At 37.5% G+C, this 72,089-nt stretch overlaps 6 protein-coding genes and 1 pseudogene across 6 annotated transcripts; 3 read left to right on the plus strand and 4 right to left on the minus strand.

The window, feature by feature from the left end:
* The first annotated feature begins 12,653 nt into the window (after positions 1–12,653).
* On the plus strand, positions 12,654–13,555 carry LOC125472280 (annotated as a pseudogene).
* Positions 13,556–23,414: 9,859 nt separating this feature from the next.
* On the minus strand, positions 23,415–23,962 carry LOC103965731. Its single transcript, XM_048573540.1, has one exon. The coding sequence runs from the start codon at positions 23,900–23,902 to the stop codon at positions 23,516–23,518; it is 387 nt and encodes a 128-aa protein (XP_048429497.1). The 5' UTR covers positions 23,903–23,962; the 3' UTR covers positions 23,415–23,515.
* A 2,779-nt stretch (positions 23,963–26,741) lies between these two features.
* On the minus strand, positions 26,742–33,871 carry LOC103965732 (AT-hook motif nuclear-localized protein 13). The gene is made up of 6 exons (XM_048573536.1): positions 33,855–33,871; positions 31,542–32,149; positions 31,379–31,431; positions 29,027–29,158; positions 27,459–27,620; positions 26,742–27,306 (listed from the first exon to the last, which is right to left on the minus strand). Exons 2-6 carry the CDS (start codon positions 32,050–32,052, stop codon positions 27,028–27,030), a joined length of 1,137 nt encoding a protein of 378 aa, XP_048429493.1. The 5' UTR covers positions 32,053–32,149; positions 33,855–33,871; the 3' UTR covers positions 26,742–27,027.
* A 1,500-nt stretch (positions 33,872–35,371) lies between these two features.
* Positions 35,372–38,765, minus strand: LOC103939056 (mitochondrial carnitine/acylcarnitine carrier-like protein). Its single transcript, XM_009349110.3, has 4 exons — positions 38,475–38,765; positions 38,338–38,400; positions 36,355–36,746; positions 35,372–36,050 (listed from the first exon to the last, which is right to left on the minus strand). The coding sequence occupies exons 3-4, from the start codon at positions 36,744–36,746 to the stop codon at positions 35,549–35,551; spliced, it is 894 nt and encodes a 297-aa protein (XP_009347385.2). The 5' UTR covers positions 38,338–38,400; positions 38,475–38,765; the 3' UTR covers positions 35,372–35,548.
* Positions 38,766–47,368: 8,603 nt separating this feature from the next.
* LOC103939063 lies at positions 47,369–50,736 on the plus strand. The gene is made up of 4 exons (XM_009349118.2): positions 47,369–47,482; positions 47,571–47,744; positions 48,735–48,920; positions 50,477–50,736. Exons 1-4 carry the CDS (start codon positions 47,408–47,410, stop codon positions 50,687–50,689), a joined length of 648 nt encoding a protein of 215 aa, XP_009347393.2. The 5' UTR covers positions 47,369–47,407; the 3' UTR covers positions 50,690–50,736.
* A 12,866-nt stretch (positions 50,737–63,602) lies between these two features.
* Positions 63,603–64,571, minus strand: LOC125472281. Its single transcript, XM_048573509.1, has 2 exons — positions 64,083–64,571; positions 63,603–63,866 (listed from the first exon to the last, which is right to left on the minus strand). The coding sequence occupies exons 1-2, from the start codon at positions 64,569–64,571 to the stop codon at positions 63,603–63,605; spliced, it is 753 nt and encodes a 250-aa protein (XP_048429466.1).
* A 3,956-nt stretch (positions 64,572–68,527) lies between these two features.
* LOC103939055 (abscisic acid receptor PYR1) lies at positions 68,528–69,429 on the plus strand. Its single transcript, XM_009349109.3, has one exon. The coding sequence runs from the start codon at positions 68,603–68,605 to the stop codon at positions 69,221–69,223; it is 621 nt and encodes a 206-aa protein (XP_009347384.2). The 5' UTR covers positions 68,528–68,602; the 3' UTR covers positions 69,224–69,429.
* The last annotated feature ends 2,660 nt before the right edge of the window (positions 69,430–72,089 follow it).

Consider the following 72,089-nt stretch of genomic DNA (forward strand, 5'->3'; position numbering starts at 1 on the left):
CATATGAAATAATTAATATCCATCTGTCTGTTGATTACACACTTGCTTACTTGCAACTTGCAAAACAACAAGTTGCTTATACTCACATTACAATTATCAGGAGCCAGAACAAATAAACAATTGACAGATCTTTATAAGCATATACATATTGTCATTTATATATAATAACCCTCTTAATGCATGGTTTATACAATGCTTGAAGTCTTTGAAAGGAAAAGGCTACATCCATAATCTTCGACCATTTTTTTTAATTAAAATAATAATGTCACTTCCACTCCAACATTGCTATCATGGAAAAAAGCATTATTGTGAATTTATTGAAGAAGAAAAAATAAAGATAAAATATGTTAGAGAGAACATGAAGCCAAACCCTAAAAAGAAGTAAAAAATTATTAGAAACAAAAATCAATTTAGACAAGAGAAATGAAAATTTGGAAGCCCCGAAAGTTTATTAGCAAAAGCCGCAACTACATACATCAAAAATCTCACCAATGAACACCAACATGATCAACACTATAGTTTCACAGACAATCTACCACATAATTTCCTTCACAATAAATATGATAAGTCGGCCACCTAATTTTCTTCAACCATGTTTGGCTTCATATATATATATATATATATTAAGTATTAGGAATGTTGCATATATACGCAAGACGTTGATGAGAAAAGTGGTCGCATTTTGCTATTCGATGAAATCTGTCGATACTCCACACAAAGCAATATACATAGTGGTAATCTTAATTAGGAGAATATATATTATTTGATTCCTTAAAGCAATTTAGCATACAAACATGCTTACAAAATTCCTCTAAGTGGATTCTCATGCTTACATTTATAATGTTTAGGGCTCTAATATCATGTAGAAGTATGATTTCTTGAACTAATTTGATGCAATATATTGTAATATAGGGTTTGACAAAACTCATATGCGGAAGGAATCTTAAAATATATAAAATATTTTTATAATTACGGAAAAGATTCTGAATTCATTAATTAAATCTATTTTCTATTTTAACAGAGACACACATTGAACTTTTGACATGAGTAGTCTGGCAACCTAAGAATAAGAATGTATTTCCAGCTTTTGTGATATGTATAACCTCTGCCATGTACTAGGACAACCCTACATAATCCATGTATATGCTTAAGTTGATGTTAGCATAAATTATAAGTTGTATTTGTCTTGCAACCTATTTGATTTTCTTATTATATACGAGAAGATTTTCACACAGAATCAAAAGATTCGGAGTAAAATCTGAAAGATGTGTCAAAAGCATATATGAATACCAATGTAAACAAAAGTTGGAGAAAAACAGGAGGACAGTGAACAACTTAGCAGGAAAATAAATGAAAGTGCTAAACGAGAGAAAATCTTGTGCACCTAAATAAACTGTGGTCTCCCTAAATTACTGTCCTTAACTCTATTAACCCTCTCCACTCTCGCCGACTCCACTTCTCGCTCTGGCTTCCAAATTCCCAACCCAGCCTCTATGTCTAAGCACTGAACTAGGAAACAAAATATCCAAACGCCAGTTATGGACGACGACACTTCGAATTAGACACGGTGGCGGTGAACGGCAACGCTTCGGAGCAGCCGAATTTGAGCGAGACCCAGGTGAACAAACTGGAGGTTTTGGTGGTTTCAAGGCCTTTGAGGCGGACCCGGATCCCACCAAGAATACCCAGATTATTAACTACATTGCAAAATATAAAGTTGGTACAGAGGAAAAGGAAGATGATAGAGAGAAAACCAGAGAGATTGTATTGATTGAATGGATAAAATGTATACAAATGAACTTAAGGAAATAATAGCTATACAATCCCTTATATAGCCATATAACCTACTTACAATAATACCCCTCTAACTATATTTCTGTTATATCAGTTATTAGATAACCTAGAATTTGGTTCGTCGATTTTTGCCACTGTTTCGTTGTTTGAAGCTTCGCATCTGCAATTGCAGAGCAGACTGCTCATGTGCCGTTTGTGGAAGAATGTGACGGCCAGAGTGCAAGCTTTGCTTAATTTCTTGGGTTTTTTTTTTTTTTTTTTTTTTTTTTTCCAAATTTAGAAGATAACAAAGGGAGTAAGAGTTTAAGGTCAATAATTGAGTATCCAAGTGTCATGTTGTTAGGAAGGCCACATATAGGTCTGTTGACCCTAAAAATTACAAAGCCTACGTGGCGCGCAGGCCAAGTAACTAATAAGCTAACTACGTCCTTCGGTTGAATGCGGGGCGTGCCAACTCGTCGGCCGAGCTCGGCCGAGGAGTAAAATTTGTTGATGTTGCGTTGAGCGCGTCGGTGACTTCTTTATCTTACGATTGCGGCCGAGGAAGGAACAAATCTCGGCCTTTGGATTCTCGAGCCTGAAGACAAGGCTGCTAGTTCTACGAAGTTCAATATCAAATTCGGCTCTCAGGGTGCCGAATGTAGTAACTTGGTAACACCTCACTTCGCCGAGAAGGCTAATGAGATGACCTCTGCCAATAAGGATTTGAAAATCCTTCTCGACCGAGACTTGGATAGATAACCAGTCGGCCTCGACGCAGTGCTGTTTATCCAAACTGAAGGTGCTTCGGGAACGGCTGATTCTACGGCAACAGTGCTGTTTATCCAAACTGAAGATGTTCGCCGGTTGCCTTCACAGTGCTGTTTATCCAAACTGAAGATGTGTTGGCGAGAAAAAGAAAATAAAAAATCTCAAGATGTTTGAGAGGTTTTGCGCAGGGCAGTTGTGTGTTGAATTGGAGGTCCTTCTTACGTTGCCACTACCTCTGTATTTATAGGGACATATGCGTGTTGGTTGATAAGCTAATATAGGCTTCCGCCATGCATTAGAACTCTTCCACTGATTGCGTCAGATAAGCCTTACTATTCCCAAAGCTCTGAACTTAGTCAAAACTGCAACCTAATTCAATCCTTATGCAGCCCTATCATATCAAATCCCAAGATAGCCTGGATGCTTGGATTTGATCAAATAATGCCCATCAAAATAACCACCAATCCACGTACACCGTTGTGGTTGGTTGCTTTTTGGAGATAACCATCACAAATTTGTGGTGTATAATTACCTAGGAAATAGTCTCCCACCCTTCCACGTATATGCATGTGCTGACTTAAAGAATTGCAAATGAATTGCAATTCTTTTACTTAATATTATCCTATGCAGAGAAGGGCTAAAACATATTAAAAGATAATGCCATGATTAAAACCACAATATATCTTTCAATAATACCAAAATTACCTTCACTTTTCATCCGACGGTTGGAAGTATGCTTACCCAACGACCTTGATTACTCGGGCCGATGGTGTAATTTTGGGTCCAAACATTGCCCCCCAGTTTCCTTAAGCTTCGGCCCGTAAGCCGAATGGTTAAGGAAATTAATTATTTTGTAGCCAACAAAATCCCGTATTGCCGAAAAACTTTGTTCCTCGGCAATAACATCTCTGTGTTACCAACGTTGTGATCTTCCTCGGCTGCCACAATTCCATACAAGGCTCGACAACTTTAGTAAATAACCTTGTAATCACGTCGACCATCTTGAAGGATAGAACTTGCAAATGACACCGAGAAAATAATTGGGCTGAAGAAAACCAACTGGGGTCGAGGGCCGAGATAAACCAAATGAGGCCGAAGTCTCGAGGACTCTTGCCCACTACTTCTCCTGGTACTTTGGATTGGATATATATATATATATATATATATATATATATATATATATATATATAACCTGATTGCCTGATATATATATATATATATATATATAACCTGATTGCCTGATATATATATATATATATATATATATAACCTGATTGCCTGATAAAGACTTGTCGGCCATGCAGTTGGCATATATATATATAGGTAGAGCATCAGATGTCCCTCAGCTCAGTAAAACAACCTTTAAACAAGCCTAGTGTGAATTGATCCACACGGCTGTCAATCACGTAGACCTACTAAATGTGCCGCATGGGATGTTCCTCGGCAACATCTCTGTATGTGTGTATATGGTCGAGCCTTGTATGGTCGAGCACTAGCAGGCCGAATGACCCTATGGTCGAGCACCAGCACTCGGCAATAATGCCTCGCCGAGCTCGGCATGTGCATGTGTGTATAGTCACACCATCAAAACCCCCATCACTCGGCTTTGAGGAAATTCATCTGTTTTCCACCAATGGGCTCCACGCCAGTCTTTTTCCTCTTTTTCAAATAAGGCCTTCCATGAATACTACCTGGGGAAATGAAAAAGAATTGGCATCATGTGGCGTGCCAAAAATTACAACATGGCCTTTATCTTCTTATACGCAGCATACGGCAAATAATCTTTCTCGGCGAGCAACCGCCGATTATACCAGATAGACTTATAAGTTTAAAATTGGCTTGGCCAGAAACAACTTTTAAAACCGAGCACGTCATAATTTTGCCGAGCACACCACATTGTTGCCCATATATATATATATATATATATATATATATTCCACCGAAGCCTATATATGTTTGATAGTCGAACTACCAAGTTTCTCGCACCAAGGCTCTAAAGTTGGCCTCACTCTGCCAATCTTTTACTCGGCCCATTTTTTCCCATTTCTTAAAGTATTGGCCGAAAGGCCGAATGGTTAAGAAAATACCCTTTTTTTTTTTTTTTTTTTTTTTTTTTTTTTTTTTTTTTGGCCGAGGGCTCAATGCTCGTTGTCCCCCCGTACTTTCTTAAGTATCGGCCAAGAGGCCGAATGGTTAAGAAAGTAATTTAGCAAATGGAAATAAAAGTGGCCGAACCATAAATAGGAGGAGGCCAACAATGCTTTATTCCAAGCCGAGATCTTTTAATATCAAAATTCTCAAATTGATTTCGCTCTAGGCCGAATGAAAAACTTTCTCCAAATATTTTTGACTTGGTGATATATTTTTCATTTTCGGCCGTCGAATGTGTTAAACAATTATTATGTCCCCTAAACATAATTATTTCGTTAACTTCGGCTTTTAACTCGAGCAACTTGGCCGAATTGGATTGCTCCATGACCGAGCACACTATCTTTTGGATTGCCGCACCATCTTGTTACCCCCCTTTATTTCCTTGAGCATCGGCTGTTCAGCCGAATGGTTAAGAAAATAAATTCTTATTCAGTTTTCTATATATATATATATATATATATATATATTTATAAGTCAACATGGGAACAAGAGTGGCCGATCCATGAAAAGGTGGAGGCCAACGATGTTTTATTCCTAGTTGAGATCTTTTCATATTAAAATTCTCAATTTGATTTCGCTTTAGGCCGAATAACAGATCATCTCCAAATATGTTCGGCTTGACGAAAGATTTTTTATCATTGGTTGCCGAATGTGTTGAACAATTATTATGCCCCTTAGGCATAATTTCGGCTTTTAATTCAAACACCTTAGCCAAATGGGATTTATCTATATCGGCTTTATCACCAGTAACCATGTCAATTGGCATAGTTTCGGTATCTAAAACCATGTCTCCAATTACCATATCAATTGATGTGGTTTTATGGTCTGAAGTTGTGTGTTGGTCTTGTTCATCATTGGAACTCTCCTCTGATGAATCATCTCCTGAGTCAATCTTTGGCTCAAAAATTTGAACATTTTCTTCTAGGCCTACCACACTTTCGGTCTCGACCGAAAAAATAGGTGGCCTTTGTTCCTCGACCAACTTAACAATTTTCTTAGGCCGATGTCTGATTACGGCCGAAGCGGAAAATTGCCCCCCAGTCTTTTCAACCAACCATTCCTCAAATGGAATTGATTTGTAGTCGAAAACGTAAGGAAAATATTTTCCATCTAGCCAGGCATTAAATCGAGCCCTGTCTTCATTTACCCACTGCTCTTGCAGGGCAACATGAGCTTTTATTCTCAACATGTAAGCGAATGACTTTTGCAACTCTTTATGGCCACGAAGAACTTTTTCCACTTCCAAAGATCTTTTTCGTTCTTCATTGTGTTTTTTCAATTCATCTAGGCGCTCGTACAATCGGCTACGTTGAGCCAGATTGGAATCTTGATATATCATATGAACTTCGTAGTTTTAGCACTGGGTCCCACTGGGCGTGCCAAAATGTTGACCCTAAAAATTACAAAGCCTACGTGGCGCGCAGGCCAAGTAACTAATAAGCTAACTACGTCCTTCGGTTGAATGCGGGGCGTGCCAACTCGTCGGCCGAGCTCGGCCGAGGAGTAAAATTTGTTGATGTTGCGTTGAGCGCGTCGGTGACTTCTTTATCTTACGATTGCGGCCGAGGAAGGAACAAATCTCGGCCTTTGGATTCTCGAGCCTGAAGACAAGGCTGCTAGTTCTACGAAGTTCAATATCAAATTCGGCTCTCAGGGTGCCGAATGTAGTAACTTGGTAACACCTCACTTCGCCGAGAAGGCTAATGAGATGACCTCTGCCAATAAGGATTTGAAAATCCTTCTCGACCGAGACTTGGATAGATAACCAGTCGGCCTCGACGCAGTGCTGTTTATCCAAACTGAAGGTGCTTCGGGAACGGCTGATTCTACGGCAACAGTGCTGTTTATCCAAACTGAAGATGTTCGCCGGTTGCCTTCACAGTGCTGTTTATCCAAACTGAAGATGTGTTGGCGAGAAAAAGAAAATAAAAAATCTCAAGATGTTTGAGAGGTTTTGCGCAGGGCAGTTGTGTGTTGAATTGGAGGTCCTTCTTACGTTGCCACTACCTCTGTATTTATAGGGACATATGCGTGTTGGTTGATAAGCTAATATAGGCTTCCGCCATGCATTAGAACTCTTCCACTGATTGCGTCAGATAAGCCTTACTATTCCCAAAGCTCTGAACTTAGTCAAAACTGCAACCTAATTCAATCCTTATGCAGCCCTATCATATCAAATCCCAAGATAGCCTGGATGCTTGGATTTGATCAAATAATGCCCATCAAAATAACCACCAATCCACGTACACCGTTGTGGTTGGTTGCTTTTTGGAGATAACCATCACAAATTTGTGGTGTATAATTACCTAGGAAATAGTCTCCCACCCTTCCACGTATATGCATGTGCTGACTTAAAGAATTGCAAATGAATTGCAATTCTTTTACTTAATATTATCCTATGCAGAGAAGGGCTAAAACATATTAAAAGATAATGCCATGATTAAAACCACAATATATCTTTCAATAATACCAAAATTACCTTCACTTTTCATCCGACGGTTGGAAGTATGCTTACCCAACGACCTTGATTACTCGGGCCGATGGTGTAATTTTGGGTCCAAACAAGGTCACAATCATTTTTGGGTGTAGAGGATTTGAACTCCTGCTAAACAACTCACTTCAACAATTATGGAAGAGGATCCTCTCCTAAGCATAGGATGGGAATCCTTTTGACCACGAAATTCGGGCCGTTCAATTTTAATCCAACGGTTGTAATTATTATAACTTTTTAGGGAACCCCCTATTTAGAGTCGTTGAATTAAAATTAAACGATCCGGATTTCGTGGTCAAGAGGATTCTTATCTTGAGCTCAGAAGAGGATCCTCTTCCAACAATTATAGCCATAGGTTTTCGACAACTACTTTTTCGTTACACTAGCAATCAGCACATGCGCTCAGTATGTGCAACTAAAATTTACTTTTATTATTAACTAGATGAAGCCCACACACATGTAAATATATAAATTTAATATATATATATATATATATATATATATCGATAATGCTAGGAATACTAAATGTGCAGATTAAATTTTGTAAACTAAATAACATAGAAATTGATGATTGGATTATAACTTATATGTTGATTAACATGCTTATTTCTTATTAGTGACACATCATTTAATTTGCAAATTTAGTCTACATAAAACTGTCTGGAATCGGAGTAGGAATTGGATTGAGGAGGAATTGAAATGAGGTGGAATTATAATCAAATTCCTGTTGAAGTTGTTTACTGAAACTACCTGGAATCGAAGTGGAATGATTTTGAGTCCATATATGCTTTTACTAATTCACTTCAATCGAAATGAAAACTAGGTTGATTACTATATTGCTCTTACATAAATAAATTATTTTCATACTAATTAATTAAATTTATACAATAATTCATCTATATAAAAATATATAAATAGGTTCTATTTATTTATTAAAAGATGGCAGGAATGATGTCGAGTCTATAGAAGTTGTTTACTTATTCGCTTCAATTGAAATGAAAACTAGGTTGATTACTAAATTGTCCTTACATAAATAAATTATTTTCATACTAATTAATTAAATCAAATTCTTAATTAACTTTATAGAGTAAGCTGTCGATTTACCCCCTGAAATTTCACTTAACTTTCTATTTTTCCCCTAAACTTTTATATTGGAAAATTAAGGACTCAAACTAATTTTTTTAGTCGATTTGCCCCATACCGTTAGTTTTTCATATATTCCATCCATATTTATGTTAAGTGAGATCCTGTGCACAACATGTGAGGGTAGTTAAGTCATTTCACTCTTAAAAATGATTAAAAAACCTAAAACTAAATAAATAAAAAAAACTTTCCCTCTCTTTTTTTCCCACTAATTCCTATCCTCAATTTTATTTTTCCCTGTCATTCTTATGCATGAGAAATGACATATGGTGTTATTGTCTTCATAAGTAGCTAAGTTAGTCTTTTTCTTGAAGCTTGTACTACCATTTTTATTTTCTCCAACAAATTAATAATTTGACAAATGCTCATGGTGTTGTTGTCTCCAAAGCATGGCATTAATATAAGAAACATGTTCATAATACTCATAAAAAATGCTCAAGATAATTACATACTTTTCATAATGTCATAATAATCCCAATACAATTCCACAAAATGATCCTTAAGAAGTTGGAAAACATAAGAGATTTTACCATCCATAAGGTATATAACCCATAGAATCTCGATTACAAAATATGGGCATTCCACTTAACCAAACACAAGCAAAATAAGGTTTTAGTTATCAAAACAAGAGCACAAACACTCTGCTCGAAACGCACATGACACGTGGAGATCAACTACACTTCCCATGGCCTTCCTCATTTGGTTGGAATCTTGTACCTAAACCTATTTTCATTTCTGATGGTTGAGTAAGGTTGAGGGTGTTATGTTTTCCAACTTCTTAAGGATCATTTTGTGGAATTGTATTGGGATTATTATGACATTATAAAAAGTATATAATTATCTTCAGCATTTTTTAATGACTATTAAGAACATGTTTCTTATATTAATGCACTACTTTAGAGACAATAACACCATTAGCATTTGTCAAATAGAATAGTAGAGGCAAATAGAGCTTATGGGTGGAAATTTTTTTTTCGTTCATGTCTTAATATAGGAATTTATACATCTTCCTCAAGAAAAAAGAGTTTGTATCGAATAAAATATATACTTCGACTTTCTTGCATAAATTAATTCCAATTATGGGTACGTAAACATGCCATTCAACAATTATAGCCATAGATTTCCTACCACTACCTCTTTTTCGTTACACTAGCAATCAGCACGCTTGCTTAGTATGCGCAACTAAAGTTTACTTTTATTATTAACTAGATGAAGCCCACACACATGTAAATATATAAATTTAAAATATATATCGGTAATGTTAGGAAGACTAAATGTGTAGACTAAATTTTGTGAACTAAATAACATAGAAATTGATGATTGGATTATAACTTACATGTTGATTAACATGCTTATTTCTTATTGGTGACACATCATTTAATTTGTAAATTTAGTCTACCTGGCATTACTCTAAAAGAGAGAGAGAGAGAGAGAGAGAGAGAGTGTGTGTGTGTGTGTGTGTGTGTGTTTTTTTTTTTTTTTTTTCCAAATAAGAGATGCTATAAAATAACAAATACATGAGGCTTGAAAAGAAAAAAAACAAAATTTAGTTTGTATGAAATTATATTACTGATAATTTTATTTTTTTGATGATATATTATTTTTTTACTGTCTTTTAGTTGATAAAAAAAAATTGATAATATGTTGTTTAGATAAATTCCAAAGTCACCAAACCATGTACACATGTATATATGTTTATCTGGTGCAAGTGATAATTATTTTTTATGTAGGTTGGAACTGTGAGATGATTACGGAGAGAGGGTGTTGAAAAATAAGAAAGTTAGACTAAATTATAAAACAGTGCATGCGTTCTTGAATAGTAATCAACATAAAACTATAGACTAAAGTATGAGGTGAGGACCGGGTCATATGGATATATAAATACATACCCATAATAATTTGAGCTGCCACCTTTAGAGATAATGATCAAGAGTAGTTGAATATTGCGCACCCACGGGAAAACATAATTTCTGTTTGTGTCTGTCAATTTCCATTAATGTATTAAGTTAATAAACAACACTGATCAAATGAAACTAAAGTACATATGGATTGCTTTAAATTGTAATTAAGGTGGTATTTACGACAACCTAATGGGTGCAGCAATGATGATTCCCAAAAGTACTCAGTTGCTCACTTTCATGCTGCTTCGAAGGAATCTCTTTCTTTAAACGTGGCTACGGATCCTCTATAAATTTGTGCTTGTTGGAAAATAAATGCTAGTGATTTTTTTCTTAGGATTTGTATAATTCGGAAAAGAAGGAGAAATACACATCCCTAAAAAATCTCAAGTCTCTCTCTTCTTTGCTGCACCTCTAAAAAAATTAGATCATAATACGTTATAAGCACATCCGTGATGCTGCATTAAGAAAATTATGTTACACACTAGTTCATAAGATCTATTCTTGCAATTCAGTTTCTTCTAAAATTTGGTTTTAATTGTTGATATTCTTTTTCAACTTGATTGCATGAAACATTCACCGTTGAGCATGAACACTAATTTTCAATTACCAAATTATATATTTCACACAAATTATGGTTCGCAATTATATTATTATTACTGTTATAATTGTGGTGAATTGTATCTGTGTGAATAAGAAACAAATAGGAACAAAAAAAATTTGTGAAAATCATGCTAGAACAACGGTTGGAAGTCGTGAGCTCACGCCAAGCTGAGTCGCGTTGCTGTAGCGCAACCACATACAAAGCTGTGTGAACCGAGCCGAGCCGTTGCCATTATTCCAAACCCTAGGTCTAAAAATGACTTCATATTCTAGCGTCTTCCTTCTCCAGAGCTCGGGTCATCGCCTGGGTAAGCCTACAGTCAATGGCGAAGCTACAAAGGGACTGGGAGGGCGGCAGCCCCTCCCCTTGCCGTAAATTAAGCCCAGGAGCGTTGTTCCGCCCCTTTGGTCTTGTCAGAGTTAATGGATGCACCTGCACTGCAGATCGATTTCTGGGCTTGAGTTTCTGCTTCTGCTGTGAAGCAGCTTATGTTATTATTTTTTTTCAAATCCCTTAAATGAAACAGCATGCCGTTTCATTTTGTATTAAAAAAAAAAAAAAAACAAACAAAAAACCTCCTTAATCAAACGACGCCATTTCATTCAATTGATTAAAAAAAAAAAATTAAGGGGACCACTGTTCCCATGCCTTCCATTATTCAAATGAGTCTTCACTTTTTGAAAACCAATCCCTTTTTAAAACCAATCAGAAGGCCCGTGTGTGCCCCCCCAAATCCCAGCAGCAGTTTTCAGCGCCCTCCTCCCTCTGTTTCGTTCCGTTGTCCCTCATTTCTCCTTCAAGCCGAGCCAGCCGCCACTGCCAGCCTCTAGCAGCCAACTGTTGGTTGGTTTTCCACTTCTCTCTCAATTTTAGGTAAATTTTTTAACATTCTAATTTGTATTATCCCTAACCCTAATTGATTAATTAATATGAAATTTTAGTTAATTAATATAGAATCATAGACTAATACACTAATTAGTTATTGATTATTGATTTTTGCGTATAAATATGAATCCTATGAATGATTATTGATGAATGAAATTATTGTCTAGAGTAAAAATTGAATTCTTGATTATTGATTAATTGATTATTGATATTAATTTATGAGTTGAATTTTTGTGTATTAAATAATTTATATGAATATTGGTGTTGATTAATTGAATTGTTGATTTAATTAGTTAGTACTCATATTGACTATAGTATAGTTTACTCCATGATTAAGAGTCTAAGACTTTTTTTTTCATTTTCCATAAACAGTTACATAATGGAACGATACTATAAGAAACAGTGCTTAAATCCTCCTTCAAATATTCCGGCTAGTCCTTCTTTGAATATTCCAAGTACTCCTCCTTCAAATATTCCAAATATTCCTTCTTCAAGTATTCCAGGTAGTTCCCCACAAAGTGAGGTCACTGAGTTGGATGAAATACTGGCTAATCTTCCTCCAGACCCTGGACATAGACGTCGAATGCTTGATTATCCACCTAATTATCGTGAAGCAATTCGTCGACACTATCTCCAAAATAATCCTTGTTAACCTAAAGACCACATCATGCCCAGAAAAGTTAGCAACAATCGATGTTTTGTCACCCGTTGGTTTGATAATTTTAAGTGGTTGGAGTATAGTATAGTAAAAGATGCCACATTTTGCCGTTATTGCTATCTATTCAAGTGTGATTTTGATAAAGAGGGAAATGTCGGAAGTGATGTCTTCACTGAGATTGGGTTTACAAATTGGAGGAAAGGACTCGAAAATTTTCGAGATCATGAGGGAGGTGTTGGAAGTCTTCATAATAAAGCTTTACAATAGGCTAGAGATTTGATGACGCAAAAGCAACATATTGAAACATTTGTGATTAAGCAAACTGATGAAGCTCGCATTAGTTATCACACTTTATTGTGTGGCGCACTTGAGTGCACAAGATGGTTGTTGCAACAAGGTTTGCCTTTTCGTGGCCATGATGAATCGTTCAAATCGAGCAATAGGGGTAATTATTTGGAGCTTATGTAATTTCTTGCCGATCATAATGATAAAGTTAAGAAGGTTGTGTTTGAGAATGCTCCCAAGAATCTCAAGTATACTTCTTCTGATATTCAAAAGGATCTTGTCCGTGTTTGTGCCATTGAAACTATTGGTGCAATTACTAAAGATATGGAAGGTACATCTTTTTTTCTCTTTTAGTTGATGGATCACGTGATTCTTCAACTAAAGAGCAAATGGCGGTGGTATTGCATTATGTGAACAAGGAAGGAGAAGTAATTGAAAGGTTTTTGAGTGTGCAACAAGTCTCCTCTACAACTAGTAGCTCGCTTGAAGAGGCCATTGAGAGATTATTTGCTTCAACAAATTTGAGTATGTCCAAGTTACGGGGACAAGGCTATGAAGGAGCTAGTAATATGAAAGGAGAACTAAATGGACTTAAATCAAAGATTTTGAACAAGTATCCTCTAGCATTTTATGTTCGTTGTTTTGCACACCAACTTCAACTAGCTCTTGTAGCCATTGCAAAGGGAATTGAGGGTGTCACCATTTTCTTCAACAATGCTAGTATTTTGGTCAATACTATTGGATCATCGTGTAAGAAAGCTCTTGATATTGGTGATCTTGAAACGGTTAGAGGGTTAAATCAAGAAATTAGTCTCATGCGTCCTTGTGATACACGTTGGAACTCACATTATGGTACTATAGTTGGTATCATTGTCATGTTTGAAGCTGTGGTGTAGGTGCTTGAATGGATTAAGGATGATACCAACCAATACAATTTTGGTGAAGTAAGTTATTCCATGACATACAAACTTTTGATTTTGTGTTTCACCTTTTTTTTTATGAGACTCATATTGGGAATTACAAATGAGTTATCACAAACTCTGCAAAAGAAAGATCAAGATATTGTGAATGCGATGGCGTAAGTGGAAGTATGTAAGCAAAGACTACAATCCTTGAGAGATGATGACTTTGGGGACTTGCTTGATGATGTACAAAAGTTTTGTCAAGAGCATGATATTGTTCCTAACATGGAGGATTTGCATTTTGTACCCGAAAAATCAAGGCGTAAAGCTTCAAGACTCACAAACTTCCATTACTATCGTGTGGACCTTTATTTTCAAGTCCTTGATACGCAATTAAAGGAATTGAATGATCGCTTCAATGAGGTAAACTCCAAATTGCTTCTTTGTATGGCATGTTTGAGTTCGGTGAATAATTTTGCATATTTTGACAAAGCAAAAATTGTTCGTCTAGCCCAACTTTATCCTCAAGATTTTGATTGTATGGACCTCATGAATCTTCCAATTCAACTTGACAATTACATTCACGATATGAAGATGCATAGTGAGTTTTCATCATTGAAAGGAATTGGTGATCTTGCAAAGGAGTTGGTGAAGACTGGGAGGTATGCAAGCTATATGTTAGTGTATAAGTTTCTTACATTGACTTTGGTGTTACCAGTTGTAACCGTTTTGGTGGAGAGAGCTTTTTCTGCTATGAAGATTGTGAAAACACCATTGTGTAACAAAATGGGAGATCAATGGTTGAGTGATAGCATGCTTGTTTACATTGAGAGAGATGTATTTTCTTTTATTAATAATGAGCCTATTATGCGGCGTTTTCATGATATGAAACCTCGTCAGCAACAATTATAATTTGTTTGTATTGATAAATTATGGAAGACTTTACTATATAAAGGATTTGGTTGTTGCTATTCTTTTGAACCTTGCACTCTTTTAACTTTCCCCCTCCCCCCATCAATTCCTAGCTTCACCACTGTCTACACCCTACCCCACCGCTGCTACTCATTGAAAACCAGTCTCCCTCAGCGACCAGCAGTCATCTTATGGCTAACTACAACGATTGGATTTAGGATTTAGGGCTAACTCCGACCAGCAATCGTCCCCAACGAGAAACCTCAAGATTTCGCTTAAAATTGAACCAAAGTTCGAGAGTTTTCTTATTCCTCAAAGGTTTGGAACTCCGTCCTGTCAAAATCCCAACCAAATTTGAACGGAAAAACCACCACCGCTAGTTCCTCGTGCTCTGTTATTCAATGAAACATCCTTCTTTTGTTAACTCTATTAGTTGAGATGTGGATCCTTCTTTTTTTTAGAGGCAAGTATTGATCCTCATTGGTGCCAGGCTATGGCCTTTGAACTTGATGCTCTTACTACCAACAACACATGGACTCTCACCACTTTGCCCCATAACAAGACTCCGATTGACTGCAAATGGGTGTTCAAAATGAAACACCGGAAAAATGGTTTCATCAAACAGTACAAAGCCCATTTTGTCGTCAGTTTACTCATACTATAGGCATTAACTATCATGGCACTTTTTCTCCCACGGCTAAGATGATCAACGTCTATTGCCAATCAAAATTGGTCTCTTCAACAACTTGATGTCAGCAATGCTTTCCTCAATGGCAACTTAGATGAAATTTACATGTCTATTCGTCCATGTATTCATCGACAAGGGGAGAATCTTATGTGTCACTTTAACAAGTTGCTTTACGGTTTAAAACAAGCTTCACAGCAATTGTTCACCAAATTCATTGAAGCCATTATTACCGTTGGCTTCACCCATTCCAAGGTCGATTATTCACTTTTCACCCGCAGTTCAGGGAAGTCTTTCACAACCTTATTGATATATGTTGACAATATTGTAGTTACAGGCAACGATGTTGGTGCAATCAACCCTCTAAAACTTCCTTCACAAAACATTTTTGCTAGACCTGACATTCGTGTCGTGTTTTTTGTGTTTGTGTTGTTTTCTTGACATCTTAACGAGTTGTGTTATGTAACACCAATTAAAGTAAACGGGTAATATGACCCAACCCGAAATTGACCCATTAATATTATCAGGTAATATGACCTAACCCATTACCTGTTAAAGAAAATATATTTTAAATCAATAAATAATGAAAATCCAAACAATGAAACTCGGTGAATAGAACAAAATATAAACGACAATCGACGGTTAAGCTTAAATCTAAGGTTTATGGATTATGGTGTTGGATTTCAGAGTTGACCCTTTCACGAAAGTTATAAAGCTTGTCATTACGAGTGATTGTTTATTTTTACATTTTTCCCACTCCTATAATAATTATTATTAATTTTATTAATTTTGCACTCAAATAAACGAACACTACTCATGAGATTTGGAGGGTTTTAAAAATCTAAACAACCATGTAACCATGGTTCTAACTTCTAAGCATAGAGGATGAAATCACGAGCGTGTATATATGCTTTCACATTTTTCAAACTTGTACATTAATGATTATGAATTGTATTTATTTTGAACTCTCTTGAAAATACTATTCATGTGACGACCTGTCCCTAATTTTCTATGTAATTTCTCTCGGAATATGTAATTTACTGTTTTTGCCCTTGTTGGTAAGTGACGTGGACGTATTTATTCACTCTTAAATTATTATTCTCGCTATCATAATTAATTTGTACTCATTGTTACGAGTGTGCGTTAATTTTACCAGTGCTAGAAACACTGTTTTGGATGGATTGCGTCTGATTTTTCTGTACAAACCTTATCCATTTTCTTCTTCAAAATGGGTGACCCGTGCCTTACACCTTTGCACCGATTATTTTCTCTCCATCTCTCATGCAACCAATCAGAAACCCACTCCCATTTCTCTACCCAATTAAAGATGACACACTTTCTCTCTCTATCTTCTCTCTCTTCCCGAAACCTCTTTTCTCTCTACAACTAGCAGGTTCGGCGTCCAAACTCCACAGATTGAACCAACAATCACCACCATCATGATCCTCTCGAACTCACGAACACAACCATACCAACTGATTCTTGAACGGTTGAGTTTTGAGTGGTCAACATGGAGCAACTCGAAAGCTCCGACTCGGTCGAGTTGGTATCGTCATGATCTTAGCCAAGTTACAAGATTTTAGGACATGGGGGAAGCTTCCTTACAACTCCCCGAGGCTTCTAGGACAAGTTTTGAAGAAGAAACAACCTCGGAAGTACACAAGTTTGAGGAGCAAAGTTTTGGCCGAGAATTTCGAGCCATTTTCAAGCCATTTCCTGTCCACTTTTGGACTTTTGGAAATTATAAAGTTGTTTTACTCTTCTTAAGCTTCAAATCCATATAAATTTCATTAAAAATGGTTGAGAAATGGAAAAGTTATAAAGGTTTGAAAATTCTCCAAAAATCGGCAAAATTTTCCAGTTTCCGGGGAGTTCAGACGGCAACGAACAAGACAGACGACAGCGACCGGCAAGGACCACCGTAAAAGACGATGAAATATTCCATCAACCCTAACAGAATATTCTAACAGCTTCAGGTAACGTCGTTAACTTCTGTTAAGGTTTTAACGGTATATTCCTAACACCGTTAGTCACATGGACCGCACGTGCTGCGTGTGGCTGGCGCGTATGGCCGCACCTTGGCCGGCGCGTGAGGGTGTGTTTGGTGTCCAAAAATTATTCTAAAAATTTGTGTAGGCCCATGACGTCGAGTAGATCGATTTCATATATTCAAACCCTCTGTTTGAGCAAATTATAGGAAGTTTTTCCTAGTTTTTACGTATATGTCCTATTAATTAATTATAAATAGTTGTTTCGCATGTAAGGGAAACTTACCCTGAGGACGTATGTGGACAAGCGAGATTAGGGGGCTACGATCTATGACATACCAGTGAGTGGGCATTTTGTTTTCGTATATATATAAACTTAATATTTTCCATAAATGCTTTTAAGCTGTTTTATGCATATTATGCCATGAGTTATATAATTTTAAAAATGTTGTTATGTGGTTAAGATTGATATCTTTGATCATGGCATATTTATATGCATTTTACCTGCTCATAATTGTTGTGAATGTTTGAAATGCTAAGTACCACAGGACACACCGGTACGTCCAGGTAAGGTTATGTTGTGAATTGAATTGGTTTGATCATTATGGCATGCGTACATATAGTCTGCTCATCATTGCTACACCCCAGGTGAGTGCTCAACCGAGGCTAGACTAGCCTTCACGTGTACGTTCACCTCCTAGCAACACACTCTCACATTGGATCCAAGTAGGTGTTAGCCTGTCGTACAGACTGCAATAGGCAGTTCCAACTTGTAAGTGACTGCGCATAGCACAAGCTTCACATGATCATAGCACTAGAACATTTATTATTACACCTAGCATGTCGTATAGGTCACATTAGGTGACTCCGACTCTTGTGTTAGCATAGACTGATGAGTGATAGGTGCAGTCGTACAGGTCATATTAGGTGACTCCAACTGACATGTTAGTATATATTATAGCACATGATCATATCTATATTGCTATTGATGATGTTTTGCTATGGCATATTTCTGGACTTACATTCGGCATGCACTTATTTTCATACGTATACGTAGTATAATATTTTGGAAACTATACTTGTTTTATAGCGAGGGGTTAGTATACTTGGAAAATAAATGAATTTTATAAACCTTTATTTTATGCCCACTCACCCTTCTGTTTTTTTGCCCCTCCAGGTCCTAGTTAGTTGATTTATCTCAGTGGCATATGAGGAATAGCTGGTGGATTCTGACATATCTCCATCTTAACGTAGGAATTTATCTCTAGTTGTGTAATAAGTACTTCTCTCGTTCGACTGCTTTACCCTTATGATATCTATGCTCTGAGTATTTGTAATTATGGGTGGTAACCACTACTGCGCACTCACTTTATTAGTTTAATTAAGTTCTAGCTTTGGTTTTAATTTATTCACAATTTTCTTACATCACTTGCACTTTTGGTTACGTCATTTTCACATGACGGCCAACACACCTTGATTCCGGTTGGGGTGTGTCAATTCATGAGTGTTTGTATGGTTTTAAAAATTCAAACGATTATGTACCCATCCTCAAATCGTAGAGAATGTGATCACAAGCGTTTGCATGTTTTTTCGCATTTTTCGCCCTTGTAAATTAACTATATTTTATTTAATGTGTTTGGTATTTTTAAATTACTTGATTATTTTTAATAAGTTTTATAATTTTTAATCATATTCTTTGCCTATAATACACTATAAAAATAAATAAATAAATTTTAAATTTTAAATTTTTAAATTTACATCAGTACATATTTAATATACAATATATACATATACACTATGGCTGTTGTGTTTTATAATAAGTTTTTTTTGGTTGTTTAAAAAATTAAAATCATCAAAATAAATTTTTTTCTTAACGTGTCACCCTCGTGTAAACTTGTTAAATACCCGTTATTAATGGGTTCTTATCATGTGACCTGATAACAATCTGATTAGTTATCGTGTTGACCCGAAACCCGTTATTTTCGTGTTGTTTATGTGTCGTGTTAACGAGTCGTGTAAAAAATTACCTGGTGTAATTTTTGCATCAAAGATTTGGAAATTTTGAAATATTTCTTGGGTGTTGAAGTTTCTCATTCCAAAAGAGATATCTTATTTCACAATGCAAATATGCACTTGAAATACTCTAAGATCAAGGTTTTTTGAGAGCTAAACCAATGAAGTTTTTAATGGAAGATGTCAAACTTTCAGGGAAAAACAAATTCCTCAAGGATCCAATCAAATATTGACGTTTGGTGAGCCGGCTAATTTATTTCACTGTCTATCATCAGGATATCACTTATTTCGTGCATGTTCTTAGCCGTTTGATGCATAAACCATAACAGCCTCATGTGGATGCAGCTCTCTGGGTTGGTCGATACCTTAAATCTACTCCTGGCCAATAATTTTGTTTTGGAGGTTTGATAATAAATTAAATTTGGTTTGCTTATTGTGGTTTGGATTGGGCTGGTTGTCCCAGAACTCGTCGTTTCAACTACTGGACTTGTGTATATTTTTTTTGGTAATTCTCTCATCTCTTGGCGCACAAAGAAGCAGAAGACTATTTTCCTTATCCTCCACTGAGACTGAGTATAGGGCAATGGTAGGTACATGTTGTGAGCTTACTTGGCGGAGATTTTTATTGGAATATTTACAATTGCCTCATTCAAAAGCTTCACTTTTATGTTGTGGTAACCAAACGGCTTTACATATAGCGGCAAATCCAGTTTTTCATGAGAGTACATGACATATTGAGATGGATTGTTGATATGGTAGAAACTAACACACAAATTAAACCCTATAAATTATGCAATCATAGTACAAGTAAGTAGGGATCATTTTATTCCGGGGATTAGAAGGTATGCTAATCAACACAAATTAAACTTATAAAACTGAAAACTAAATTAAACTATCAACAAAACAATGACTGGGGGGATTTTGACGAATTTAATTAAAACAAAAGTAAAGTGCAACAAGTAAATTAAGTTGTGAATGAAATATGGAATAAAGGATAGCTAAAGGATTCTTCTCCGCACATGAATCATATGCATACAAATCAATTTCCAGTTATTCTTCCTATAAACCATGAATGACAATACCCCAAATTAACCATGAACAACACTAATTAACTCTCAGATTTTCCTACGTTAATTGGACTCAATGACACAACCAAATTATTCTTCTCAAGTTCCCTAACTATGAAAAGCATGATAGAGATACATCTCAAAGATCATTAAGTTCTGTGAAAATCATAAGCATTGACAAAGCATTCGTAACTATGAAAAGCATGATACTACTACCAAGAATTTACTTCACTCAATCATGACTAGTGACTTTTACTACTTGCAAATATAAGTTCATAACGATTAGGTGAAATTCCCTTATATTCTAGCATCAAATCCCTGCATGCAAACTAAGTGTGCACCGTAATAAACATACAAGAATAAGTTCTTTATAAAGCAAATAAATAAATCGCATTCATGTTTTATGAAACAATAACTGGATGTAATCAATTTATATAAAACATGTGATCATGCTTCGAATTCACCTCTAACTAAAAAGAAACTTAGTTAGACATGTTCATCATAACTGAAAAGCAATCTAAAATAAACATTGAAACTTAAAACAAAGATAGAAAGAACTCTAAAAATTCTAGCAACTTTAATGGATGAATGGTAGGTACGGCACACACTAAATCTCTGCAGGAATTTCATATATATAGGGGGAAATGGTTGAATCCAAGGAGGAAATGGTTTTAGTCTTTTTGAGTTATTTTAGGACTCTAAAAATCAGGTAGAAAGTGTTGGAATATGATTAGGATTCCTCCTTGTAGCTGGACATAAGATAAGATAATGTTGGACAAGATAGGATAAGATAAGATAGGATCGGATAAGAGAATGTTCCTCTCCAATTAGGATTCCTCTTTCTTGTATAATTCCTTGCCTTCCAATCCTCAACTTTAATTTCTCCAGATTTTATCATATGTCTAGCACCATTTGAACACCAAAAACGTTCAGCCCATATGCTATTCATGCATGTTGTCCAATCCAAGTCCAAAACTGCTCCAAATTGCTCCATTTAGCTACTTATTGTCATATTTACCAAGTAGACCTACAATAATACGAAAATAACATAAATTACCAAAATAAATGAAAATTAACGAAGTAAATGCAAAGAAATAAGATAACAAAGTTGCATAAATATGCTTCTATCAATTGTCACTTTATTCGAGACGAGAAGTTCTCAGTTATGATACGCAAGTTGGGAATTCTTGACCTCCACTCTCCAACTTGAGGGAAAGTGTTAGAAAGTCAATGTTCTTTTTTTTCTTTTTCTTTTTCTTTTTTTTCTTTTTTTTTAACAAGAAAGTCAATGTTCTTAGTTAGGAAGTTTTCATGTAATTGGTTTGTACTTGATTTTGTATTTACGATTGTAATCCCTAATTGTAGGATTGCCTATTGTAGAAGGAAAACTGTTTATATTCCTAACGTATCAATGAAATATGATGAGTCAATTTCATATTATCTATTTCACCTTATTCTTAGTATGTTTTGGTTATTATTTTGGTAGAATTTTGATACTTTGCTTTATATTTTAAATATGGGACATTCGAATTCCTTTGGAGAAAAACATGATCAAACAGATGAATTTTAGAATGATTCAAATTAGAGGACGTTCGTGTGTCTCTTGGCTTGTTCTTGTCAAAATTTGGTATTTTTTTCATATTATCTATTTCACCTTATTCTTAGTATGTTTTGGTTATTATTTTGGTAGAATTTTGATACTTTGCTTTATATTTTAAATATGGGACATTCGAATTCCTTTGGAGAAAAACATGATCAAACAGATGAATTTTAGAATGATTCAAATTAGAGGACGTTCGTGTGTCTCTTGGCTTGTTCTTGTCAAAATTTGGTATTTTTATACCAAACGGTTATTTTTTGGCAATGGAATAAAGAAGCAATGCGCAATGCTAGAAAGTGATGTTTTTGGGCTTAATTGCGGGTTTTGGAGCCCAAATGACCTCTGATGGGTTTGTGGCCTTATGAAGAAGTGTTAAAAATATTCCAAGCTTTAAATTAATCTAGCTATTTTGGGTCGGTTTTGGAGTAGATATGGGTCCAAAACATGGTTGTGCAGATTTTAGGAGAATTTTCCCTTTTAATTTAGGGTTATGTTTCATATTTTATTTTATTTATTTGGTTTCCTAGTTCGATTGGAAGACCTTTTTATTAGGAGGATTTATTTTAGTAGGTTAAATAAGCTTGGTCGGCCCTAACTATTTCTTCTTCTTATCCGTGCGATTTTGAGAGAGGAAATTGGCCAAGCGTAGGGATTTTCGGACTTTTACATTTCTATCTTTTATTATTTTCAATACAATTCATGTTGATTTTAGTTATGAATATGCGTAACTAATTCCCTTTTAGCAAGAATATGTAATTTCTTTTCAATTTGCTTATGATTATATGCATGCAGGTTTTCAAATTATTAATCACCGGTTTATATTGTCTAAGTGCTTTGATGATTCGCCACCATTAGGATATTTAGAAAAGTAATTTGATGCAATTTTGATCGGTGGTTGGTCCCTGAAATTGATGAAGGCTTCTTGTGATTAATATGTGCAAATTCACTTAGGATGAATACCGAGTCTTAGATTTGATTTGAATACTACAAACGGATTGCATGTTTGATATACACTCTATCGGGGTCCAAGTAGGCATATATTAGGAAAACCTAACCTTCAAAATATGCATGTATAGGTCATAAGTAATTGGGAGAACTATATAGAATTGTTAAAGTGACGGTGGATCCCTGGTGCTTTCTTAATTTGATTTTTACAAAACTGTTTCCTTTTCCTCATCTTTAATATTGCATATTTGTCTACTTTCATTAATTAAATTCGTTTTTATTAAATTAGGTCATAAAATCATCATCCCAAATCTTTGCTTTACAATAATTAATTGGAATTTGGGTTGTTTCGAAATATTTAATAATCTTTGTGGATAACGACCTTGCAGAAACCATTTATACTACAATATCTTTGTCATTCTTCCAAGTATTATAGGTGTTTTTAAGCCCTTTGTGCGTGTGGTAAAAAAACCTATCAAAATACTTGGTTGAGCCAATTAAATTTTTACAATTTCTTTATTTCAGTATTTATATAATTTCTTATATCTTCATCTATTTCATGTTTTGCTGGTCCAGCGGCATATCCAGGATTAGGTCTTTTGGCATACGTAAATAGAATACAGCAAACAATTGCAAAAGACAGTTTAAGCAACAAAGTATTACAAGGTATTATTAAGATTACAAAACGTTTCTTACACCAAGACAGATCAGTCAGCATATTTTCCTCTACTAATAATCAGCTGCCTAATAATCTTGAGCATAGAAGTCTATAATTTCCTTAAGATTGAGCTCAAACAAAGAAGAACAATCATTATACATCAACCACAACATATGCTCGAACAGAATAGAATCAACATCCACAAAAACCATCCTACTTCTTCCCTTACCATTCCCATTACCAAAATTCTCCACCTTCTTGTCCTTGTTCATTGCCTCGATCAAAACTCGAAAAGGGTTCTCTTGTAGCACAAAAGGGTCTACCAAGAACTCCCTCTTCTCCTTCCCAACCACCACGATCACTGGATTCTCTGAATCGTCGAACCTATCATCGGCTAAAGGCCGGTAGCCATGTAGCCGTGACCCCATGCACCTCTTTTTCAGCATTGAAATTGGCAAGACCAAGCAAGCCATTGAAATTGCAGAAATGAGTAGTCTAAATAGAACAAGGGGTGTGATATGAGACTGTATATATATGTTAGATATATAATGTGTGTGTATATAATCTGCAATTCAGTTGTGTATTGGGGATGTTTGTATGGTTGTTTTGGAGGTAAATGTGTACTGGCGTGTGCTTGTTAAATTTGGAAGTGAAAGCAAAGGCATTTATGGGTAAAGAGGGTGATTGAATAGGCCAGCCAGCGGCTACAGACAGAGAGAGTTTTAATTCCTGACTTTTAATTTGGATTAAGAAAGAAAGGTTTTGTATTTGTATGTATATTATATGGTTTGGAGTGGCGCTTTGCTGGCGAAAGAGCCGTTGGAAGAATCGCATTGGTGGTAGGAAATTAGGAATTCGACTGCGACTTGCCGACTAGCAGGCGTCCGCGGACTGTGGGCCTACCCGCGCCTGCTGGCTGTTGGCGCGTTTATTTTTGGCATGCCATCGACACAAGAAGAAACTCACACTTATCAGATCGGTGGTGTCATTGACTAAATGCATATGTGAATTGGTTGCTTGAAATTTAACTTGATCATTCTTCGTTTTTCTTATTTTATGTTTAAGTAAATATTTTTAATCCCTTGAGTTGAGTATTATTTAATTCACATTCGGCAAAGATTTATGTTCTTATTTGTCATTCACTATAGAGGGATTCATAAATAAAATTATTATCTCCACAAAAATAAGTTATCAAATTTACAAGAAGAAAGACAAAATGTCGAATTGTGATTAGCCAAAAAGAAGGAATGGCTCCTAGAAAATTTTTGGGTCAACAACTTAACCACATGATTAATCTGATTACTCAATGAAATGATATCATGTCGTTAATTATTTGTCATGTAACTTAAGTTTAATGCAACAATAGGATATATTGATAGTATCAATCATACTAACGAAATATCGAAGTCAATAAGGCAACGACAGGCGTATTGATTTCTTTTAAAAATAAACTGTTTGAACGTAATTGTGATTATCATATTTCTTTTTCCTCTTTTTTTGGTCTTGTTTTTATTAGTGATATAGTTTATAGTAAGGTACGTTGTACATGTAGCATTACACTTTATAACCATTTATGTTGATGTGTCCCCTTCAAAATACAATAGGCCAACTAAAACGTCGTATGACTAAAAATTTCTAAAATCGTATTTCAACGATTAGATCACGTACAGAGAGTATACATAACATTTGGAAAATAAATCAGTCATAATCATTATTTTGAGTCATGCTTGGATCATGAGGTATTTAAGTAGCATACAAGTCTAATATATAAAACTAACATTGGACTTATGAGGCATATTATGCTTTCCAATTGCCTTCCTTCTTGAGACTTTTTTCGCCCGCGTGTTGCCTTAGTTGTCTTGTTAGGTAAACTTTAGCGAACCTAATGACTTTATGACGTGGTTTTAGAAGGTTTGGCCGATAAATGCCTTGTCGCTAACAATAATGTGTACATTTGGTTTCCACATTGCGCGTGTAAGCAGTGTTAATAATTTTTCAAATTAGGAACCATGTTATAAGGCCACACTTATTCAATGTTGAAAATGAATATCACATTGACGAGAAAATAAATCTTGTATGGACTTCTAAGTAAGTTGGACTACTCTTTATATTGCCAATTGATTTAATAGTGAAACCCTAACTTTCTTCATAGTATCAGAACAGGTTGTCCCACATATAAAGTTATGATCCAAGTCACCTTGTTTGTGTTGACCACGTTTTTGACTTGAAAAATGACTACACGTGAGGGAGCGTGATGAGAATAAAATACATTGATGGGAGAAAGAATTTTGTATGGTTTTATAAGGAGTTGAGCATACTTCTCATATTATTAATTGATTTTATGATGAAATCTCAACTTTCTTCATTATGAGATTTTATTCTCAACATTAACGTCGCTATTTTTGGTTATTTGTTTTTATATCAAATTAATCATATGTTCGTGAGCATTATTAGAATTTAAGTGTGATGTATACACTAGAAGTATGGATTAACATAAGTCATTGGATTAGACCCATGCACCTCCGTGGATATTACTACCTTGAAGTATCTTGGTTTTTAACATTTGATACATTAAGTTTTTTTCATCCCAGAATAGTACCCGAAGTCATAATTTTGGGACACTTTCGTACATCTGTTAAGGTTGCTATTAAATCAGTCGTTAAATGGTAACTTGACGCCCACATGAACAATGACTGAATGTCATGTGTCAATATAAGTCCACGTGGATAGTAAAAAATTTAAAATTTAAAATTAATAAAAATAAAAATAAAAATATTGGGCCGTCTCCTACCTCACCCCCGACCCTCCCTCCCTTTTTCCTCCCTTCTCTCCTCTGCACCCACCCAACCCTTCTCTCCTCTTCGACTTCCCGCACATCCACCCTTCCCTCTGCGACTCCACCCACCCAACCCTCCTCTCCTCTTCGATTCCCCGCACTCTAAACACCCTTCCCTCTTCGACTCCACCCACCCTACCCTCCTCTCCTCTTCGACTCCCCGCACTCTAAACACAACACCTCCTGCTATCGTCGATTTTGATATGTTTTGCGTGACGGTGGCATTGAAAAAATGTTTTGAGAAATGATAAAAATTTCTAAATAGATAGCAAACAGTTTCCTCACCCAAACATAGCCCAGGTGATTTTGAGAGTCAAAAACAGGCCCGACTTCCTGTAAGCAGAAGAAAATACAATAGGGAGCAGGGCAGATTCCATGACACGAGACGACCGGAAAAGCTGTAATAAGATTTCACGCAAGTTTGGAGCCAATGAAATTTGATACTCGTAACACCAATAAATAGAAGGCAAAAAAAATATTTAAAATGCAAATTTCAACTCATGAGAAGGTAAAGAACAGGCGGCGTATTCTCAGCCATCAGCAATAGCCATGTTTCAATCATATGTAGAGAGGGAGAGAGACGAAGAAAAAAATGTTAACTACCATAACACGAAAAACTCAATAATCTAGAACTAAATAAGCCCCTCAGACTCGGAGTTGCTTCTAACAATGGAGGATATCAATCGGCATTTGAAATAAGAACGCAATCAGTCAAATGCGGTTGCTCTACTTGTAACCGGCTAGGAAGTATCATCGTCTTCTTCATTGTTGAGCTTGACCCCATAATTGATACATCTGCATATTATGAATCGGTTGATTTGCATTACTGTAGAGCACAGGTCCCCTGTTGCTGTTGTTGAGAGGACTGCTGCCATTCTCGTCTGACGACTCGCTTGATCCTCCTCCTTGAGAGGACGGGCTGGCTGCTGTCATTGGCGCACCAAAGTTCAACATTTGTGATGCTGGGGGAGAGGAAGTTCCCGACTTTACCAAGTTGGGGTTGGATTTTTTCCCGTCGGCAATGAAACTACCCACAATCACCTGCAGTTAAAATTCAAATTGAGCTAGAATAACAGGGTTATATTTTTTAACTTGAAAAGGTTCTCGCCCTGAATGTCCTTTACAACTACAGAAGGTGAACAGTCATAATTTCATATAACAGATACGCTGAGCAAATAATGGCAGAATGGTACCTGTACTGGTGATGCTGCCACAAGCATGCCAGCAACTCCACCTCCCAAAACTTGACCATCAGACCCTGCTAAGGATACACTCAAACCACCACTTCTGCTGCGATTCCCATTATTTTCAGAAAACAAGTAGGAACCTGACAGGGAAATAATCTCATATCGACCCTGCAAAGAAAATACAGAGCTAATAAAAATTTGGCAGAAAGAATAAATAAACAATTAAACAACCAATTATTATAAACAAAAAGCAGCTGGCTTTAATGAGATTGTCGAACAAATAACACCAGAAATGGATAGCATGACATTGTAACATTGAGTGCTCAAACAAATTTGTGAATCCAATGGAAAGGGTATACATTTACCAGTGTATCGGTCTGTGTGTATGTGCAGTGGGCGTGAAAGTGAGTTATTGTGCTTGTGGAAAATCATATATGGGAGAAACTGCTCCAATTATATTCATATTTTGGAAGAGTATTGTAGAAGGTTTGAAGGTGCTGAGCTTCAGCAGCATATGCTAAATCTTCAAATCGTTAGAATACTTTATGTTCAAGTGTTAGTACTGCATTTCATTAATCTGTTTCAACTTTTCTCCATTCTTTGGATAACTAGTCTAAAAGGCATTGGTTTGATCTGCCTAGTTACAGATAAAGAGGTAACTCTACTATTTTTTCTTAACAACTTGTAAGAGCTCACGTCTCATGGCACGAGTTTGCTAACTCAATTAAGTTTATGTTAAATGGAAACCTTCTCTTCATCACAATGCATGGTCACCCACCCTTGGATTTGATAGGGTTGAAATTATAATTTTAAAAGCACATCCATTTATTATGCACCCCTGATATCAAATCCAAAGGTGGGTGACCAAGAGAACGGAACTCTTATGTTAATTACTTCTGACAGGAAGCAAAAATGGAAACTTATTTATGATGGATACTAAATGACATGGATATTCCATCAAGGACTAACATAATCATAGTATTAGAAAACCACAGGACCTACTAAGGTCCTCCATGAAAACCATTTTCATCCAAAAACAAAACCAATATCAAATTGTACTGATGTAACAGAAATTGATAATGTTATATCTGTTGGCCTCAATTTTTGTATAACGAGGATATACGGTGCAAGCTTACAGGGGATATAACCTATAGCCTCCAAACAATAAAAACATAGCATTCTTGGAGGAAACAAGAAAAAAAAATATGATGCATTTTCAAGGCAACAACAGCATTCCAGACTGAAAATAGCAGAAAATGAACTCTCACAAAAGAAGATGATCAGCTTGAGATGCCACAAGTCCACACTACAAAATGACTCCTTTTTTTTTCTTAGATGATGACATATACTTTAAACAGATAACATCTTTTCTATAGGATACAAGAAAAGTATCTGCAAAATCAAGACGAGGAAGATAACAACATAATTCTACAAGAAATGTATTTATCTCAAGTCCTCTCAAACTCATTTCTTATTCTCTAGATACTGCAATATCACAGTAAGCACATATAAAACAAAATATATAACTCCATTGTCCATTCAAACATAACTGTTTTAAAAACATCAAAAGTTACCTCATATGTGACAGTACCACCAGACATTGCTGGCTGGCGAAGGGTAACATTGCAGATGGCACCATTTGCAGAGAGAATGCAAACTGTGCGCGGACCCTGCTGTGAAAAGGCCATAACCTTTGCTGCTATATCCTAAAAACCATAAGGCCACACAAATGAGAATGCATACCATGACTGGGCAAATTTATTAATTATCTTTATTGTACTACGCTGAAAACTCGAATCGGAATTAAAAAATGGAAAATGATAACATAGTCCTGAAGACGTAAATGCCATAAATCAGTGCATACAAAGAAATGCCAAGTGAAGTATGCGACCATTGTGGCCGATTAAAGCATTGCAGTATTAAAAAAAAATAAAATAAAATTATCAGCATAAAAAGGATGCAAATATAATTTACATAAATAAAAGAATAATCCTTTATATGGTCCAATGATGCAGATCAAAACAAAAATAACCCAAACAATCCAGGTTATCCCAAATGTTTGATTCGAGTAATTATAAAATCCAACAGCAACAAATTTAAAAATTTACATAAAAACCATGACCATTGGGTGAGAATAATGATTCTGTTTGTATGCACAGACAGCCATATGTCTTAAGATAATTAACTTACAGATTGAATTATAATATAATGCATGCAGTAAACCATTGTTAAACTCAGGTACAATTATGTCTGATTTACATCATTGGAGGCACAACAGAAACAAAAGGAAAAACGTATTCATTCCTTGAAACCAAGGTTTGAAGGCTCTGTGCACAAAATGTGGCATAGCTTATGCTTCTTATGTTATATCACTCATGCAAAATATCTCCAGCCTCAATCACAACAGATATTGCACTTTACATACATATATCACTTTTAGTGAGCCATCACTTGTAGGGATCTGCAAATCATGGTGGCATCCAATCAACCCAGCCCAGTCGAGCAGGGTGAACCAAGTTTAAAATAATTAAAGTAATTATCTGTAAACCCATAAAACCACAAGAACTGATATGTGCTTTATCAAAATATTGAAAATGCCCGGTGTCACATACTCATGTCAATTACTTAATACTAATGGGGCTACTCCCACACTAATCCACCCAATTAGCCTTAATCCCTCAGATTTTCATCAAATTATATATCCCTGCTAATTTTCCAGCCTTTACTCACGCTCTAGCTTTCCTTCCTGCCACCATTACAGCACCACAGAACCAGTTGTTCCACCACATCTCTACCTATATCAGTCTCCTCTCAACTGCTTCAGTGCTCATCCCTCCTTATCGTGATTTCTCTCCTCATCTCTCTACACATCCCACCCTCTCATTACTTCCTTTGTCCGCACCATATTGTTGCACTGCTTCCCTTGCACTGTTCTCCTTCCTAAAGTGATTAATTAATTCTTATATTGTTTGATGGTTCTTATAACAGAAATTTGGAACACTTATTTTTAATCTGTTTTTTCTAATTTGTTCTTCAAAACATTTGAATATTGTGTCTTAATTGTTTTCCAATGACAGCAATACAAAATGTATTTTCAGCACTGTACCAAAAATGTCAATATTTAAGACATTTCCAATGACAACATGCAAAAGAAATTCACAAAAGATAAAAGTATTCCATACATAAACAACCATACTGAAAAACCTATTAAGTGGTATCTTCATTGGTTAAAACAAAAAGCAGGATATACGTGGCACATCCATTAACAACAATCTACTTAAATATTTTTCATTCCTTATTAAGAAAAGATGAAAGATTTTCTCACTTTATAGCCTAATTTCCTAATACTACCATGTAAGCACAATGACATTTGGTGCTACATATAGATTCCTGTCTTCTATAATCTTTTATGAATTAATTATTTTTTCATGATCACGACCACATAAATTGAAGAAATGACATGATTTTCCAAACAACAAAAACAAAAGAAACGCAGACAGAAACCAAATTATTAAAAGAAACAGCACTGAATAACACAAGCATTTACACAATCTAGAAACTACATTATATATTCTCTTCAGCTTTAGTATCAAACAACACAGTCAATATAATTTACACAGCTATTTCATCATACTACTCAAAGTCAATATTTCCCCCATTTATATGAACTAGAACTTCACTTCCCTTTCACACAACCATTAATGATTTTTTGTCAGTAAGGCACAACTATAAATGAGATTGAAGGTCATCCTTTATTGCACTAAAGTAACATTAGATTTATAAGTAAACACATATTTGAATGATGCATCTCCCCGATATATATAGAGATATAAACAACCCAAAAATAACAAATTTCTCCAAAGGAACTAATATAACTCACTCTTCACTGACTACAATTTGCTCTTCACATCAACAAAGTCACATACCTCACCGGCTTGCACCATAATAACATGAGGTGTGAATCCAACTCCGCCAGCTCCTGCACACAGCAAAACCAAACACCAATAAGCACAATGTACATCAGTAAACTACAAATCCACACCCAATTTTCGTTCTTTACAACAATTTCAAACTCAGAATCTCAATTACCCAATGCGTCCAACTGCTTCTTGCCCGAACCTGGGGGCCTCCCCCGGTTTTTCTTGGCTGGGGGCTCCGAAGACATCGTGCCACTAGACTCTCCATGGGTCCCAGGTGCGGCCGAAGCCGAAGAAGGAATCTGCGTGGGCGTCAATCCCAAGGCAATGTTGCCGTCAGGCGAGTACTTCCTGGGCCGCCCTCTCTTCTTCTTGGCAGCCGAAGCCGAAGAAGAGTCGATGTTGAACGGTCCGCCGCTGCCGCACGGCCTCAACGACCCATCGTAGGGGCTGGGGCTCAGAGAATCCATCTGCGGTTTCGAAGTGGGCTGTTGCTGCTGCTGCTGCTGCTGCTGCTGGGCCACCGCGTTGAAAGGGAAGCGTCCCGGGTTGGGGGCGCCCATCATGGAGCCCGAATTAGGGTTTATGTTGGCGGTGGGCATAGAGGAGGGATATGAAGATGGGCCCACCATCATGTTCGGCTGCTGAGGCGGCTGTTGCTGCGGAACTTCCCGCGAATCCATTTGTGGGGGGATCAAGAAGGGGGCGAACTGATTTCGCAATGGGGTTGTTTGGATTCCGGGAAAATGGACTACTTAGAGAGAGAGAGAGAGAGAGAGAGGAGAGAGAGGAGAGAGAGTAGCGATGGTGGTGAAATTGAAAATCTAGCAGAGAAAAAGCGTTTGATTAAAAACTAGGGTTTAGATTTTGTTTTTAGGGTTTTAGTGATTATTGCGGCTTTCCCCCTTTTTATAATAAAACGAGTTTGTCTAATTTTTTGGCCAATGCCCGCTGCTGCGGATCTCTTTTTCTTTCGTACGTGGCAGGGAATCAGACTACTAATAAAACTCTTTCGTCCTCTTTTTTTACATTTTTTTTTTTTTTTTTTATGGGTGGGTGACAGATGCCACACGAACAATCGAAATTACAAATGAAATAACTCTGGGCCGAGCTAGCCCACGATGTTAAAAAAAATAGTTATATTTTCTGTTTCATAATTTCATTTACTGTTCTAAAAGTTTTCATTTAATGTTGTTTAGACCCAGCTAGGCGCTCGGCAATTTGTTACCGTTCAGATTAATCGATAAGCGTTTGAAAATTAAAAAATGACGCCTAGACGTGCTTAGGAGCCCACCGCCTAGGTCGCAATTGGATGAACACTTACTATATGTTTGTTCGTCGTGTTTCAATATGTACTAATACTTTATAATTTATATTTCGTTCTTCTGCAATTTATATATTCCAATACAATATGTATTTTTTTCAAGTATAAGTGGTCCTTTTTTTATATTTTATATAATAAGTTTAACATATAAAAAATGTATAGCGCCTTTTCTCCGTTTAAATTTGAATGTTTCTCTTTGTAGTTTAATGAATTTAATTTTCTTTTGGTGTTTGTAAAGGATGAATGAGAACCAAGATGAATGACCAAGGGAGAAGAACATGCTAGTCTTCTTTCTCCCCTAGGGCCAGCCTCCTTGAAGGAAAGAGAGAGATGTGCTCTCTAATTTCTTCAAAGAAAATCCTTATTAGGAAAAGGGTTATAGTTATCTTTATATAGCCACTAACATTGAATGACACAATTGAAATTAAAACCAACTCTCCCTCCTCTCTATAGGCGGCTTTCTCTAGTTAGAGGGCCCTTGTGCCCTTTTGTATTTTCGTCGTCATACAACTTAAAATAATGGGCTTGACGATCCGAAGTTCATTGGGCCTTGAGGCCCAAAACTAATCCAAGGTCTTAAACATACTTATTCATTTGATTAATAACATATTAATTAATCCTAACTATAAACAATTAAATTATTTAATTGTCCTTACTACACTCCGTTATATTCTTCAATCATTACCTTATACAGTGTGCAATCCATTGGATTATATTTAGCAAAGCAATGGGTGACTAAAACTCTTACAAAGAATTGAAACTTACTTTAGTGATTATACATCTTCAAGGCTTCCAAAAACCATGAATGACACCTAGCAGCATGCCATGGCTACCTAAGCTAAGTAGAAGAGGTGGAGAACCTATTCAGTTTAGGATTACAATGCAATACGGTCCTTTTCTTTATCAATACTCTTGATCACTTTATTTAGTTAATAATTTTGGGGGAACTTTTAGGTCAAGGTGGACTTGGGTTTTGGGAACGTCCTCTTGTCTCCTTTGGGTTGGTTTCGTACCAAGTCCTGGAATATCTCGAAAGAATCAGCACATCTTAGGAAATATCTCGATCGGATCAATGACTTAAAGATGACATATTAAGTAAATAATGACTTGCTCAAGAGAAGCATGGTGTGGAAACTAGAAGATTATTAGTTTAGCATGAATGAGAGAGAGAGAGAGAGAGAGAGAGAGAGAGAGAGAGTTAGCAGAGTTGCATGATGTTCTAGGTTGGATGATTTGGGTTTCCTAGGTTGGTAACAAGGCTTCTAATGCCATGAATGCTCAAAGGAAAAGCTATGAAAAATCACTAAGATTGTTGATGTGATTCTTTGGAGTTTAAGGTTGTTTGCACTAAGGGAGAGATTTCCCTAGCTTGGTGCAGTATATTCCTTTTAACGTTCTATCTTTTCTTCTAGGCTAAGTTCTTGCCCCTTTGTTAATGGCTTCTGATCTCCTTTTTGTAGGTGGATGACTCCCTTCTAGGGTTCCTAAGTAATCTCCAAATGTGGCTTGGTCTTCTGTCTTTTTTCCTCTTAGTTCTCTTGCCACTTCCGTTTTGGTGCAAGATAGGCTGACGCTGTTAGCCTCGTGATGCCTGCGTTGGGCCTTCTTCCGGAGGCTCTACTTTCCCAGGGCCATCCTTCCACAGGCGTTACTTATGGTAACAGGTCACATGGCTTTCACACATTGTTCTTCTGTGTGAGCTGGTGAGGGAAAGTCAACTTCTCTCCTCATTAAATGCATGTTCTGCTAGGTGTTCACGTGATCTTAAGGCTTGTGGTTTGGTTTCTTCCTAACTAAGTTGGTCACCTTGCTAGGGAAATGAGGAAACTAAGTTGGATTCTCTCTCAAACCTACCTATGTGGATCACAAGGGTTTTGGACTTGGATCTTTAGGCTCCTAAGTAGCCCAAAGTCTTCCATAATCTTGGTTCCATGAAAGCCCAATATTCTTCTGTAACCATCCACACCATAGTTTACTTGACAAACCCTAGGCATATGACTTGGGCTTATCTTAGATGAATAGTGATTAGCATGATAAGGTTTGGCGTGATAAATATATATGGATTTCCACAAGCATGGTGTGATTTACACAAATGCGCGGCCTAATTAACGTAGCATGGCATCATTAGACATATGAACCATTTTTTATTCCACACCTTGACATGTATTTTTAGGCTAAGCTTGAGGCTTGATTCAGCTTGTATGTGACATTTTTTGGGCCTCAAAAATAGTTTATTCATGTCTATTATCCAATATTCGGTGGCCGTTTCCAGCAAATGAGCTAGGTGGGCTTGGGTCTTGTGCAATTGTCCTGCCCCACAAAATATGGCTAAATTCAAAGAAAATGGGTTGGAATTGGTACTTTTCCTTAAAATTAGTTTTTATTTTTTTATTTTATATATATATATATATATATATATATTAAACCTGTATGCATAATTTACCTTTCGAAATTTGGGTAGATTCAGATTTTGATAGTTTTAATGTATAGGAGAAATCTGGATTCTGGTGCTTCTCACATGCTTCTTTGATGTTAAAAGTGTTGAACTAAACTTGTACCCTCAAAGTAACATTTAAAAGGAGGCTGCATTTGGGTATAATCAATTTGGCTTCTACCTACGACATCCGACGTCGGATGCAAGACATCTGCAAGAGTTACTACTTTCTAGGGAAAGAAAAGAAGAGAAAACCAGTGCATGTAATATGATTGGTAAAAGAATGTCTCCTCCAGCAACACAAGTGTTGTTACAAAGAATGGAGGATCCTAGTACCCAACCACAAGTTCATGTATAGAAAAACTGCTTCCGAATCAAAAAACAAAAATCGACAGCGACCAATTAGCCCGAAAATAAATTGTCATCCCAAACTTGACCTTGTGACCTCATAGGCCAAGAAGCATGCTGCATTAGCCGGAATACTTCTACCCATAGCTGGTCCAAAGCCCTTATAGAGGCCTTTGACTCCCTCGGAGGCAAGAATCTTTTTAAAGGCATCAACTGACCCCGAATACTTGGGATTTTTGAAATCATCTACCTGGATTACACTCTTGACAACATCAGTTGGGTAGACGAAGCCCCAGAACGCGGCTCCCCCCAATCCTCCAGCCACTATCAAAGATCCTCTTCCCAAGCCGGAAGTGTCCTGGCCTCCAGCAAAGAACTGCTTGAGGGCTTCATAGACACCAAACATTGCAGCATTTCCAGGTATTTCGCGTGCCATAGTAGGAACCAACCCCTTGAACAGACCCCTCACACCACCTTCCGACCTAAGTACCCGCTTGGCCACATCCAACGGCCCTCCATACTTCACTGCACCACCCACTGAGCCAGCATCCCCCAATGCACTCTGGGCTTGCAACCTGTTCTAACATGAAATCCAAACAGAATGTATCCTAATTCCTTATTGAAATGGCAAAGTGATGAAATTTGAATTTAAACCTTTTCACTAAAAAGTTGATTTTAATGAAAAAATCAGTCTGTAAATACAAACCTTACACCATGATTGAAAACGCAAGTGAAAGGAAAGGAATAGATCAAGGTGTTTAACTACATTTCTTTCAAGGAACAAAACTAGTATCACTTTAAATTCTCCATGACACTCGGCTGAGAGTGGTTACAGACATATTACGCAAGACCCAAATAGAAAATAGTCATTAAACTGACCTGCACTTGATCAACTCAGTAGGGCATGCCAGAAAGGACACTGCTACTCCAGCCCCTCCCCCACAAATGACCTGCTGACTAACTGTAAGCGGGGCACCAGGTTGAGACCTTAACAATGTCTCCATTTGCCCTCTTACGGTGAAGAGGACAGCATTGAAGGCTGCAACAGTGGCAAGTGGAGCTCCCATTCCTTTGTAGAGACCCGCAGCTCCCTCAGCTGATAACGTCTGCTTGACAGCATCAATAGCACCTGAGAACTTGGGAGGTTGTCCTGGAAGTGGAGTAGGCTGGCTTTGGAGTTTAACCTTTATGGTATCAAATGGGTGGCCAACTACTAACTGTGCTACCCCTCCCATAGTCCCAGCAGCTAAGTCCTTAACTACTTCCCCCATCTGCATATTCAGAATTAGAAAACCAAAATAGTGAATTTTCGGCATATGAATATAATACGGAAGGACCTTCCCGAGAAGTTTGATGGAATAATGGTTCTTCTAAAAATTAACAATCTACAGCCAGACACCCAAATTTTTTTTCAATGCAGAGAACTTTTTGAAACATCACCTTATACATCTCTGTCCATGTGGTATGTCAATTTGTAGATACAAATTTGATGCATGACAAAGCGAATACTATGTCGAAAGTATTCTGTTTGTATCAACTAGGTCTTTTGATTGTTGTAAGACTCTGGTAGGTCCTATTCATTGAGAAATTATGGAACAAAAAGAGACTACAAACATCACACCACTAGGATTCTAGAAATCACCATCAGCGGCCTTGGTACTATTCCAGTCACCTAAAAGTAATTTTCAAATGTTTCTGGAAAGCAGCAAATGGATTATGTAAAGAAACAACACACGATTCTATCATCGGAGTCTTTAATAACAATCAATGGATTTTCACTCATTGGAAACAAATCACAAATAGAATCCATAAAACGAAAACATATTTTTCGGAAAAATGAGTAACAGGTAATGAACAGTTGGATGGGGACGAGGAAATATTTAAAAACTGTGTTCAAGAAAGTACAACAAGAAAAACGAAAATAAGGAATGATAGATCATTTTGTCCAGTCTTTGTACTGATAATCTGAGTTCCAATGGTGTTTATATCTCTTCCTATCTGAACCGTTTTTAGCTTCTTTTTTTTTATATTTTTTATCCTTCACATAACAAAATAGACACTGAACTTCAGATTTTGAATGCCAAAACAATAATCCATCATCACAGTTCTCTGACAAAACACCGTCGATGAAACTCTAGGCAAAACTGCAAGACTCAAGTAATCAGCATTCACCAAAAAGAAATATCACCACTCAAATTTCCTATGCTATGATAATACCTACACAATTGGGTTTTTTTACTTGAAATCTCGAACAGAAACATTTGGTGAACGGATTAAGACTAAAAAGCACAAAAACATTTAGCTAGCTTTTGCATTCCGTCCTACATTTCTACTTTCCCGTAAAAAGCTAATGTAGTGCGGATTCACAGCCAGTTCTGAAAACAAATATTCAACACTTAACCATATGTCACACTATAGCAAAAAGGAGTCTTTATTTCAAAGATCTAGTTTACTAAATTTCATATTATTCATTGAAAAGTAATGTACATTGCAATTGAATACCCCAAAATTTAAATACAAAGTTAGCAATAGATTGTAACTAAAGAAAGTGATTGCTGAAATGGAGAAGATGAAAGGGTTATGCTTTTACCCATATGTCAAACATGCTTTGTAGCACACCGACAGATACTGAAATATTTTTACATTTTACAACTCAAGGATTACGATAATGGCTGAAATGGAATCTATGGTTTTTCAGGTGAGCAAGAGGCGAAAAAGAGTGTGTGAAAATCAGCTTGTATGTAAATCATCGAAATGCTCCAATTTTGCAGCTTATTGAATCTAAATATCAGAAACATGATAAACAATCAAAGACATGCGCATTGGATAGAATTGAAGCAGAAAAAAGGCGAAGAATCTTACTTGGCAAATAAATGGTGGCACCCAAAACCAAAGGAAAAGCTCGTGAGTTGAAGATGGTCCAACCTGCAAGGACCCAAGAATCATTAGATCATTAAATAGAATCTGTGAAACCAAAAAACCAAAGCGGTAAAGATCACCAGAAATTTAGAAAAAGTAGTTCGGTGAATGTTAAAATTGTAAGAGGACTACAATCTGTGAATAATAAGGGAAGGAGTTGAATCTTGGGGGATATCAGAACCACATGGGACTGCTTATGTGGGACGAGATTACACACACCAACCACCAGCTCCGTTACTGATGGAGTGTGAACTGGAAGAGGGAGAGAGAGTTTATAGGTGTGGTTGAGCGAGAGACAGAGAGAGAGAGAGAGAGGACGCAGTGGTTGGGCAAAACTGAGGTAGGAAAAGCCAATCACTGCCACTCTCCGTCTCTCCCACTCTCTTGTGCTTTCCATGTGAGTTGGGAGATTATATTTATAGGCAACAGACGAGTGCATAAATGTCTGTATCATGTGACTCGACTCTCCGAGTTCGGAATTCAATTTTTACATAGCGCCTGTACACTGCCATGGTAACTGTCTCGTGCTAATAACACTAAAAATATGTGAAAAAAATAGCAATGTCCTTACATAATTGGCATACGTAATAATATATTCGTGTCATGAGTTCGGGCAATTTTGGTTGCAATCGAATTTTGAGGATGGGCTTCCATCAACCATGTGTCATCTGGTTGAGAAAAACATATCATGACACATTAGTAAGAGAAACTTCTATGGGCCAGCCTCCTATATTTTTTGTTCTTCCATTCAACGTTACTGACGTTATCCGATGTGAGAGCTACAGCATTGCCCGAGTCACGAGAGAAAATTGTTTGAATAGAAGTTGCCATGTGGCATGTCAGTAATGGTTAATAATTTTAAGCTCATAAAACAAAATCAAGAGAGAATAATAAAGTTTCTTTTTTTTTTTCTTTAAAGTCTTCATTCCAAATTTTATTCTCATTATCTTTTCCATAAGTATCTCTATTCAATGTATTCATTGCATAAAATATTCTTACCAACTTTGTAGTTGGAGATTTTCTTGCATCCAGAAAGTTGCCGCAGTTACTTGTTAACTAATTATCAAGGCTAAACAAAAAAAAAAGAGTACTTCACTTCTAATTTAAGCACTAAAAATCGTTTACCTAAAAAAAATGCTAATTATTTTGAAAGTAATGACCTCTTCACATTATCTTTTAAAAGCATTCTCTAGATTACTTTTCAAAACTGCTTTCATAAGAAATAGACTAGAGTCTTTTAACCTTTTTTTTTTTTTTTTTTTTTTTTTTTTTATTTTTATAAATAAACTTGATATAATTCCAATTTTACGAGTCATTATTGAGTTTAGTACACTTTGCTGGGTTAGGACTATTCACAGATTATCCACATTAGTTTTTCAATTGTCTTTTTTTATTAAACTGTGGTAAATCTCATCCCTTATTTATAGGTCTATCTTTTACTCAATTTTAGGATTAATATAAGAATTAAATATTGTTTATTCTTCTTCCGCTCCTAACTTGTATCTCAATTTTTTCTTTTGCCTCCACATAGGTTAACTATGTTAACTAATATAAGTTGTATATACTATATTAACTATGTTAACTTATGTAAAAAAAAGTGTGAGTGATGTAAAAAAAATGTGAATAAATTAAAACTGAAACTAGAACTTATTTAAACTAATAAAGTGATTGCACAGTAGTGGGTAGAACCCATAAACTACAAATATTCAGAGTATAGATAACATAAGGGTAAAGCAGTCGAACTAGAGAAGTACTTATTATACAACTGGGATAAGTTCCTACGTTAAGATGGAGATACGTCAGAATCGTCGGGTAATCCTCAAGTGCCACAGAGTAGGTCAATTATCTAGGACTTGGAGGGGTGAAAAACAGAAAGGTGAGTGGGCACAAAAATAAAGGTTTATAAAACACGTTTATTTTCTAAACATACTAACCCCTCGCTGTAAAACATGTATAGTTTCCAGAAAATCATACTACGTATAGGTATGAAATCAAATGCATGCCAATAGTAAATCTAGAAGTATGCCACAACACTATAAGTCAATAGCAATATAAATATAATCATGTGCTCAACAATCTATACTAGCACGCAAGTCGAAGTTGCCTAATGCGACATGTACGATTGCACCTATTGCTCATCAATATATGTTATCACACGAGTCGGAGTTGCCTAATATAACCTGTATGATAGGACTGGGTGTAATATATACGCTCTTGTGCTACGATCACTTGAAGACTAGAGATAATCGCGGTCACCTACGAGTCAGAGTCGCCTACTGCGACCTGTACGACAGGACTGGCACCTACTTGGATCCAAGGCAAGCGTGCAGTGAGGGAGGTGAACATTAGGGCTAGGCAAACAGGTCCTAGACCCGCGGGTTGGGGCGAGTCCATTTAATTAGTGGGGCGGGGCAAGTACAAATTTGATAGAAAATGGGCCCCCGACCTGAACCTTTTCAACCATTCATTATAGGGAGATTAAATTTTCATCGTTGATTTCTAACATCTAGATCTCGAATTCCGGAATCCTCCTGACTCCTCTAGTCTCAACCTCGACCTCGATCTTGATTTCTTCGTTTCAACAACCATTTTCTTTGCACAAGTACTACCTACTGTTGCAATCACCCATATTCTCCTTCCCCTCTCCTCTGCAGCAATCACCATCACTGCTGCAAACAAACCTAAACACACTGCTGCAAACCACAGTGGAGGTAAGCGTGTAGCACGAGAACTACATGGGGATGACGGACGCTTGTAGGATTTTCTCGCAGCGACAAAGGAAAGAGCTTGGAGCCTTGGATGAGGTGATGTCGATGTGCTTAGGTAATTGTAAAGGAGAGTGGGATACTGAACATTGATCGATTTCATCGCTCCAGTTCTCTTATTTGTCTCCGGCGGCACCCTCTTCCTGTCCTGATTCAATTTCGAACTCGATCGAGTGCAAATTCAATTGGGAAAATTAGAAGAAAAAAAAATAAATAAAAAAATAAATAAAGATAGGGTACCCGTAGGAACCAGCCCGTTTTATACGGGCCAGGTTAGGTTCGATTCTCAGTTTTAAAATAGTAAAATCTGCCCAACCCCGCCCTGTTGTATTTTCAAGCAGGTCCGGTCCCTCTAATTTTGGGCCCCGCCCTACCCGTGCCCACCCCTAGTGAACATCATGTGAAAGACTGGCCCTGGCCCGGGGTGCAGCAATGATGAGCGAACTATATGAATGTATGCATGCCATGATGATTCAATGATTTTAATCAGCATAATACACTTACTTGAACTTACCTGAGCATCTGTGGAATTATTTATCATTTCACAACTATACAATATTTATGAGCAGATAAAATGCATATGAATGTGCCATGACAATATGTAAATCTCAACCGCATAACAGCATTTTTGAAATAAATAAGTCATGGCATAGTACGCATAAATCAATTTAAAAGCATATGTGGAAACTATAAAGTGTGTGTGTGTGTGTGTGTGTATAACAAAGTGCCCACTCACTGATATGTAGAAGGATCGTAGCCCCCTAGCCTCGTTTGTCCATGTACGTCCTTAGGTTAAGTCTCCCCTATATGTGAAACAAGTAACAATAATTAACTAAATAACACATATACGAAAAAGCTAGGAAAAACTCCCTATATTTTGCTCAAACGGAAGGTTTGAATATACGAAAATGTTTTACTCGAAGTCACGGACCTGCATGTGTCAACCACTCGCCGACCGGAGGTCAGACGCGCCCTCACGTGCCGCCCAACCCATGGCCACATGAGCGGCCAAGTGCAGGCACGTGCACGACAGAAGCTAACAGCCGTCAAGAATATTCCGTTAGAGTTGACGAAATATTTCGTTAAATAGTTAACAGAGTTTAACGGCATTACCTAACGCCATTAAAATATTCCATCAACTTTAACAGAATATTCTTTGTCTTCTCTGGTGAGCCTCGCCGTTCGTCATCATCTGATTTCATCGGTTTCTGAGAAATTTTCAAAATTGCATAACTTCTTCATTTCTTAACCATTTTTGACCAACTTTATACGGAAATGAAGCTCTTGAGGAGAAGAACAATATTATACCTTCAAAAGTCCAAAAAGTGGACAGAAGTGACCTGAAAATAGCTCGAAAGGTTTGGCCAAAAACTCAACTCCTTGAACTCGCTAGTTTTGATGTCAACTCGACTCCAAACTTAGTCTAAGGACTTCAGTGGGTTGTGTAGAAGCTTCCCCACATTCTAAAAACTTCTGACTCAGCCTAAAACTCGTCGGAGGAAAACTCACCGAGTCAAACCTTCCGATTTGGCGAGTCAAAACTTGTCCGTTTCATGATCTGAGGGTACAGCTGTGATTGTGAGTTCAAGGGGAGTTTAATGGTAGTGTTTTGGGAGTCGATCTAGGGAGTTTGGACATTGAACTTGCTAGTTGCAGAGAGAAAAGAGGTTTCGGTGAGAGAGATAGAAAAGGAAAAAAGAGAGATAGAGTGAATATAGTTTCTGATTGGGGGAAAGAGAGTATGATCATATTTAATTGGATGAGAGGGAAGGTTCTGATTGGTGAAGAAGGAATTAGGGAAAAGGAGTGAAGGTAAGGGTTTAAGGGAAAACAAATTTGATTGGTGGGACAATTGGGAGATACGGATCCACTTTTGAGGATAAGGGATTGGATTTCAGATTTTGTAAAATTTTAAATGTACACAATCTGTATCCTTAACAGTGTTTCTGATACTGTAAATTTGTACGTGTGTGTACAATATACCTGTGGTTAACGTACTTTAATGGAGCGTAACTTTTTCGTTACAGATCCAATTTGGGTCTAACTCGCGCCCACGCATTCGTAACAACGAGTACCATTTAATGACGATGGCAAGAAGAACAATTTAAAGCTGTATAATCACATCCACATCACTTTGCCAACAAGGGCATAAATGTTAGTTTACACACTCGGGGAGAATTTACATAGGAAATTAGGGATGGGTTGTCACAATACATATCAGAATACATACTAGTATAGATTTATAAATGTATGGAAGATAAAGTTTCTTTGAACTATTTTCATGGATGATAGGTATATTAATTTTTAATTATTTTCGTAAATACCTTTATCACAAGTTAAATATATATTTTCAAACTATGGTCTAGGTATCATGTATGATCACCATCTTACCACATCTTATTCATTATTGGTATTGTACATAATTAAAACTGTCATGCTCAGATCCCGATATATGTTCAGGATCGACACGTGATGCTCAGGTGTAAGGTGCGAGGAATACAAATAAGTTACATGCTCCCCTACCAATGCATTTTTACATCCCGTAGCTTAGGTAGATCGCTTAGCCTCATTCATCTTTGGCGCAAGAGCACTCGACCAGTGAACCATTACGCACTCTTTTAAGGGTGGCTGTTTCTAGGCAAACCTCCTGACTGTCTCAAATACTAGTAATAAAATTCACAATATTTACACCAAAAGTAAGGTGGTGGGGTCTCTGCCACAATATACAACAAAAACAACTAACCCTCACCAAGGTGAGATGCTTGTAGGCTCCCAAAAAGAAAGTCTAAAAAAGTACAAGGAAAGATATAAGGTTAACCTAAACACTTCAAGCTCTCTGACCTCTGACTGTTACCCCAAAAGCTTCTCGTATCTACTAACACCTGCCACCTACACATAGTTCCTTACACTGTGGGAATGGTGTACTAGCCAAAGAAATAACCCAGAAGTTGTGAAGCTCATGTAAGTGACAATAATCCAACATATGTGATAATCATAAAAAAAATCCATCGATCACAGTTTATAAACAACATTAGTAAAATCATAACAATTTGCTAGAAATCCCGAAAGTGTCACCTAGACATCCATTGACTTTTTGCAAATCAACCACAAAGGTTCTCAAATTTCTAATTCATAAATACACTAAAAACTAGGGTAGAGTGATACAGTTTGACCGAAGCCTACAGCTCTTAAGCTTTCACATTCTAGATCGACTCCAATAAACCAACGGGAACAAGGGATGGGATTCCAGACCACTCAACTGAACTGAATAGGATGAGGGATTCCAAATCACTTAACAAAATTCAACAATACAAGGTTCTAGACTAGTCAATGGATCCGAGAGAAAACGAGATTTTAGACCATTCAACGAAATCGAAACAGAACAAATCTACAAACCACTCAACGAAATTGCAAAGAAAGAAGAATTCCAAACCACTAAATGAAATCTAGACGAAGCAAGGTACCAGACCATTCAATGGAACCTCAGCAGAACTTGATTTCAGACCACTCAACAGAATCGAGTAGAATTCTAGAAACGTAGGATGGCTAAATGAAGTAAGACATGACACAAATTTGAAGCAACAACTCCCTATAACAATGCGTTAACAGTCATTTACTGGGCCTCACTTTTTTCAAACATTTCAAATATGCACTTCAAATTACATTTTAAAATAGATTGATGACAAAATTTAAAAGCAACAATTTACCAGAAAACATATTTTATACATCCATGACATATGCACTAAGTATACTAGCATGGGAATTTCAGAGTAAAACCGATGTCACATATATTAAAGTCACTCACCTGAAATTCGCGTTATCGCAGCACAAAGATCGAGGTGTTAACGTATAATCACCACCTAGAACAAATCACAAGTCTCGTCTCAAAACTTTAGTAGTAAAACACATAATCCTAGCTTGTATATGTCTTTTACAACATTCTAGATGGATCTGGGACACGTTAACCAAAAGTCAACCCTTCGTCAAAGGTTAACATAGGGTCAACAACTCTACATGATTTAATCCGGAAGATCTACACATGAGATTTCTGATCCATAATTCCTAAGGGCCTCATTAAACTTCCACAACAACATATTAAATTTTTAGGATGATCCAACTATCAAATCTCCACCAATCACAAGTTTAATTGGCGTCCAACCACAAAACTAGCTAAAGCAATAGAATTACGCTAAACAGATGCCAAAAATGGATTCAAAACATTGAATTAGCCAATAAAAACATTTTTGGTCGTCGGCCACAAGCCCTCACACACAAGGCTTAGATTGATTGGAATATTCTGTTGCCAAGACAAAATATTTCATCAAAATTAACGGAATAATGACGTCATACTTGACGGTGTTAAGGAATATTTCAAAAAGTTAACGGAATATTCCTCTTCATTCTTCCTTACTCTGGCCGTCGTCATCGCCTATTATCGATCTTGCTGGATTTTGGGGATTTTCACTGGAAAACTGAGAAAATTTCAAATGCTTCGTTCTTTGTCATCTCCACCAAGTCACACAAATAATATATGACAATTTGTCTACTAGTCATAAGGAATCGATCTAGTGTAGGTCTTACCTTGGCTGGAATCGGTGAGAAATTCTCATCAAAACGAAGGTCTTTGAAACTAGCGTCTAGGCACTACATTTCAAGAAACCAAAGTCGAATTCTCGTTTCTACTATTTAGGGTTGACAAAAGGGATTTGATGGTGATTTGGTGAGTGTTTGCTCCCTAGAAAATTTGAAGATGATGGTGTTGTCGCTCGGGAAAGGAAGAGGAAGACAGAGTTCAAGAAAGGTGTGAAAGAGTCCAGTGAGGCTGAGAGAGAAAAGAGAGATGAGAGATCCAAAAACTAGGAGTGGGCCCCACACGGCACACACCAAGGGCAGAAAAGGATAAGAAACATGTGTTCAAATAATGATCAAATTACCAAAAAGCCCTCGACTTCCAAAGCTTGTAGAATCTTCATCCTAGCTCCAAATTCCATTCCGCTTGCATCCACGCATTCGTATTGACATGTACTATATAAATATGCCAAGAAATGAGGCAAAACATGAAAGGATCTAAAACATCCACATAAAACTCCGCGTAGCCCAACACGGTTATTTTCTTCCTTTTGCAAAATCCAAAAAATTTCTACACCGAAACTATGAACACGTTGTAACAACTATGAATACGGAATATGGAATTTAAATAATGAAATCCATGGATGGGATTTCACAAGAACAGTTTCACATAAAACTTTACCATACGTTGTGACATTGCGTTTCACTTGCTAAACACTTTTAAAGCTATAATATATCAACCGATTAACTACTTTATTGTACATCTTATTATTCTTTTTTTTATCTTTTTTTTTTTTTTTTTTGTCGGAGTACATATGATTATTCTCAAAGTACAAAAGAAGCAATTTGATATGAGCTATAACAATACCAAACTAACCAAAAGTCAATCAAATTCATTTCATTACAAGTAGCATTACTACTCTAAGAGAACTCAGAGAAACGGGAGGGTTCGAACCAGAAGTGCTATATGTTGATGAGACAGTAATATTCTCCAGAACAATTCGCCAGTTGCAAGTCCATCAATTTTGTAGGCCAATAAGGAAAAGGAGACAATATCCTCTTCATTACCACAATAGGAAAAGGATGATAATAGTCACAAGAAACACAAATTCAGTAAAAATTTCCTGATGATTCCTACGGTCAACTAGTGTGCAAACAAAATTAACGCCCAAATATTTATATTGAAGTTATGAATGGTAATTTCCATTACATTCCGAAACACCAATTCATCTTGGAGTTATGAATGGTAACCGTATTACAAGTTATCTTAGTGATTTGGATGCAATAGAAATTACACTTTTGGTTGAGTAGTAGTGCAAGTGTGAGAAATATTTGCCCCCTGCCCTTGAGGTACTGCTTGCCTCCAAACTAGAAGATGGAAGTCACGTGAAGCTTTGCAACTACAAGAGCTTATCTAAATCGTCCCCACGTGAGGTAACAAACTGCAGGATGGCTCGTGACGTGTCCTCAGTCGGTCAACCAAAAAAGGAGGGAATGCATAACGGCTTTGCGTGAAAGGCTTACAGTTACAGAGAAGCAGAAATAGACGACTGACCATCTGATAACCTTTGAGAAGAAGCAATTCTTTTATTTTTTTTGTATTTTATTTTTCTGGGTCGTCCACGTTGCCAAACCAGCTAGCTACCTTCAACCTTCAACCTTCAACCTTCAACAACAAGATGGAGGATAGAAGAATACAGTCTCGTAATTCATCCATGCCTCTGGTGTCTAGGTTGGATCATTTGGATTTTATTGTAAGTTTAATCAACTTTTCTGCACTCCTTAATTACAATTTAAAATTTGGGTTTCAAATTAATTTTAAATATTTGGGTGTGAATTTAGATGAAGTATTTGGAAAGAAACCAAAAATTAGGAAAATTGGGCAGCAAGAAGGGATCGAGGAGTGGTGCAAGACTGAAGCGCCAATGCCTGCCAATGGATTTGGCGATGAAGGAGACTTACTTCAAAGGGTCACTGTTGAATCGAGTGACAGCTCTTGAGCATAAGTTTCTTCAGGTTAAATTTATTTACTTTATTAATTGCTCGTTTCAGATATATGATATGAATTCTCTTAATCTTGCCAATTTGCATGCAGTCAATTTACTTTCCCGACTTTGTTCTCCAACCTCTTTAGCCAAGAAATGATCACCAACTTTAATTTGATAAACTTTTTAGGCCGGTCTCGCTATTACTTGAAATTTTGAAGTGAACTTCCCACACATATGCTATATGTTATATGTTAAATTATGTTATATTTTTTATATGAGACTTTATTCTCTAATATGAACAACCCATATTGATGTGTTATATAATTGCAATTGCTGGCACAATATATGAATTAATATTTACATTTTTTGTTGATAATAAAGATAATACTGCAGCTTGATCATCAAATTACATATTTCTACAATTGTGTATTAGCAGAGAAACTTTCATTAGCATGGATAGAAAATTCGGGATACATGCCACACTAGCAGTTGGAAATCCAACATCGGGAGTTTGACAACAGAATTTACGACTTATAATTATATGATTTATTTCTAATTACACTGAGATTTTTTAAGATAAAATCTTACACCTCTTGACTATAAATAATTAAGTTGGGAATAATAGTGGTATTAGACCATTTGGTTCATCTATTAGAAATCTTGAAACTCACAGTGTCATTTTATATTCTATTTATTTATTTTATTTTATTTAATATCAAGGGGATGGCTGCTCTTGATTTAAATTTTTTTTTTTTACCTAAGAAAACCTACTACCTGCAGCATGATGTTTTTAATTAGATATATAACACAAAAAATTGTTTGTATACAGACAATAATATAAATATACAACTACAAAATCACTTGTAGTTACCTAGCAAAAATTGATTTCTCTTTTCAATTGATCTACTATATTATTGACGAACACAATAATTTCCTGGTTTCATTTTCCTCTACTTGAGAAAGAATATTAAATTATTTTATTTTTCCTATTGACCTGTACTTGTGGTGCTTCATTCAGCTCTGCTTAGAGATGGAATTCAGTAGCTCATCATCATGCACTTCAACACAAACATCTGGGGATACCTACTGGAGCCATACATCCAAGGGCGAATCATCTCTCTCGCTCCCAGCTTTTACCACCAACCCACTTCAGATTCACAATGAAAGACTATCCCAAGTCCATTCCTCTAGGCTTGAAATTGAGGTAATTATCAATTAGTTAAAACTTCCAAAGAGTCTCTACAATATCAAATTGTTGGATAAATATCAACAATTAATGATAAATTTATATATGCTAATAAATAATAAATGCAAATAAATATTTAGGCAAAGTACAAATAAAACAAAATTAATAATAATCAAAGAAACTGAAGATCGAGGTTTGCGCATTGCAACGTCCTTGAAACAGAATTTCGTTCCTACTCTGTGCTTGTAGTTCGATGGACGTTTGCTTCACGAGGATTCAATGATCTAAGTTGAGATTCTAGCACCAGAAAACTAGACTTCTGGCGAATATCTTTGTGGTACTCTCAGTATGTTTTGTATGTATGGATTGATGATTTTCAGTGAGATGAGATGTATAGATTGATAATTAATCTTTTTCATTTTTCAATAGACTCATCTTTTCAGATAAAGTCTGAGTGCATTTGAGAACATATGAAAAAAGTATGAGAAAAAGATGGAGCAACACACCCTTTATGTTGAATAGTTGCCTCCCAAAAATATGTATGTTGAGAACAGGCACATGATTCCTGTAAATACATGCATCTGCATATCATTCATTTCATTGAAAATCATCAATCCATACATTCATAACATATTGAGAGTACCACAAAGATATTTGCCAAAAGTCTAGTTTTCCGATGCTGGAATCTCAACTTAGATCGTTAAATCCTGGTGAAGCAGATGTCCATCGAACTACAAGTACAGAGTAGGGACAAAATTCTAGTTCAAGGACATTGCGGTACGCAAACCTCGTTCTTCAATTTCTCTGATTAATATTAATTTCGTTTTATTTATGCTCTGCCTGAATATTTATTTGCATTTATTATTTATTAGCATATATAAATTTATCATTAATTGTTGATATTTATCCAACACAAATTATATCTACGTCGACATATTTGCTTTTTAAAAATGTGCAGTTAACCGCATTGTAGAAAAAATCCTAGTAAATAAATCATAGATTCAGACTTATTATTTATGGTGAACACACCACAAATTGAGAAACCTTAGAAAGTATCATAATAAGAAGCAGGCTTTCCCTGGAAATTTTTGCCTTATGTCATCAAACTCCTATTTTGGTTGGATTTTGGAAATTCGAAAGCTTATATGTTTTGTTCTTTCCCTTTTAGCAGTTTACAAAAGCTGATGTAGTTATGCGTATGCCCATATCATGTGGTTGGTTTATTGTGGATGCTGACAACACATACATGCATACTAATACATATACATATATATGTGTGTGTGTGTGTGTATGTATACATACATATATACCTATATATGTTATGCTGTGCAAATCCCAAACCCTATATATTCCATAAGGCCTTGTGGAAATCCATCTTTTGCCAATATTCACGAATGAAGCTTTCTATGATCACACTTATATAAAGTTTCAATTTTGTTTCAGTGAATTTACCTCAATCTGTATATATTCCACTTCTATTTGACTACTTTTCAGTTCTATATATGTTCAGTGTAGAATATTCATCATTAAGTGGCAATGGGACCTGGGATAATGTTTGGCCTGTTTGCATGCAGGAAAACCCTGATAGAGAACTTCTAAAACAGAAACCTTTGAGTACCTGTCCTGCTCAGCAGCAGCAACTAATTAGGAAGAAGAATAGGACCAATAAGGATGAAAAGTCTAGCAAAAATGGCAAGAAGAAAATCTCTTCCAGTTGGCCATCCTGGAAATTATTAGGCTGCAGCGAGTCCACTATTTCTTTAAGCTCTCCACTTTTTGGATATTAGAAGTTTGCTCCTCTAACCCTCTTTCTTTTTCTTCCTTCTATTTTTTATTTTTTCCATTTTTTCGTTGGAAATTTGAGCACGGGATGGAATGGTTTTTAATCTTATAATCACTCTTTTAATCATTCCCTGTTTTATAGTTTTCCCATTTGCAGCTGCCATGAAAGTACCATAAATCAGTACTTCAATATTCATTTATATAACTCAAGTGCTTAAAAACGGGAAGAGATCCCCTCCGGATCTCTCCCATCAAAGCCCATCAATCAATTAATCCGAGTCCTTGAAATTTGATCAAACGATTAAAATTATTATAACTTTTAAAAGAGCTCATTGTTTGTACCTGTTGGATCAAATTTCAAAAATCTGAATTAATTAATTGGTGGGTTTTGGTGGGAGAGAACTGAAGGGAATCTCTTCCCCTTAAAAACATTCACCTTTATATTTTGATAATGACAGGGTCAGCCTTGGCCTAATGCCAGCCCTGACCTAGTGCCAACCGGGTGACCATACTTGGGTACTCACTGGGGAGTACCCAATATACTAACTTTGTTATGTGAAGCAATTAAAAAACGACTTGTGTCCATTTTAATTCTTAAGAACTCAACTAAAAGTCTAAAATTGATAGCCAAACATTCACTATTCTAGTATCCAAACACCCCTCTTCTCCCTCGTTCTTAGCCTTCCATATCCAGCGAACGACGCTCACCCACTGCGTCTCTTCTACGGTGACCCCACCCCACTATGTCTCTTCTCTGTTTACTCACCCTCAATCCTATCTCCTCTGACCCACCCCACCACATCTCTTCTCCGATGACTCACCCTCAATCCTCTCTTTCCTGATGACCCACCCTCACTCTATCTCTTCTCCGGCGAACACCCCTAATTAAAACCGACAAAACTTTTGTCGGATTTAACCGACAAAGAATTTAGTAATAAGAATAAATAAAAACATTCATTTCGGATAAAACCGATAGAAAATATATTAATAATAAAAAAATATTTATATCAACCGATAATTCAAGTCCTTCAGAATCTTCGAAAACCTCAACATGCTTATTCTTCTTTGACACCTGCTTGACAGCCATTGTCTTCCTCTTCCGCGGCTGTTTCTTCTTTGGATTGTAATTGCAATCCGATCCGTACCCACTGAAGTAAAAGGTTTCATTTTCTGGACTGAAGGTTGTTGGAAATTCAAATCAAAACAGGTTGTAAAATGTTGCTGCTAGCTGTTTGTTTCTTTCCAGCTACAAAGAACAAAGTCTCCTCCATGTGCTAGCCGAAAGGTGTTGAAAGACAGCAAGGAATGATGCAGAGCATGTGTGTAAAAGTGTCTAGCAGCTGGTGCATATGTGAAAGGGTGTAAAGATGGTAATCACCATCTGTTGCTGCATGTGTGTGTGCTGTCATTTGATGGTGTAAAGGTGTAGGTTGTGTAGTATTTAAGGAAGCCTCTCGTAAGGCTTTAGATATAAATCCCAATCCCATTTTCTGATTGTATTCTCTCAGCTTCATAAGCTTGTAAGCTTCTGTCCTTTTTCATCAGTTTGTAAACTGCCCTTTATTTCATATATCAAGAAAGTGTGTTTTAGTGGAAGCTTGTTATTTCCTATCCCTTCTCCATTTGTTAGTCCAATTTTATTGAGAGTGAAAGTGAGAGGTGTGATAGAGTTTGTAAACTTATCACCCACATATTTTTGGTATTGAGTTAGTAAACTCTTGTCAATACCAACAATTGGTATCAGAGCCAGAATACCATTCTGGCAAGTGCAGTAGCTATGGCGTCCAATTTAGTGCAACTCCAAGTTCCCACATTGAAGAAAGAAAATTATGAAAGATGGTGCATCCAATTCAAAGCATTGTTTGGATCACAGGAGCTATGGGAAGTTGTCAGTAGTGGGTATGTTGTACCCATTGCCGAGTAAGAAGCCGTATATACTGCGGATCAAAGGAACACTCTTAAGGACTTACGAAAGAAGGACCAAAAGGCGTTGTATCTTCTATACCAGGGTTTGGAAGATTCAACGTTCGAGAAGGTTGCAGAAGCAACAACGAGCAAGCAAGTATGGGATACACTCAGTACAATCTACAAAGGAGTAGATCGAGTCAAGAAAGTGAGGTTACAGTCACTTCGAGCAGATTTTGAAACTGCTCACATGAATGAAGGGGAGAGCATCTCCGACTATCACTCAAGGCTCATTGTGATAGTAAATCAGATGAGGAGAAATGGCGAGAGACTCGATGAAGTACGAGTTGTGGAGAAGATACTCCGGTCACTCACATCTAAGTTTGAGCATGTGGTGACTGCCATTGAGGAATCCAAGGATTTGGAGGTGATGAGCGCAGAGGAGCTACTAGGATCCCTCCTAGTTCACGAGCAATGCATTCAGAAGAATGCAAACCCCACAACACTAGAGCAAGCTTTGGAGTCAAAGTTGAATATTGACAAACCAAATGGAGGTCGTGGGCAGTGGAACTCACGTCGTGGGAGTTCATCTAACCGTAGCCGAGGACGAGCTCGAGGAAGAGGTCGAGGCTATGCACAAAATCGAGGTCAGTCTCAAGAGTGGAGATTTACTCGAGGAAATGCGCATATCCAATGTCACAATTGCAAGCAATATGGACATTATGCCAATGAATGTTCACATAAAAATGGTGAGCATGTCAACATGGCAGAATCAAGTGGAAATACTGATGAAGAACTTACAGTCTTGCTAGCACACCATGATTCCAGTAGCCAACAAGATGTTTGGTATTTGGACTCTGGTGCAAGCAATCACATGTGTGGAAAGAAGGAGTTTTTTGCCGAACTAAAAGATGGGGCCTATGGATCTGTAAGTCTTGGTGACTCCTCAAAGTTGCCAGTTGAAGGCAAAGGGAAGATCAAGATCATCCAGAAGGATGGTAAAGAAGAATACATCTCCGATACCTACTATATACCAGGTATGAAGAGCAACATTCTAAGCATTGGTCAACTGCTCCAAAAAGGGTACATTATACATATGGAGAACATGCTTCTCACTCTCAGGAATGCAAGGAGAAAGCTTATTGCACGTGTTCGAATGTCAAAGAACCGGATGTTTCCGTTGAATTTGAACACAAAGATTGGAAGCTGCAACATCGGTGTAATGGAAGATGAGTCATGGAAATGGCATCTTTGATTTGGCCATCTTCATTTCAATGGCCTAAAGTTGCTGTCAAGTGGAGGAATGGTTCGTGGTCTACCCCAAATTGAAGCCACACGCCAAGTATGTGAAGGTTGTGTGCTTGGCAAGCAAGCACGACTATCGTTCCCTGTTGGTGATACATGGAGAGCAAAGGCACCACTGCAGTTGGTGCACACAGATATATGTGGTCCATTGGATCCCATGTCTTATGGAGGTAATAGGTATTTTATTACCTTCATTGATGATTTCAGTAGAAAGACTTGGGTCTATTTTCTCAAGGAGAAGTCAGCTGCCCTAAAATTTTTCAAGGAGTTCAAGGCACTCACAGAGGCTGAAAGTAACCACAAGCTTGTGGCTGTGAGATCAGATAGAGGTGGAGAGTACACCTCCAATGCTTTCCAAGCATATTGCAAGGAGCAAGGAATTAGGCATCAACTTACTGCTGCCTATACCCCACAGCAAAATGGGATAGCCGAAAGAAAGAATCGAACCATCCTTGACATGACAAGGTCCATGCTTAAGGAGAAGAATTTGCCAAAAGAGTTATGGGCAGAAGCTGTAGCTTGTTCGATTTATTTGTTGAATCGATGTCCAACAAAGAGTGTCAAGAGAATGACACCACAAGAAGCTTGGAGTGGATACAAGCCGAATGTTACACACCTAAGAATTTTTGGATGTGTTGCATATGCTCAAGTTCCAGAAGCCAAGAGGAGGAAGCTCGATGATCGAGGTGAAAAGTGTGTGTTTGTGGGCTATAGTGAAGAGTCCAAAGCTTACAAACTCTACAACCCACTAACTAGCAAACTAGTGGTTAGTAGAGATGTCATCTTCAGTGAAGAAGAGACATGGAAGTGGAACAACAAAGAAGTCAATAAGGAGAGGGTTGTTCCCACAAACTTTGAAGAACAAGAAGTTGTACCACTAGTCGAGCTGCAACCTACTCAAATAGGCACAATAACTCCAGTGCACAGAAATGCAAGGAGTGGTCCTACATCCAGTGAGGAAGGCAGTTCATCAACTCCAGTAAGGTTAAGGAGTCTCACTGAGATCTATGGACAAGAAGAGGGAGAAGAAACAAATCTTTTCTGCCTATATGCTGATCATGAACCTCTATCATTCAATGAAGCTGTGGAGGAGGATCATTGGAAGAAAGCCATGGAAGAAGAAATCCATGCCATCGAGAAGAATGACACCTGGAAGTTGACAAAACTTCCACCAAATCAGAAGGCTATAGGTGTCAAATGGGTGTACAAGATCAAACGCATTGCAGATGGAAGTGTGGATCGGTACAAATCAAGGCTTGTAGCAAAGGGCTACAAACAGAAGTATGGAGTGGACTATGATGAAGTCTATGCTCCAGTTGCGAGACTTGACACGGTAAGATTGCTAATCTCTCTTGCCGCACATCATAAATGGAAAATTTATCAACTAGATGTCAAGTCAGCCTTCCTTAATGGAGTACTTGAGGAAGAAGTGTACATGGAACAATCGGAAGGCTTCCAAGTACAAGGAGAAGAAGATAAGGTGTATCGTTTGAAGAAGGCTTTGTACGGCCTCAAGCAAGCACCACGAGCTTGGAACTCAAGGATCGACAACTACCTTCACCAAAATGGATTTCAGAAATGTCCATACGAGCATTCAGTTTACATGAAGAATGGTGAAAAAGGGGAGTTCTTAATTATTTGTCTCTATGTAGATGATTTATTGTTTACAGGAAACAATGAGGCAATGTTCCATGAGTTCAAGCAATCAATGTTCAGTGAGTTCGAGATGATTGACAATGGATTAATGTCATACTTTCTTGGCATAGAAGTGAAGCAAGAAAGTGATGGTATCTACATCTCTCAACAAAGGTACATTAGAGACATATTGAAGAAGTTCAATATGGACAAGTGCAACACTGTCAATACCCCAGTCGCAACTGGATTAAAGCTGTCCAAAGGAGGAGAGGGTGAGTTTGTAAACTCAACAGTGTACAAAAGCCTCGTTGGAAGCTTAAGGTACCTCACAATCACAAGACCAGACATAGTTTATGGTGTTGGACTTGTAAGTCGATACATGGAAACACCAAGGGAGTCTCATTGGCTTGCTGTCAAGAGAATTCTAAGGTACATAAAAGGTACTCTAAACTTTGGTCTATTTTATAATTTTGGTGAAGATACAAAATTATATGGCTATTCGGATAGTGATTGGGGAGGTGACCAAGATGAAAGGAAAAGCACAACTGGCTATGCCTTTTTTCTAGGTTCAACAGCTTTCTCGTGGACTTCAAAGAAGCAGTCAATCGTTGCCTTGTCATCATGTGAAGCCAAGTATGTAGCTGTAGCCTCAACCGTGTGTGAGGAAATTTGGTTAAGGAATCTGTTGAAATCAGTGTGTCATTCACAAGAAGAATCGACCTTGATTCATGTGGATAACATTTCAACCATCAAGCTTGCTAAGAATCCAGTCCAACATGGAAGGAGCAAGCACATCGATACCAGGTTCCATTTTCTGAGGGACCATGTGAAGCAAAAGACAATTGAACTTGTCTACTGTCACACCAAGGAACAAGTGGCAGACATCTTCACAAAGCCATTGCCAATTGAATCATTCCGGCTACTGCGTGAAATGCTAGGAATGAAGGCGTTTTGATTTGAGGAGGTGTGTTGGAAATTCAAATCAAAACAGGTTGTAAAATGTTGCTGCTAGCTGTTTGTTTCTTTCCAGCTACAAAGAACAAAGTCTCCTCCATGTGCTAGCCGAAAGGTGTTGAAAGACAGCAAGGAATAATGCAGAGCATGTGTGTAAAAGTGTCTAGCAGCTGGTGCATATGTGAAAGGGTGTAAAGATGGTAATCACCATCTGTTGCTGCATGTGTGTGTGCTGTCATTTGATGGTGTAAAGGTGTAGGTTGTGTAGTATTTAAGGAAGCCTCTCGTAAGGCTTTAGATATAAAATCCCAATCCCATTTTCTGATTGTATTCTCTCAGCTTCATAAGCTTGTAAGCTTCTGTCCTTTTTCATCAGTTTGTAAACTGCCCTTTATTTCATATATCAAGAAAGTGTGTTTTAGTGGAAGCTTGTTATTTCCTATCCCTTCTCCATTTGTTAGTCCAATTTTATTGAGAGTGAAAGTGAGAGGTGTGATAGAGTTTGTAAACTTATCACCCACATATTTTTGGTATTGAGTTAGTAAACTCTTGTCAATACCAACCAAGGTCACTGTCTTCACCTTCTTTGCCCGAAGGTCAGAATCAATTTCCCCTTCATTTTCTTCTATATTTTTACAGACTGGCTCAATGGGTTCTCCATCTTCCTGTTTATACAAATAAAATAAAAATCGAAAAACGAAAAATGTTACCGAATTGAACAAAAAAAACCACATCATAAAGTATATAAAAAGGAGAGAAATCACCTCCAAAGAACAAATTGAAAAATTATATTCAAAATTTCAAACCCAATAAACCACCCCCATACACACACATGCATTTTCCCCAATTAAGTCGAGCGCTTCTTGAAAATATAACATGAACCCCAGAATTTTCTTCTCAATAATTTTCTCAGCATCCAAACAGAAAATAAGACTAAAGAAAATAATCAGAAAGACGAAAACATACGATATGTATATAAAAAGGATGGAATTTTGCTCTTGAAGACGGTAATCCCGAACCGAACCAAAAGGATTCCTTCATTTTCTTCTATAAAAGCTAAAAGATGCCGTGCATTCCCTCATTTCTATCCAACCTTATCAGCGCTGTTTGGCTCCTCCATTCTCTCTCTAATTGCTTCGAGAGACTACTTTCTCTCTCTTCAATTTTTGTCAACATGAAAGCCTAGCCTCCCCCATTTTTGCTTCATCCCTCTTGCAAACCCTAGCCATGCCTTCCTCTATAAATGAATCCCCCATAAATCATTCACACAGCCATAGGCACCTTCACTGCAACTCAATCCCCCATAAACCACTCACTAAACCATAGCCACCTCCACTGCAATTTAGACTCGAGCTCTCGAGTTCTCTCTCATACCATCATAGACCTTAGCCTCCATTTCTCCTTGAATCTGTGAGGAATGGTCGCTGTTAGAACCTAGAAGCCGCCATCATTGAATATCGCGTCTTCATGAGCTCATTGAGGTCGACGGTGGTTCCTGATCTCAATCTAGTTCTGATCCTTGAGCCTTCGGGAGACAGCGACCATGTCGATGAATTTGAGGAAGGTTGACGAATCCAGAACCGTACCGAAATCCCAAATTTTTTTCGAGAATCCCAAAATTCAGGATTACCGAAATATCGGTTCGGTTTTGGTTTTCAGAATCTCATCTTGAAAAATGTCGGTTCAGGATTTGGGATCCCATTTTAGATACGGGATCCTAAAACGAACCAGCCCTACTTCAATGGGCTGTTGTCTTGGTCCAATTGCCTCAATGATTTTGGGGCGGTAAAGATGTTTTTTTTTTGGTTTTTGGTTGACGCAATTCAAATTCCAATGCTTGGGCATTTGGAGGTCCCCTGGTCTTGCTCTTAGGGTTAATTCTATTTGGTTTGATTTCCAAAACCACTAAAATCGAAAATTGAACCAACCAATTTTAATTCCTTTGTTTTTCGATTCAATTTGTTTCGACTTCGATTCAATATGCTTTTCCTTTTTTTCTTTCTATTTTTGGAACTCACCTCTACTTTTTAGTACTCCACATATAAATTTCTTGTATTTGTATATGATCTTGTTCAATTTTATTCAGTAGTAAAAGTGTTCGAAAAATTAACAATTATATTTTGTGTATGAAGATTTAATGAATATCTGCAATTGTTAAATTTTACATAAAATGTGTACATTGCAACAAGATCCGATCTCATCAATAAATAATAAACGTACATATTCAAAACAAATAAACAAATAAAATGTCCATTAGGGATGAATTCAGCTTGACTTGCAATTCAGCAAGGAGAAATTTTTCAATGTGAAGGGAATACGGTCCAGCACACCAAGTATCATAATACAACGGGTTAGAATTTTTTTCTTTTTTGGATTAATTATAGTTTGGTACCTTGAGGTTGCTTGGTTTTCAACATTTCATACATCAAGTTTTTTCGTCTCAGTCTGGTACCTAAAGTCATAGTTTTGGAACACTTTCATACGTCTGTTAAGCTTTTCATCAGAACTTCCGTTAACTGATGACGTGATGTCCACATGAATAATAATTGGTCGCCATGTATCAATCTGGTGCCTAATGGACATTAAAAAAATTAAAAACTAAAAAAAGTCTTCAAGATCCTTTGTTTTCAATTATCTAATAAATCGCTTAATGAAAGTAGATTATTTTCATTCATTTCCACGATCCCTTCTAGAACCAAACCTGAACCCTTTGATTAACTTGGCCCTCAAGCTCTATTTATTGAATTCCTTTTGAGAATTTCGTTGGGACCTAAAAGAATTCTGCCAATTCCTTCCAACCCCACCCCCCTTATATATATACATACTTTTCTTCCTTTCTCCCATAAAGCCTATTTAAAAAATTAAAATCTAGGGTAAATCTTAGTTTACTACCTTGAGTTTCTTGGTTTTCAACATTTCATACATCAAGTTTTTTTATCCTAGTTTGGTACCTAAAGTGATAATTATTGGACAATTTCATAAATCTGTTAAGCTTTTTGTTAAAATAGCAATTAACCTTTGACGTGATGACCATGTGAACAATGACTAGACACCACAGGTGACACACCCCGACCAAAATCAGGATGTGCTGGCCGTCACGTGAGAGTGACATAACCATGTGCACCGTGCGGAAGCTAAGAATAATAATAAAAGTACGAATAAATAAAAACCAAGCTATACACTAAGTAGATAACATACATGTGCAAGCATTAGTGTGAAAAAAAATATTCAGAGTGCAAAAGACCTAGTGCAGTCTAGGGGAACAAACACTAAATAAGCACACCCAGAGGTGGACCTACACTGGTGATAATCTGTAAGATATGCCGTGAATTCCTCGAGATCCACCAAAAGAGCTATCCAAACTAGAACTTGGAGGGGCACAAAACAAAAAGTGTGAGTGGGCAAAAACAAAGCTTTTCAAATCATTTCATTATCAAAAGTTCTAACCCCTCGCCGTAAAACCTGTATAGTTTTCCATAAAATAGCATATACACATATCTAGATAACATGCTTAGAAATATGCCATGTCGAATGCCTTTACATCAAATGTAAGTACTCAGGTAATAACAATCAATGCCATGTAATCTGTCAGCCAAAGTCACCTAACGTGACCTGTACGGCTGAATCTAGAGCTCAAATCCACCACTCACTAACTATACCTGCACATGAGTCGGAACCACCTAAAGTGGTATGTACGACAAGACTGGGTGTAAATAAATATGCTCAAGTGCTACGATCACGTGAAGACTGGGCGAATAATCGCGGGTCACCTACGAGTCGGAACCACCTATAGTGGTCTGTACGACAGGACTGTGCACCTAACTTGGATTCAAGATAAGCATGTGGTGCGGGAGGTGAACATCACGTGAAAGACTGTGCCCTACTCTGGGCGGGAGCACTAACACCGGGAGTGCAGGTTATGAGCTCTCTATGCATCTCAAATCACTACTAAACACAAACATAAACCATAACTTACCTGACATTTACCTGTGTGTCCGTAGCACCAAACATACATATATGCAAGTACTAATGCGTAAATAAATAGGCAAATGCAATGCATGGCATTTAAAACATATAAACGCTTCATTTCATTTTCTGGGAAAATCACAAGTATATATAGGTATATACGGAAAACCAAAAGCCCACTCACTGGTATGTAAAAGGGTCGTAACCCCCTTGCCTCGAGTGACTGCGCTCGTCCTCTGGATAGGTCTCACCTATATGCGAAACAACTATAAAAACGTTAATTTAAAGCACATAACCAAAACTAGGTAATAACTTCTCATACAATGCTCAAATGGGGTGTGTGAATACACCAACGTGATCTACTCAACCTCACGAACATTCCCATATTTTTAAAATAATTTTTCGACACCTCACGCGCCCCCATGCGCCTGCCAAGGCACGGCCACATGCGCCACCCACACGTAGGCATGTGCCTGGCACACTGACGGCATCAGTTAACGCCGTTAGGAATATTTCGTTAAAACTAATAGATTCTGTTACAGTTGACCTAACACCGTTAAGAATATTCCGTCCAAACTGACAGAATATTCCGTCGTCTTCTTTGGCCAACCGCCGGCGTCGTCGCCGTCACTGGAAAACTGGAAAAACTTCTAAACTTCATTTCTCAATCATTTTTCACCCAAATTTCATGAAATTGGTACCAAAATAAAGCTTACAACTAGAGGAACAAAACCTTACCACTTCCAAGCACTAAAACCAACGGAATCTCGCCGGAAAAACTTCACAAAATCCGGCCAAACCTGCAACTCACGATCCCGACGTCTAAAACCTTCAAACGAACTACCCCGAGCTTCCTAAGGACCTCACCAAGCTTCCTACAACCCTGAAATTCCCAAAAACACATGATTTTACGTGTGCATGAACAGTACCCCGAATTGAACATCTCGGGTTCGACGTGAAAACAAAGGTTTCCTTACCTGAAACGGGTATGGTTGAACTCGTATGAAGCTCACGAACACAATGGTCTAAGTCTCCACCACGATCTACAACGTTTTCGAAGGATTCGGTCTTGTCCGTATAAAGAAGAAAAAGCGAAAGAGAGAGACACACGGGACAGGGCAGAAAATGATAAGAATAGGTGTGGGTGTGTGTGTGTGGTCCAAAAGCAGCCAACCAAACCCCAAAACAACCACACAACGAAACAAAATCAATAGGGGCAAAACCGTCATTTCACACCTATGGTACGAAAAATCCGGGACGGGCTGTCACAACCTACCCACCTTAAAAAATTTCGTCCTGAAATTCATAACAACCACACACACCAACCACTAGCGATCAAAGAACAATCGAGGATACAAATCTCTCATCCGATCTTCTGTCTCCCAGGTAGCCTCCTCCACTGAATGATTCCTCCACAAAACTTTCACCAAATTCACAATCTTGCTCCTCAAAACCTTTTCCTTCCAATCCAGAATCGTTACTGGTTCCTCATCATAAGTCAAATCAGGATTAATTTCTAAGGGTTGAGGAGGTATCACATGTGACGAATCCGCAACATAATGACGAAGCATAGACACGTGAAAAATATTATGCACTTTAGCCAACTCAAAAGGCAACTCAAGCCTGTAAGCCATTTCACCAACTCGCTCAGTGATCATGTATGGCCCAATACTTCAACTGCTGGAAACTCTGCTCACAATTATCATCCCACTCAAATTTAACATTTTTCCTCGTTAACCTTGTCAGTGGTAAAGCAATCACGGGAAAATCCTTCATAAACCGTCGATAATACCCTGCCAAACCAAGGAAACTCCTCACCTCAGTGACGGTTCGTGGTTGCTCCCACATCTCCACTGCTGCAACCTTTTGAGGATCCACCAAGATACCTTGAGCAGAAATGACGTGCCCTAAAAATGCCACTTGATCCAACCAGAATTGACACTTGCTAAACTTAGCATACAGTTGGTGTTCCCTCAACCTTTTCAACACCAAAGTAAGATGTCGAATATGCTTAGATTTAGACTTAGAGTACACCAAAATATCGTCAATGAAGACAATAACAAACCTATCCAAATACGGCTGAAATACTCGGTTCATCAAATCCATAAAAGCTGCTGGTGCATTCATCAATCCAGATGGCATAACCAAAAACTCGTAATGACCATAACGAGTCCTGAAAGCTGTCTTAGGGACATCCTCCCTACTGATCTTCAACTGATAATATCCAGACCTCAAGTCAATCTTGAAGAATACACAAGCACCCCGAAGCTGATCAAACAAATCATCAATACGCGGCAATGGATAACGGTTTTTAATCGTTACCCGATTCAATTGCCGGTAATCAATACATAGCCTCAAAGTTTCGTCTTTCTTTCTCACAAACAACACTGGAGCTCCTCAAGGTGAAGTACTAGGATGAATAAAACCTTTATCCATTAATTCCTGCAACTATGCTTTCAATTCCCTCAATTCAGCAGGAGCCATATGATAAGGAGTCAAGGATATAAGATTAGTACCTGGAAGCAAATCAATGGTGAACTCCACATCTCGGTCTGGCGGTAACCCAGGTAAATCATCAGGAAAATGTCTGACTACCCTTACATCCTCCACACTACTAGGAGCAACATCGTTCAGCACCACATGAGCTAAGTATCCCTAGCAACCCTTCGATAACAACCTTTTTGCTCGCATAGCAGAAATAACGCCATGTCTCACCCCACTCTGCTCACCCACAAAAGTAACCACAGGTAATCTAGGACGACAGAAGGTAACTATTTTCCTGTAACAATCAATATTGGCACGATTGAAATGCAACCAATCTATGCCCAAAATCACATCAAAGTCAACAATATCTAACGGAATAAGATCAGCTGGCATAACAACATCCTCCACCATCATTGGACATCCTGGATACACACAATCAACAATACATCTCTCCCCTTTAGGCATAGCAAACTCTAAATCATACCCTAGAGGTGTAGCGTGAGGTTGCGTCACTTGAGCAAATGTATGAGAAATAACAGAATGTGTAGCACCACAGTCAATCAATACTCTAGCAAAATAACCAAGGATATTTAACGTACCCATGATCAAGTCTGGATTATTTTGAGCATCCTGCAGAGAAATATTGTGAATACGCCCCTGGGTTTGCTGTCATCCACCACGACCTCTACTAATCTGACCACTATGACTCTGTGCACTACACCCCTGACTAGGCTGACCAGACTGTCTTGAAGACTCTGCACTACTAGCAGCAATCTCCCCCTGCTGAGGTTGTCCTCCCTGGTACCACTGAGATCCACCCGTTGGAACTGGAGGATACGACATATAGCCACCAGAATACTGGGGATACCCACTCTGAGAATATGGATCCTGGGGATATGGATATTGTCTTAGGGCATAAGGAATAGCATCTCCCTGATAATAATAGGCACCACCATGATCTGTCTGCCCATAACTACCAGGGTCAGGAACCTGTTGGATCGGCGCAGGTGGTGGCAAGAAAGACTGTTGGGGCCTCTACTGACTCTGGGGACAATTTGCAGCCTGATGTCCCATCTGCCCACAAGTGAAACAACCACTGTTGCCTCTCCTACACTCTCCAAAATGTCGATTATTACATTTGCGACAAACCGGAGCTCTTTCTCTACCAGCATCACCCTGCCTCTGGCCTTTAGTACCCCTAGCAAATCTACCACCACGACCCTGACCAGTGGCACCAAAACCACCGCTAGAAGAACTAGAACTGGTTCCACCTCGCTTAAAGCTCTGGGTCTTGCGAGATTTGAGCGATGCCTGACCCTTGCCCTTGTCATCTTTTCTCTGGTTACCATCTTTTTCTTCCTCCTCACTCTCGCTGGGCATATTCTCGGAATCCTCAATCCTCAACAGAATCTCATAGAACTCCTGGTAAGTGTCACAAGGGGTAGTGGTCGCCATAGAACGCCACTTCTTCTTAGTATCCAAATGGAAACGACGAAGCATCTCCGTCGGATTGGCAACAACGTCCGGATAATAACAGGATAAATTAGTAAATCTTCGATAATACTCATTCGCTATCAACTTTCCTTGCCTCAACTCAGTGAGTTCCTGCTTTTTGCGATTAATGTACTCAGGAGGCATGAACCTTTTCCGAAACAACTCTCTGAACACCTCTCAATCAGTCATCTCCTCTGGGGACAAACGACGAACTTTCTGCTCCCACCAAGATGCAGATTCCTTACCCAAGAACCAAGATGTCGTCTCAACCCACTTCTTAACAAGGAGATTCCCCTGATTATGCAGTACATGAAAGGTCTTTTCAATATGTTCCAGCCACTGCTCAGCTCCCTCAAAACCCTCGAACTTATCAAGCTTCAAATTGTACATAGTCTCCAGATGAGTCCTCTGGGGAGGACGGAGCGTCGATTGAATGGCAGTGGCGATAGCTTCCCCCAGTTGAGCTACATTGAGGAAACTAGGCTCAGTAGAGCGACATGGTTCCCTACGAGGTGGCATAGTTCTGATAGAAGACACTAAAATACTTAGAACACTCACAAAAATACAGGACTGCTAAACTTATGCTCTGATACCAAACTGACATACCCCGACCGAAATCAGGGCGTGCTGCCCGTCACGTGAGAGTGACGTAACCATGTGCACCGTGCGGAAGCTAAGAATAATAATAAAAGTACGAATAAATAAAAACCAAGCTATACACTAAGTAGATAACATACATATGCAAGCGTAAGTGTGAAAAATAATATTTAGAGCGTAAAAGACCTAGTGCAGTCCAGGGGAACAAACACTAAATAAGCACACCTAGAGGTGGTCCTACGCTGGTGATAATCTGTCAGATATGCCGTGAATTCCTCGAGAGCCACCAAAAGAGTTATCTAAACTAGAACCTAGAGGGGCGCAAAACAGAAAGTGTGAGTGGGCAAAAACAAAGCTTTTCAAATCATTTCATTATCAAAAGTTCTAACCCCTCGCCATAAAACCTGTATAGTTTCCTAGAAAATAGCATATGCACATATATAGATAACATGCTTAGAAATATGCCATGTCGAATGCCTCTACATCAAATGTAAGTACTCAGGTAATAACAATCAATGCCATGTAATCTGTCAGCCGGAGTCACCTAACGTGACCTATACGGCTGAATCTAGAGCTCAAATCCACCACTCACTAACTATACCTGCACACGAGTCGGAACCACCTAAAGTGGTCTGTACGACAGGACTAGGTGTAAATAAATATGCTCAAGTGCTACAATCACGTGAAGACTGGGCGAATAATCGCGGGTCACCTACGAGTCGGAACCACCTATAGTGGTCTGTATGACAGGACTGTGCACCTAACTTGGATCCAAGATGAGCGTGTGGTGCGGGAGGTGAACATCACGTGAAGGATTGTGCCCTACTCTGGGCAGGAGCACTAACACCGGGGGTGCAGGTTATGAGCTCTCTATGCATCTCAAATCACTATTAAACACAAACATAAACCATAACTTACCTGACACTTACCTATGCGTCCATAGCACCAAACATACATATATGCAAGTACTAATGCATAAATAAATAGGCAAACGCAATGCATGGCATTTAAAACATATAAACGCTTCATTTCATTTTCTGGGAAAATCACAAGTATATATAGGTATGTACGGAAAACCAAAAGCCCACTCACTGGTATGTAGAAGGATCGTAACCCCCTTGCCTCGAGTGACTACGCTCGTCCTCGGGATAGGTTTCACCTATATGCGAAACAATTATAAAAACGTTAATTTAAAGCACATAACCAAAACTAGGTAATAACTTCTCATACAATACTCAAATGGGGTGTGTGAATACACCAACGTGGTCTACTCAACCTCACGAACATCCCCATATTTTTAAAATAATTTTTCGACGCCTCACGTGCCCCCACACGCCGGCCAAGGCACGGCCACATGCGCCGCCCACGCGCAGGCATGTGCCTGGCACACTGACGGCGTCAGCTAACGCCGTCAGGAATATTTCGTGAAAACTAACAGATTCCGTTACAGTTAACCTAAGGTCGTTAGGAATATTCCGTCCAAACTGACAGAATATTACGTTGTCTTCTCTGACCAACCTCCGGCGCCATCGCCGTCGTCGTCGCCGGAAAACTGGAAAAACTTCCAAACTTCATTTGTCACTCGTTTTTCACCCAAATTTAATGAATTTGGTACCAAAATGAAGCTTACAACTAGAGGAATAAAACCTTACCACTTCCAAGCACTAAAATCAACGGAATCTCGCTGGAAAAACTTCACAAAATCCGGCCAAACCTGCAACTCACGATACCGACATCCAAAACCTTCAAATGAAACACCTTGAGCTTCCTAAGGACTTCACTAAGATTCCTACAACCCTAAAATTCCCAAAAACACATGATTTTACGTGTGCATGAACAGTACCCTGAATTGAACATATCGGGTTTGACGTGAAAACAAAGGTTTCCTTACCTGAAACGGGTATGGTTGAACTCGTATGAAGCTCACGAACACAATGGTCTAAGTCTCCACCACGATCTACAACGTTTTCGAAGGATTCGGTCTTGTCCGTAAGAATAAGAAAAAGGGAAAGAGAGATAGACACACGGGACAGGGCAGAAAATGATAAGAATGGGTGTGGGTGTGTGTGTGTGGTCCAAAAGCAGCCAACCAAGCCCCAAAACAACCACACAACGAAACAAATCACTAAGGGCAAAATCGTCATTTCACACCTACGGTACGAAAAATCCGGGACGGGCTGTCACAACAAGTACATTAAAAATTAAAAATTAAAAAATAAAAAATAAATTAGGGGATTGAAAACACCTAGTTCCTAATACAAGAATTTGTTCCCGAACCGGCAACCCAATTGCTAGGAAAACGAGATGGACCCCCTTCCTGGGTTCGCGGTTGGAGTAGTCAATGCAGGTGAGCAAGACGAGATCACTGGAAGTGTTGGCGACGAGAAGGAGGAGCTATGGAGGGGTGTCGATGCGGAGATCGACGAAGTACTGTCCAAAACCCCAAAATTAAATCCCTTATGTCCACAAAGCAACCAACGCCCTCCGTTAATTTCCCTCTCTCTATAGCTTTCACCACCAAGCCCCGACCCAACCTTGCGAAGCATCCCTAAAATGGGTATGGGAACCTCGTTTTTATGGGTTAATTTTTTAATGTCCACTGGGGCTCATATTTACATATGACATCCAATCATTGTCTGCGTAGATGTCACGTCATCAGTTAACGAAGTTTCTGATAAAAAACTTAACAAATGTATAAAAGTATCCTAGAATTATGACTTTAGGTACCAGATCGGGACGAAAAAAATTTGATTATGAAATGTTGAAAATAAAAAAATTTCAGGATAGTAAACTGAGATTAACCTTTTTTTTATTTTTTATTTTTTATTTTTTAGTTTTTAAAATTTTTAATATTCACGCGGGTTCTAGATTAATACATGGCGCCCAGTCATTGTTCACGTAGGCGTCACGTCATAGATTAACTGATGTTTTAACAGAAAAAACTTAACATATGTATGAAACTAGCTAAAAATTAATACTTTAGGTTCCAAACTGGGATAAAAAAAACTTGATCAATGAAATATTGAAAACCAAGAAATTTCATAATAGTAAATTGAGATTAATCATTTTTTAAATTTCTAACCAATTGTATTATTATATTTAATGTTTCGAGCCTTATTCTTGACGTATAAAAAAATAAAATTGTCAAGCAACCAAGAAGAAAACACCTGTCGGCATCAGCAAGTTGACACCTTTCCTATACCCTTTAAAAACTATTTTTATACTCCCAGACTAACCCCACGAATATTCTTAATAAAAGAGATGGATTGCTTACCCTTCCATTTTCATACTTTTCTTATACTCTTTTGTGATGTGTGATCACGACTAAGGTACGTTAATATTTTATATTAATTTTTTATAAAAATAATAAAACAAAAAGTAATATTAATATAAAATATTAACATGACTTAATCGTAAGCACACAAATAGAAAGATATGTAAAAAATATGGAAATGAGAAAGCAAACAATCCTACTCGCTTAATAAAACCCTATAGAGTTACCTTATTATCCCTATCATCCTACAAAATCCCCTTCCCAAAAAACGGAAGTACATCCCTCTCCCTCTTCTCTCGAGTGAATGGAGAAAGGTGAGGGCTCAATGGCCGAGCAAGACGAGGCGGAGGAAACCCAGCACCACCTCACCCTCCCGTCCGGGTTGACTCAGGACGAGTTCGACGAGTTGAAGCAGTTCGTCAACGAATTCCACAGGTACCAGGTGGGCCCCGGAAAATGTTCTTCCCTACTTGCGCAACGCGTGCACGCGCCACCCGACACCGTGTGGTCTCTGGTGCGGCGCTTCGACCAGCCCCAGACCTACAAGCACTTCATCCGGAGCTGTAACGTGAAGGAAGGCTTTAAAATGACCGTCGGGTGCACCAGGGACGTCAATGTTATCTCCGGCCTACCGGCTGCCACCAGCACCGAGCGCCTCGACTTACTCGACGAAGACCGCCACGTCACCGGTTTCAGTATCATTGGGGGCGAGCACCGCCTCAGGAATTACCGGTCCGTGACGACCGTGCATGGGTTTGACCGTGACGGAAGGATCTGGACCGTTGTTTTGGAATCCTACGTCGTCGATGTGCCCGAGGGGAATTCCGAGGAGGACACGCGTCTCTTCGCGGATACTGTTGTCAAGTTGAATCTCCAGAAGCTGGCGTCGGTCACCGAAGGCCTGGCGGGCAACGGTGGATGCTAAATCTCAGGTGATGCGAGAAAATTTAACACGAATTAACAAATAAAAAAAAACAGGAATGGAAATGTTTGTATTTTTATTTTTAATTTGTGCTTTGTTCTGAATTTTCTATTTTATCTTTTTTTTTTAATTTGTAAATTCGCCTCCCATGTAATCCCCAAAATATCCTTGGTTTTAAATGATTGTCCGGGATGCCATGCTTTTGGTAAGGTCGGAATTGTGAGGACAGGGAAAGGGTATTTGAGTCAATGCGTACGTAAAGAAATGTGAATATTTGATTTGTCATTTGGGTTGTGTGGGCGGAGAGATTTTTCCAAGCGATCGGTACACGGAATAATATAATACGTGTCATTAAATAAATAGTAAGAAATGTGTGCTAAAAAGTTAATAATTTAAAAAATAAAATTTTTTGTAATTTTTATTAAAATATGTAATGTATCATATGTGTTTTCGTTATAACTAAAAATTTCTCGTGTAGGCGGACTCAAGTCTGACGAGCAAGTTTGCTCATAAAAAAAAAAAAAAAAAAAAAAAAGGGTTTGAAGTACAAGTTAATAAATAGATTAATGGAAAAGGGGTCACAATCGTAGTTGCTAGTTTAATCCCGCCCTATAAATAAATGCATAAAAGAAATTGGAATCTATGCTGTTGACTTTATGTAAGAATCCAATTGCCATAAATGGGGCTTTTTGTTACTCCAAGTTTCCCATCACAATTTACAATGCACTAACCGTTCACTTTGGTTTTTTTTTTTTTTAAATAAACAATATTATCTACGTAAAAGAAGGAAAAAATATGCTTAATTTTACAATAAATTAAGAATAATATTGTTCAAACTCGTATTTGACAATAATCGAATCTAAAACTTCTCGTCTAATCCAAATCAGCTACAACTAAACGAAACCAAAAGCAAAGCTTGAAGGCTCAATTCCTAACTGCTACAACTAAATCTAAGGTTACAAATGAAATGAAATACTACTAAACTGTAGTACTAAGTATTAAGTGGGGACACTTCATTCTATTTAAATGTTAATAATATATATATATATATATATATATATATATATATATATATATATGGGTTGTAGGCTTGTAGCTATCGTAGTTATCAAGTTCAATGTATCTCGGGGCAGGGGTAAGCATTGGTTTTATCTCAAAACCAAACACCAAATTAGTTGCTTGTAGTTCCCTTTCGAGTTGACAAACATAGTTAACTTTTTAGGGTCAAAGCCAACTGGTCACCGATAGTATATCCCCGACCACCGGTGCGCATTGCAAAGTTTATTATTTATATAAGAAAATTAATGAAAAGAGTTGAAAAACTTTGAATTTTAATGATAAGGACAAATAAATGGTAAAATAAATAGTACCATGATTGATTTTTTAGTATAAAAATATGATTTTTCGTTAAAGTAACCAATAACAAGAACTTTTCGTTAAAATTCCTTATTTATATTAACTGTATATTTCTTACCTATTACTTGTAAATTGTTTTTTCAGTGTGGGATTTTTAATTTTTTACAAAACCGAAAATCAAGTCAAAGTAAACATTTGTTACTGTTTCTTTTTAAATTTTACTATTACTAAGAGGATGAGAGAAAGTTCGAAGCTATTATGATTAATTTAGAAAATTAGTGAGTTTTAAATCCAAGACACGTGTGGAGAAAATAACATACAATCAAGCACATGTAAAATCCCATTAAGCCACTAATGTGACAGTGCTCATCGATAAGGATCAATAGTAAATTGTTATAGCATGACAGATTTATAATGATATTACATTTGATAACTCAAATTCGCCTCTAACGAGAACGTAAAGCTTAACTATTCTTTTATCGTCTTAAACTCAAAAGGGGAGCTATTATCAAGGCCCCTAAAACTCGCCTTGTATTCTCCATTTGTTTTTGAAAAATCATCTGAGAAGAATTACATTTGGAGAGTGCCAATACTTGTGGGTGTACCGAATGGGAGAACTATTCCATGGCCTAGGAATTTGCATAATGGCAGCTAATGGGAAAAATCTTCCATGACCTAGTAATTTGCATGTTGGTGGTTGGCATTTATCAGCACTAGTCACACTCCTATGCTGCTTTCCAAATCCAGTCATTGTCACTTGTCATCGCGTTTGGACTTTGGACTGATGGCGTTTTTTTCTTTCGGAAAAATTATAGTAATGGTGTTGTCTGTTATCCAAAAAAAAAAAAAAAACAAAGAAAATTATAGTAATGGTTTCAACTTTAACGCAATTGAAGCAATAGTATTGTAATTAAAAATTCATAACTATTGGTCCTTTAATTCATCAAAACATGCATCTATAATTTTTTTCGTCAACTCAGTCAAAATGTCGTCAAAATGAGTCATGTTGGAAGAACCATTGCTACAATTAGGTTAAAGTTGATGGATTAATGCTCCACTTGGGTTAAAGTTGAGAAACAATTTCTCTAATTGGGTTAAAGTTGAGGGATCAGGGCTACAGTTTTTCTCATTTCATTTTTCATATTTGCTCATTGATTCAGCCTCAAGTGTGTGGCACGTGATTCATTTTGACAGAAGTTCTAACGGAATTGACGAAAAGGACCATAGCTGGACGTTTTGAAGTAAAAGGGACCAATGATCATGAATTTTTAGTTAATAGACTATTACAACAATTAAATTAAAATTGAAAAACTATTGCTACAATTTCCTCTTTTTCTTCGTGAGGTTAATCTGTTTTTCTTTTATTTTATTTTTTCTTCAAATTTTGAGGTCTGTTTTAGATCAAATCCTCGGAAATTTTCAAATGTATTATTGAAACCTTTACAAAGTGGGAGTTCTACTATACTATAGACTCATACTTTGCGTTTTTTAAATTGATAAATCTTTGTTTGAA

The sequence above is a fragment of a genome, unplaced genomic scaffold (genome assembly GCF_019419815.1).
Source record: "Pyrus x bretschneideri cultivar Hongxiangsu unplaced genomic scaffold, Pyrus_bretschneideri_v1 Contig69, whole genome shotgun sequence".
Classification (NCBI taxonomy): Eukaryota; Viridiplantae; Streptophyta; class Magnoliopsida; order Rosales; family Rosaceae; genus Pyrus; species Pyrus x bretschneideri.

Coding starts and splice junctions, on each gene's coding strand:
- LOC103965731 (XM_048573540.1), bottom strand. CDS start 23,902: ATGGCTTGCTTGGTCTTGCCAATTTCAATGCTGAAAAAGAGGTGCATG.
- LOC103939056 (XM_009349110.3), bottom strand. CDS start 36,746: ATGGGGGAAGTAGTTAAGGACTTAGCTGCTGGGACTATGGGAGGGGTA. Junction 36,051..36,354: donor ACTGAGTTGATCAAGTGCAG/GTCAGTTTAATG, acceptor ATGTTAGAACAG/GTTGCAAGCCCAGAGTGCAT.
- LOC103965732 (XM_048573536.1), bottom strand. CDS start 32,052: ATGGATTCGCGGGAAGTTCCGCAGCAACAGCCGCCTCAGCAGCCGAAC. Junction 31,432..31,541: donor GAAGCAGTTGGACGCATTGG/GTAATTGAGATT, acceptor TGCTGTGTGCAG/GAGCTGGCGGAGTTGGATTC. Junction 27,307..27,458: donor TGGCAGCATCACCAGTACAG/GTACCATTCTGC, acceptor TTTTAACTGCAG/GTGATTGTGGGTAGTTTCAT.
- LOC103939063 (XM_009349118.2), top strand. CDS start 47,408: ATGGAGGATAGAAGAATACAGTCTCGTAATTCATCCATGCCTCTGGTG. Junction 47,483..47,570: donor TGGATCATTTGGATTTTATT/GTAAGTTTAATC, acceptor GTGTGAATTTAG/ATGAAGTATTTGGAAAGAAA. Junction 48,921..50,476: donor CCTCTAGGCTTGAAATTGAG/GTAATTATCAAT, acceptor GTTTGCATGCAG/GAAAACCCTGATAGAGAACT.
- LOC125472281 (XM_048573509.1), bottom strand. CDS start 64,571: ATGCCTCCTGAGTACATTAATCGCAAAAAGCAGGAACTCACTGAGTTG. Junction 63,867..64,082: donor CTGGTAGAGAAAGAGCTCCG/GTTTGTCGCAAA, acceptor TATTATTATCAG/GGAGATGCTATTCCTTATGC.
- LOC103939055 (XM_009349109.3), top strand. CDS start 68,603: ATGGAGAAAGGTGAGGGCTCAATGGCCGAGCAAGACGAGGCGGAGGAA.